General features: G+C 35.0%; 2 protein-coding genes and 1 long non-coding RNA gene across 3 annotated transcripts; all 3 read left to right on the forward strand.

Annotated features, from left to right (window-relative positions):
- The first annotated feature begins 27331 nt into the window (after positions 1–27331).
- LOC131645745 (uncharacterized) lies at positions 27332–29308 on the forward strand. The gene is made up of 3 exons (XR_009297177.1): positions 27332–27718; positions 28284–28334; positions 29232–29308. It is a non-coding gene; the product is annotated as an uncharacterized LOC131645745 (long non-coding RNA).
- A 915-nt stretch (positions 29309–30223) lies between these two features.
- On the forward strand, positions 30224–33067 carry LOC131646040 (uncharacterized). Its single transcript, XM_058916210.1, has 3 exons — positions 30224–31155; positions 31339–32226; positions 32317–33067. The coding sequence occupies exons 1-3, from the start codon at positions 30224–30226 to the stop codon at positions 33065–33067; spliced, it is 2571 nt and encodes an 856-aa protein (XP_058772193.1).
- A 306-nt stretch (positions 33068–33373) lies between these two features.
- LOC131646051 (uncharacterized) lies at positions 33374–36830 on the forward strand. Its single transcript, XM_058916220.1, has 7 exons — positions 33374–34328; positions 34419–34666; positions 34751–34954; positions 35051–35143; positions 35230–35337; positions 35433–35795; positions 36684–36830. The coding sequence occupies exons 1-7, from the start codon at positions 33374–33376 to the stop codon at positions 36828–36830; spliced, it is 2118 nt and encodes a 705-aa protein (XP_058772203.1).
- Positions 36831–72089: the final 35259 nt, after the last annotated feature.

A 72089-nucleotide genomic window follows, 5' to 3' on the forward strand; every position in this document is an offset into this window, starting at 1 on the left:
GATTCTCAAAATAAATGAGAATTATGCATGTATGCCTATCCCACACTGCGGGATGTAAATAGTACAGGCGTGGGAAGATCAATTACGCAACAATGCTCTTTGTGTGATACTAGTGTGACTTCCCGAATATAAGAAATTTGGAGACGTGCCCCTTTATCTGAAGGAGGAACCTTTAGAGAGAACTCGAGTTTCACCATGTCTTGCCTGATATGCCTTGCCCCAGTGTTTGAATTCTTGAAAGATATGCCCCAAGTTCATAGGATCCTTGATTGTAAGTATTGATTTGAATGTGAAGCGGATGCTTTTCAGAGTGAGTCATGCGTTTTGGTTGCGTCCTGACGGACAGTGATTTGCTGAGTACTCAGAATGAGATGATGTCTTCTATAAGACTACCTGAAGAGGTCCTTGGGAAGAATGGGAAATTGTCTTAAACAAGATTACGCTTTAAACAAAGCTCAAAGGGATGTGTTGTGCAGAGGGTCAAAAATATTCCTATAGAGGATAAAGACTGTTTTTTGTGATGTTTTAAACAAAACTTAGGAAAAGACATCTTGAAGAAGATTACCCTAGAAAGGATGGTGAACTGTCTTAGAAAAGACTCGGTACTTTAAACAAAGTTTGATAAGGTTCTTGGGAGCATAAGAGAAGTTTTGAACATGTCTAAAAAAGACTAACTGAAAAAGTTAAGAGATGTCTTACAGAAGACTACTTAGAAAAGGTTCTTAGAAAGGAATATGTCTTAGAGAAGACTGTCTGAAAGGGTTTGAAAATAGAAAGGATAAGAAGGTGGGTCTTTAAAAGACTGTCTGAAAAGGGCTCCTAGAAAGGGTAAAAAGTATTTGAACATGTCTTAAAGAAGACTATATGGACAGATTGAGAAGTGTCCTATAAAGGTTCCTGGAAAGGACGTGAGAGTGGCATTGACGCCATCTGATACTAAGCGATCTTTGCAACGTGCCCCCAGGTGATGGGATTGCCCCATGGGCTATTCAGCATCCTTGAGAGATTCCATGGATCTTGATTAGATTGCCCCATGTAAATGGGATAATGACGGGTTATGCCCCGTGTACACATTAGCCATCCCAGTCATGCGTAAGGGATGTTTCTTCTTTTGACGAGTTTTTAAAGCTACTTCGTCAGTCAGTAGGATTTTTAGCCGTTAGCCATGCCCCATGCAACTTCTCCCTGATGTTAACATTTAAATCTATATAGACAAGTGTACTTTGTAATGAAATTCATAAGATGCGAATGCATATGTCTGTCTTGAAAGTTTAAAAACATTTTTTGAGTAAAACGGAGTTTTTTTTTAAGAAAGTGATATCAACTCAAGAGTTATAGTAGACCTTAAGGAGTCGGGATACCTTTGGTAACGGTATGCTTTCGAACTAACCATGCTTCAGTTAGGACTTTTAAGGGTTGTAACGTGGCCTGGTTCACGGTTTAAAGAAACAAAAGATAGAGGCTCAAAGTTCATTTGTACCCATCCCAATCTTCGTGATGTTCTCCAGTCCTATGCTCAGTTAACTATGCATTTAGTCTCCAAAGGAATTTGGGGAATTATGACATTGACATTTATGATGGTTCAAAAACCAAAGGTTTATCTGCAAAGGCAGTCATTCTCCTTTTTTTGTAATATCTTTCCTTTTGTCGAAGGTACACAGTGACCTCTTTTCGACTTTGTTATCCTTAACTTTTGCCTGAACTGTTCATTTTAAAACTACAGTCAGCGGGATGCCCCAATTTTGCCTAAGTCTCCTTAATAGGTTTTGACTTAGCAGGCCTTGTGTTGTTTTTCTTTTTCTTTGCGGACATTGACTGCCGGACTTAATTGATGACGGAGAACCATCAGCGATTATGTTCAAAGGAACAATTTGGAATGATTAAGTTAACTGAGCAGCTACCCTACCCCAGGTTATATATGAAGGGTTTTATTTTATATGAAGGAATACTCCTACTTCTTTAGGCTCAAAGGGGTTGACGAGGGATTAACATCCTTATATCTCCATTATTTAGGAATTGAACAAATGCCTGTACATCGTCAACATGGTCTGTTCGAAAGCGTAGTGTATGAAATTGTGGTATCGTTTTCGTCATTCTCCCTCAAAAGGTGTACGACTTTAATCGAGAGTTGAATATCACAAAGAAGAAAACCGAGTAAAAACACAGTTTTAAATATAGTAAGAACACTAGGAATGAATCAAGACAAACGTAAGCAATGCATTAATGATTGTTGTAAAGTACATAGCATATGTCATAAGACTAATGTTTAAACAAACGGAAAGAAATTGCGAATGAAAACAAAACTAATGATCTAAGAAATCCTTCTTCTAGCCACCTTGATTTGTTCACTGTCCTTGGAGTCTTCCCCAGAGTTAGGGATAGACTGTTATGTCTGAGGTGTTTGGTCTGTGTTGTCCACCTCTTGCATACCGTATTGTAGATCCAGGTAATCATCATCCCTCGGGACATTGCTAGCAGGAATGCGAACTATGCGGGTTGTCCCTTTCGTTTGTGGAGTGGGGACAAATCCTTCTTGGGAGGTCTCTCCTTTCTCTTGGAACTGAATAGCTCTCCTGACAGATCGGGCCTGAGGTTTGTCCTTAGCTGGGCCAAAGCCTGAAACAAATCCTAGCAGCGGCTTTTCGTCGTTAGGGATCTCATCCTGAACCAGGGTATCCCCAGACTGAACCTCTTTTGCTTTTTCTTGTTTATCCAGGAGGGCCTTCATGAATCCTAGCATCTGAGTCATACCTCCTTTAACTTCTTCCATACTAACCTTTAGTTGATCCACCTCCTCACGAAGAGGGGCTTGATTCTGTTCCAGCTGATCCATTGATCTCTCTTGCTGAAACCTTATTTGATAACACGGTCGGGATGTTAGGTTATTCTTCCCAATGGTCCCTTGTTCGTGAGATAGAAGAGAAATCTTCTCTTAATGCCATGAAAATGATGTGTATGCCATGCATGATATGCATGATATCCTTTTTTCTTTCTTTTTTTTTTTGAATAAAATATGATGCAAGAATGCCCATGATGTATGATGCATGAAAACACAAAGATGTAGCAACAAACAAAAACCAAAAACAAATCATATAAGGCAAAGATGCAAATCATATCATGATATTTCAAGAAATCCAGGTTCATAGGTTCGACGTAGCGGCTCTTGGGAGCCAACCTTTTTTATGGGGGTTCTAGAAGGTCTCATGGGGTCGTTCGTAGCCTCCGAGACTTTTTGTCTCTTCGGATTTTGGAACAACTCATTTTATCCATGAGGTTCGAATTTTTGGGGTAGGTTCCCGGAGAGATCAGCTAAGTATCCAGTCCAGCCCTCCACAAAGTCAAGCTTCGTTTCGGACCTTTTCAAATACCTAACCCACTCCGAGTGGAGTTATCAGTGAGACTCGTAAGGCGATTCATGTCCCCTTTTGGTCTCAAAGTTAACTCCCACACTTAGGGTTTTAACACTACATAATATATCCAGCAGTATATAAAAATATAATAGTCAATAAAAAATATAAATATATTCACATAAGTGATCAGATATAAACATATCCTGAATAATTAAATATTTTTTAAATAAAAATAAATAAATAAACAAATTTTAAAAAAAAAAGAAATAAAAAATAATTACAAACCCTGAAAAAGGCGCGTTAGCCAAACCCTAAAAAGTTGCCAAACCTAAACCCTGCCAAAGCCTAAAGCCTATAGGAGCATAGTAATTCACCGTTATAGTTATCCCCAGCAGAGTCGCCAACTGTAGCAACCTGCCCTAAGAATTTAGCTTTTAGAGTCGCCACCTATTCTGAAGGGCGAATAGGAAACCCTACGCAGTATAGAGATCAGGGTAAGATACTATATTCAGGTCGAGGGAAGGTGTTAGGCACCCTCATCCCTTTCCTATTGGCTTTGAATCTAAGGTTACAGTTTATGGCTAAAAATTTGAGGTTTAATAGCTAAAGGATTGAATAGGGGAAAAATTGAGATTTTAGGGAGGGGGACTCGCCTTGTTGCCAAGTGCCTACGTATCTCCTTAGGGAGAATCAGAGTCAACGTAGTTCGGGCCACAGGATTGTACGCCTTAGAATTAGAATTGAATGTATTTGAATTTGTTTTGAAGTTGTTTTGAAATGCGAATGTTCGAAGGTATTTTGAGTTACCTTATCGTAGTTGTGAACATCCAGTGTTGAAACACCGTAGTATCGTGGTTTAGTGTGTTTTGAATGTTTGGGAAGTGTTTTAGGATATGGGCGTACAACCCTGATTTGATTTAGCACTATTAACCGCAACGATCAATAGATTCGATCGCCATAGTTAACAGATTTGAAATTGCATCACTACCAATTTTAATCGATTGATTCGATTATCACTAATAATGAATTAAGGTATTTTTTAATAATTTTATAGTTTAATTTGTATGTATCGTTACCCCTTGTAATCGATTGATTCGATTACAAATGATAACGAATTTGATAAAGGAAAATGCTAATCATCGTAACCAATAGCTTTGGTTAAAACCATTTAGCAAAATAAATATTATTTTAACTTATAGGATTTGATTAATTGAATTAATCGATTATTAACCATTGCGACTAATAGATTTAGTCGGAACGAATAATAAATTAAATCCTAATATCTTTGCCGAAAAATTAATGGGATTGGACAAACCCTAACGTATGTAACTTTAATAGGGTTTTTATTGTGATTTACAATTAAATATTAATTAAATTAATTAACTCGAATAGTCGAGTAATCAAAAAAATCGGGAAAATAGTATAAGCCTAAACCTAATCCTAATTTGATTATATTTCCCTAATCCTAATTTAAATAAATAGATTGAATTAAACCATATTTAATTATTATTTAAATTCTAAACAATTAAATAATAATAATACAAATTATATGAAGAAACCTGGCTGTGATCCTATGTGGTACGCTCTCGAGGATCCATGGTGGAGCCTCATGCTGTGAAGCGTCAGATCTGGTCTGCGTGGGATCCGGTGGTCTTGGCGTGAGGGTGTACGAAAGATGCATGTAGTCTCGTTACACCAGATCTGCAGGTGTGAATTCTCAAAGAAAAATAGAAGAAAAAACGCGTCCTTGGTGAGGATCGATCCCAGGTCACTGGGGATAGGTACACGCGCCTTTTGCCATTCGGACCAGATGCGTCTGTTGTCAATCTCATCATCGTAAACGTAAATAAACGAATTTAAACGGAATGAAAACAAATTGAAAAAAAACCAGCGCCCAATTGCTCTTCTTCTTCGTGGTGTTTTTTTTCCAGAAAACACAGCAGCGTCTTCTTGTGACCATATCACCTGTAACATAATCAAATGTTAAATACGGATTATAAATTAAATTGAAGGGCATGGATCAACTCGGTTTGATCCCCTGAGCAAGATAATAGCCTTGGTTTCATCCAATTTAACCTGTATTGAATAGCCCCAATTTTGAGCTACAAAACCCTATCTATGGCAATTTCTGGTTCCTGCGGTTAAACTCCGATTGAAGCATTACAATAGCTTCCAAACATCATTCTAAGCACAGCCACACAATCAAATCGTATCAGATACGCGTATATATATGAAATCGACACTAAAAAAAAAGCTTAAACCAAGAGTTATGGGATTCGGTTCTGGGCGTTTCAGTCAATGATGATGCTCCTGTTGGCTTCAGAATACATCCAGGCACCTGACTTAATCCTCAAAATCGCTTGAAACCCCAGCCAAACTTGTCTACCCCTTTTCTTATGCACCACGTTTTTTCAAGTTTGTATATAGTCCCCTGGCTGCCGAAAACTTCTTTCTTTTCTCTCCGTTTGCAATTGTTGTTCAGTTATATATGATTCAATTAGGTTAACAAATTAGTCATTGAATCTTTAAAAATCCATGATTGGAATATTGATTGCAATCACCATAGAAACCTTCCAAGATTAGCTTTAATTCCTTCTTCATTCTTTTGTATTTTAGTTTTTTTTTAATTTAATATTTAATTGAATAGAAATTCAAATAAATATAAATAAAAGCCACAAAAATATGAAAATAGGTTTAGAGATTTTTATTTATGTTATGGATGTATTGAATCATTTAAACTAATGAAAAAAATCAAATCTTGGATTTAAAACAAATTATTTCACTTTTATATGATTTATCCATATTTACATGAATTAAAATTCAAATAAATAAAAATAAATAAAAAATAAATAAATTATTTTAAGAGTCAACGTAAAGCCTATAAACAAATTTGTAATCCACATCATATGTCCATTGGTCAAGAAAACCAAAATCACTTAAATGGAGGACCTATAATCTCTTGTACCCTTTAGATGAAATGAGATGGGCAAATTTCGGGGTATGACACATAAAAGTCATGAAGTTTGTTAGACTTGCAAAATTTGATCTTTTGAAAGATTTTTGTGTGCTATACTACATAAATGTCACGAAGTTCGTTAAATTTGTAAAATTTGGTCTTTTGAAAGATTTTTGTGTGCTATACTACATTAAAATCATGAAGTTCGTTAAACTTGTATACATTTTTAATTTAAAAGATTTTCGTGTGCTATAATACATAAAAGTCAAAAAGTTTCTTAAACTTGAAAATTTTGGTATTATAGAAGATTTTTCGTGTGCTATATATCATAAAAGTCACGAAGTTCGTTAAACTTGCAAATTTTAATATTTTGGAAGATTTTCGTGTGTTATACTACATAAAAGTCAATAAGTTTCTTAAACTTCCAAAATTTGGTCTTTTGGAAGATTTTTGTGTGTTATACTGCAGAAAAGTCAGGAAGTTTGTTAATCTTGTAAATTTTAATATTTTGGAAGATTTTTGTGTGTTATACTACATAAAAGTCACGAAGTTCGTTAAACTTTCAAAATTTGGTACTTTCGAAGATTTTTGTGTGCTATACTACATAAAAGTCACGAAGTTCGTTAAACTTGAATACATTGGTATTTTGGAAGATTTTTGTGTGCTATATACTACATAAAAGTCACGGAAATTGTTAAACTTACATACATTGGTATTATGTAATATTTTAGTGTGCTATACTATATAAAAGTCTTGAAGTTTGTAAAACTTGCAATAATTTGGTCTTTTGGAAGATTTTTGTGTGCTATACTACATAAAAGTCACGAAGTTCATTAAACTTCTAAAATTTGGTTCTTTTGAAGATTTTTGGGTGTAAAACAATATAAAAGTCATGAAGTTCGTTAAACTTTCAAAATTTGGTAATTTGGCACATTTTCGTGTGCTATACTACATAAATGTCACGAAGTTCGTTGAATTTGTCAAATTTGGTCTTTTGAAAGATTTTTGTGTGCTATACTACATTAAAATCACGAAGTTCGTTAAACTTGTATACATTGGTAATTTGGAAGATTTTCGTGTGCTATACTGCATAACAGTCAAGAAGTTTCTTAAACTTGAAAATTTTGTTATTATAGAAGATATTTCGTGTGCTATATTACATAAAAGTCACGAAGTTCATTAAACTTGCAAATTTTAAAATTTTGGACGATTTTCGTGTGCTATACTACATAAAAGTCAATAAGTTTTTTAAACTTCCAAAATTTGGTCTTTTGGAAGATTTTTGTGTGTTATACTACATAAAAGTCACGAAGTTCGTTAAACTTGCAAATTTTAATATTTTGAAAGATTTTTGTGTGCTATACTACATAAAAGTCACGAAGTTCGTTAAACTTGAATACATTGGTATTTTGGAAGATTTTCGTGTGCTATATACTACATAAAAGTCACGGAATTTGTTAAACTTACATACATTGGTATTATGGAATATTTTAGTGTGCTATACTACATAAAAGTCTTGAAGTTTGTAAAACTTGCAAAATTTGGTCTTTTGGAAGATTTTCGTGTGCTATACTACATAAAAGTCACGACGTTCATTAAACTTTTAAAATTTGGTCCTTTTGAAGATTTTTGGGTGTTAAACTATATAAAAGTCATGAAGTTCGTTAAACTTGCAAAATTTGGTAATTTGGCAAGTTTTCGTGTGTTATACTACATAAAAGTCAAGAAATTTGTTAAACTTTCAAAACATGGTCTTTGGGAAGATTTTCGTGTGCTGTACTACATAAAAGTCACGAAGTTCGTTAAACTTGTATACATTGCTAATTTGGAAGATTTTCTGTGCTATACTACATAAAAGTCACGATTTTCGTTAAACTTGCTTACATTGGTATTTTGGAAACTTTTCTTGTGTTGTACTACATATAAGTCAAGAAGTTTGTTAGACTTGCAAAATTTGATCTTTTGAAAGATTTTTGTGTGCTATACTACATAAATGTCACGAAGTTCGTTATATTTGTAAAATTTGGTCTTTTGAAATATTTTTGTGTGCTATACTACATTAAAATCATGAAGTTCGTTAAACTTGTATACATTTTTAATTTGGAAGATTTTCGTGTGCTATAATACATAAAAGTCAAAAAGTTTCTTAAACTTGAAAATTTTAGTATTATAGAAGATTTTTCGTGTGCTATATTACATAAAAGTCACGAAGTTCGTTAAACTTGCAAATTTTAATATTTTGGAAGATTTTCGTGTGCTATACTACATAAAAGTCAATAAGTTTCTTAAACTTCCAAAATTTGGTCTTTTGGTAGATTTTTGTGTGTTATACTGCAGAAAAGTCAGGAAGTTTGTTAATCTTGTAAATTTTAATATTTTGGAAGATTTTTGTGTGCTATACTACATAAAAGTCAAGAAGTTCGTTAAACTTTCAAAATTTGGTACTTTCGAAGATTTTTGTGTGCCATACTACATAAAAGTCACGAAGTTCGTTAAATTTGTAAAATTTGGTCTTTTGGAAGATTTTCGTGTGCTATATTACATAAAAATCGCGAAGTTCGTTAAACTTGCAAATTTTAATATTTTGAAAGATTTTCGTGTGCTATACTACATAAAAGTCAAGAAGTTTCTTAAACTTCCAAAATTTGGTCTTTTGGAAGATTTTTGTGTGCTATACTACATAAAAGTCACGAAGTTCGTTACCTTTGCAAATTTTAATATTTTGAAAGATTTTTGTGTGCTATACTACATAAAAGTCACGAAGTTCGTTAAACTTGAATACATTGGTATTTTGGAAGATTTTCGTGTGCTATGTACTACATAAAAGTCACGGAATTTGTTAAACTTACATACATCGGTATTATGGAATATTTTAGTGTGCTATACTACATAAAAGTCTTGAAGTTTGTAAAACTTGCAAAATTTGGTCTTTTGGAAGATTTTCGTGTGCTATTGTAATACCCCGATTCTCCGACACAAGCTAATTATCATTTAATTGGTTAAGTGATGATTAGAAGGCACATTGGTATTGGCTTATGTTAATTTACTTAGGATTATTATAAGAACAAGTGGACTAGTTAGAATTTAAGGGATTTGGTTGGATATGAACAAAATGGCATTGTTGTGATTAAAGATTAGTTGAAGGGGCAAATTGGACAATAGGCATCACTTGCATGAGGACTTAAGGAATTGTTTGGTGGTAGACCATTTCAAAATCAGAATTTATTAGAGAAGTGCTTAAGAGCATGGAGGAGAAAGAAGAGCTTATGTTCATCAAAGTCATTTTCGCAACCCTTGGTACAGCTCCACTAAATCAGCTTCTGTTTTGAAGGAGAAAACTGACCTTGAAGTTGTGTCAGTTATGCTGAATGTGTGTCAAAGATTGGTTACGGGTTTGATCATGTTAGAGGTGAAGTTTTGGCATCAATGGAAGTTCAAAGGCTGCATTAACACCATCTAAACCTCTATTAATCCAAAGTGAGTCCTTAGATAGAAGCTTTGGGGTTTTGCATGTTGGGGTTTCTAATTGGGGTTTAGGGATTGTGAGCAATTATGAATCATTGATGCTAGCTATGTTTGATTGCTTTAATCCTTGCATGTTAATGTTCCTAAATGTGTTTAGTTAATGCAATTCGTTGGCACTGTGTTGAGATGCATCGGATTGATTGTTGGACATTTGAGACTAGTTTAGAACCCTTAAAATGCAGAATTTTTGGGTCTGTCAGCGATGTAACCGGTTACATGGTTGATGTAACCGGTTACATGTGTGAAAAAGGGTGAAAAACGCAGTTTTACAGTGATGTAACCGGTTACATGATTCATGTAACCCGTTACATTGCTGTTGGGCAGATTTTCCAAAACTTCGGAAATTCATAACTTTTGCGTCGTAAGTCCGTTTCGCGCAAACTTTATATCGTTGGAAAGCTAGTAATACGTACTATCTGATAAGATAGGTCCCTAAACCAGAATATCAATTTATCATGAGGATTTGTGTCCTTTAAATTGTTATTAATTATTATGTTATGCATTGAATATAATGCATATTGCTACTATGAATAGTATATCCATGTTTGAAAATGTTATGCCATTATGTATGATACATGGAACTTGTGGACACCGTCGTTTTGGTTAAACGATCGACTTTGATTGTATTGTGTGATTGACGCTTGTTATGCGTGTGGTATGCTAGAATCGAAGTGGGCCAATACCAGGTGGTAAGGCACCATTGTGTATGGACTAGTTTCCAAAGATACCATTGCGATGTACCTGCGGGGTCTTTCAGCGCGTTTCCCAAAGGCGTGATACATTGGCGTTCTTGGTATGATTTACACACCTGAGATACCATTGCGATGTACCTGCGGGGTCTTTCAGGGCGTTTCCCAAAGGCGTGATACATTGGCGTTCTTGGTATGATTTGCACACCTGAGCTATCATTGCGATGTACCTGCGGGGTCTTTCAGGGCGTTTCCCAAAGGCGTGATACATCGGCGTGCTTGGTATGGTGGAGTTGTGATGCCAATTAGGCGATATCACTTGGATAACTCACCTATAGTGGTGCCACGTAGGCTACACCACTAGGCTCCTAACCGGATGGGCTTGTACAGTCAATTAGACGTATTCGCACTTGTGGATACCATATTGCGTATGGATGATGATGAGGCCGTGACGCCGTGTAGGCAACGTCACCGCTATAACTCGTCACAGATGGAATGCCACATAGGATCTATCTGTTTCATCTAGCGATGGGTCTTGTGCGAGTCTTCTTGACGACAGGTACTTGGTTACTCACCGAGGGTGTGCGTGCAGCCTTGGTAGTTTGGTTGTTACCACTTCTGGATTCCCCGTACATGGGTATGGGTCTGCATACGTGTTTGTTGTACTATTTGTGTACTTGTGATTTGATGACTCCTATGGTGGACGATTCATGTGTTTGCTCCGTACTTGTACCGGATGTAAGGTTGAACCCCGGATCAATGGTGGATTCGGTTCTGTTGATGCATGTACCCTATAGAACCGAGAGGACCCATAGGATAGGAGGACTCACTGAGATTTAGTAATCTCACCCCAATCAACTTATATTTTTTTCAGGTGCAGTTTAGTAGCGTTTGACAGATAGCAGGTTCGGATTGACGGCTTAAAGTGGTGACGGCTCGGAGACCTCGTCAGATCTCATTTTCCGCTGTGCAGATCCATTGAAGACACATGTGTTGTAATTCTTAGTAGAATTTCATGTTGTATTTTATATGGATCTCTCTATATATATAGCTTTTGTATGTACTCAATATCAATTTTAACGTTTCATGCATAATATACGAGTCAGTTATGTATGGGTGTTACAGTTGGTATCAGAGCAGGTCGATTCTCGGCCGAGCCATGAGACATCACTAGCAATTCTTTTCCTCCTCTCAAGTGTGCGTTGCCAGCCTGATTTTACTGAAATCTCATTCAGTTGTTGAACTTGATCAACTCATCGACTGAGTGTGAGACAGTAGAATTACGGCAGAGCCGCCACGAGGACTCGTAAAACCTGCAAGGTTGTGAACCTAAGTAGTTGAAGTGGGATGAGTAATGGATTTTTTGGACGTTGTAAGTGGATAATATTGGAGTCGTCAAGCTTAAGGAGAGCGTTTGACGCGAAGTAGTGATACCCGAACTGTCAAGATGTGGATGGAGACAACTAGAACCCCCAGGATTTTGCTTGGACGAAGTAAACTTTCTCTAAGTCTTGGTAATAGCAAGGGAAATCCAAATAGGATTGAGTAGGAGCCTTGTAAGGGAGATTCTCCGAAGGTGTTGAGCTGTGAATTAGTTGGATTCAGTACTGATGATGCTGCCGGTGTTAAAGTGTGACGGGTGAGCTGATAGGACAAAATGGCCTCTGGAAATGCGGACAGAAGAGTTAGACCTTTCTGATTGCGCTGGTACGGACAGTAATTAGATGGATGAAGTATTAGATCCTGATTCAACTTGGTGTATCTTAGACGAAAGTGGTTACCTAGTAAAGGTTGGTGGAATGTACGAGTGTGGTAACTTACGATTGGGCGAGGCTTGAATACCCAGTCGATAGAAGAGGATGTTTATTTCTGTTCTTATCATTTTATATTTAAGTTCTAGAACTACGCTAGATGGGATATGAAATGATGTAGAAGCGTGAAATGCAGTAACCTAAGTTCTTGTTAGTTGTTGTTCGTCTGACCCCGAGTGAAGCCATAGAACTACGCTTGGCGTTGGGCGTTCAAACGAGTAAGAACTAAGATCTATCTGGAACGTCAGTAGGATGATCGCAGTTATGTTGGTTGTTAGGAACCATAGTATTCCTATCTGGACTGAATTATCCTTGGAATCTCATGCATGCGTGGGACGAGTGGGTACGCCCACTGCATGGTAATCCGAAGTTGAACTTCAAATCTTCGTGCTTGGAGTTTTGGCTTTCCAAGTAAGTGAACCTTGAAGTGTAGCACTCTCAGGTTTTAGCATCCTGAGTAGTGTGATTCGAAGGATTTGAGGAACGATGAACCTACTGGAGGTTGTTCAGACACTTGTCGGTTGTGACTTTAGGATACGCGTGGAGATCATTATACGCCACTGAGGTAGGTTACCTAGATACATGGCCTCGGAGTTGGACCACCATGTTGGTACTACCAGACGGGTATAATGCCACAGTATCGCTATCGTGCACAAGATGCATGAGTAATCCTTTTTCCGACATGTGTGGGACAAAGGTGGTCGGAAGCTCAAGGTAGAATTCTGATTTGGCACTCGTGAGACACAGATCCAGACTCTTATAAGGTATGTGGGATGAGGATCCAGACGTCGCGCTCGATAGTAGAGAAATAACTAGGCAGCCGATGGTGAAATGGATCAAGATCCAATACTATACTTATGGAGACTTTGAGTGATCGTGATCGCGTGAGTTAGTATCAGATTGTACCTTGGGGATGTTCTCGTTTCGTGAAGTGATAAGTTGGCAATTTTGCATGAGTGTCTAGGGTGGGACTCATGTGCCGTCATGATATCCTGGTCAGCATGGTGAGTGGCTATCATGTACCATTGGGGACCGGTGATGGAATATGCAAGTTGTATCTTGGATCGGCTTGATGTGTGATGTGTCCGGTAAGGTATTGCTAGATACTCTGAAGGAGAAGTGTTAATCTTGGTAAGGCATGGACATTTTGGTTTGAGAACTGCTAAGGAGTTTATAAGAGAGATGTTCGAAGTACAAGGTGCAATTTCTTTCATTGTGGCTACACTCAGACCGTTGGAAGCACTACAATGAAGGATGCAGGTGCCGAGGAAGTGAGTTCAGTTTAGGTCAGAGGTAGAACGGACATTAGATGACTGTGTGAATAAAGTGTGGCTATGGGAGGATTGTTATATCAGTAAGTCACACGAGTTATCAGAGGTGATACTACGCTAAGAGAATGAAGGTGTATGGTTGGGTAGAAGTTGTGTAAAACTGCTAGAGTTATCATGAGCTGCAGTACGTCGTGAAGGGTTCGACATACCGGTTGAGCAACTAAGATTTGTTGGAAGGAAAAACATAGCAGATGTACACTGTGGAAATCAGTGACAAGGACGAACCTCTAAGTCAGTGAGTGTTTGGGTTTCAATGTCCTGAGGATGAAACGTGTACCTAAGTTGTGGTAGATGAACTATATGGAATGGCAGAGTAAGTAGAAGCTTGATTCTGGAAAGTACGCAACTTCAAAGAGTAGTAGTCGATGATGGATGTATATAGAGTTCTGGCACGTGTTGTAATTGGACGACTGTAGATAAGGAATTATTGTGTATTAATGGGAACTAAGTGAATTATGGATATAACATGACTCAGAGGATTTCAAGGTGTGTGACTTGTTGGAATCAGAGTAGCGCAACGGATCAAGGAAGAATCAGATAAGTCCGAGGTAGGAACGAACGGACTATTTTTGGGATTTTACGTTGGGATGAAAGTATCTTCCTAAGGGAAATTGTCGAAGCAGCGTTTCGTTCATTCCAGTCACTCGAGGATCCACCATAAACTCGAGAGGTGTTGTCTATGGGCCAACTTGGGAATACTTTTTGTGGATGGCATGCAGTCCGATGTTCGTAGGTCATCAGTTTAGCTTGCAAGTCACAAGGGTTGGACTGAGTATCAGACTGTCGAAATGCTGAAGGCTAGAGAGGACATTCAGTTGGCGCAAGTTCTTTGTGGTTATGCCTTATGTACTATGATTGTACAGGAAGACGGGTACAATGGTTACAGGTCAGTTGTTGAATTTCGCGTCTTATCAGTAGAATCTTGTTCGAAGTTGTCGAATGTCAAGGCGATAGTTGCAAGACGATTACACCTTCGCGGTTTACGGTAACAGTTGTATAAGTAAAGATAAATTTGGGACAATCATCCTAAGACTTTGGGAACCAGAGGTTAAGACCAAGGAATTTGGAGATCACCTAATGACATTGTATGGACTCGAGTGGTGAATAACTTGAAGTGTTATCGCAGAAGCGACGTTGTGGTAATTCTCAAGTGGGAGGTAATTCAAGGAGCTGAGTGAATCAGTAATGTTTGTTGAACGAGGGTGAACACACCAGAGAGTGAAATGAAGGATATCGACATAAGTGGAAGAATCCTTTCAGGGGTATGTTAAGACGAAGTATCTACAGAGATGGTTTGCGTGAGGATTAGAGTTTCTGAGCATGTATAGTGGGATGCAAGTATTTTGGTAGATTATATCTCTTCGTATGGAATGACCCTCAGACAGAGTAGTGAGATTATCTGAAGAGAAATGTAAGGAACATTTCATCCCCTGGTTGGTATAGATTTGGACACGTTGTTTCTGTGGTGACCGGAAAGAATTCGAGGACGAATTCAATTTAAGGGGGGGAGAATGTAATACCCCGATTCTCCGACACAAGCTAATTATCATTTAATTGGTTAAGTGATGATTAGAAGGCACATTGGTATTGGCTTATGTTAATTTACTTAGGATTATTATAAGAACAAGTGGACTAGTTAGAATTTAAGGGATTTGGTTGGATATGAACAAAATGGCATTGTTGTGATTAAAGATTAGTTGAAGGGGCAAATTGGACAATAGGCATCACTTGCATGAGGACTTAAGGCATTGTTTGGTGGTAGACCATTTCAAAATCAGAATTTATTAGAGAAGTGCTTAAGAGCATGGAGGAGAAAGAAGAGCTTATGTTCATCAAAGTCATTTTCGCAACCCTTGGTACAGCTCCACTAAATCAGCTTCTGTTTTGAAGGAGAAAACTGACCTTGAAGTTGTGTCAGTTATGCTGAATGTGTGTCAAAGATTGGTTACGGGTTTGATCATGTTAGAGGTGAAGTTTTGGCATCAATGGAAGTTCAAAGGCTGCATTAACACCATCTAAACCTCTATTAATCCAAAGTGAGTCCTTAGATAGAAGCTTTGGGGTTTTGCATGTTGGGGTTTCTAATTGGGGTTTAGGGATTGTGAGCAATTATGAATCATTGATGCTAGCTATGTTTGATTGCTTTAATCCTTGCATGTTAATGTTCCTAAATGTGTTTAGTTGATGCAATTCGTTGGCACTGTGTTGAGATGCATCGGATTGATTGTTGGACATTTGAGACTAGTTTAGAACCCTTAAAATGCAGAATTTTTGGGTCTGTCAGCGATGTAACCGGTTACATGGTTGATGTAACCGGTTACATGTGTGAAAAAGGGTGAAAAACGCAGTTTTACAGTGATGTAACCGGTTACATGATTCATGTAACCCGTTACATTGCTGTTGGGCAGATTTTCCAAAACTTCGGAAATTCATAACTTTTGCGTCGTAAGTCCGTTTCGCGCAAACTTTATATCATTGGAAAGCTAGTAATACGTACTATCTGATAAGATAGGTCCCCAAACCAGAATATCAATTTATCATGAGGATTTGTGTCCTTTCGATTGTTATTAATTATTATGTTATGCATTAAATATAATGCATATTGCTACTATGAATAGTATATCCATGTTTGAAAATGTTATGCCATTATGTATGATACATGGAACTTGTGGACACCGTCGTTTTGGTTAAACGATCGACTTTGATTGTATTGTGTGATTGACGCTTGTTATGCGTGTGGTATGCTAGAATCGAAGTGGGCCAATACCAGGTGGTAAGGCACCATTGTGTATGGACTAGTTTCCAAAGATACCATTGCGATGTACCTGCGGGGTCTTTCAGCGCGTTTCCCAAAGGCGTGATACATTGGCGTTCTTGGTATGATTTACACACCTGAGATACCATTGCGATGTACCTGCGGGGTCTTTCAGGGCGTTTCCCAAAGGCGTGATACATTGGCGTTCTTGGTATGATTTGCACACCTGAGCTATCATTGCGATGTACCTGCGGGGTCTTTCAGGGCGTTTCCCAAAGGCGTGATACATCGGGGTGCTTGGTATGGTGGAGTTGTGATGCCAATTAGGCGATATCACTTGGATAACTCACCTATAGTGGTGCGACGTAGGCTACACCACTAGGCTCCTAACCGGATGGGCTTGTACAGTCAATTAGACGTATTCGCACTTGTGGATACCATATTGCGTATGGATGATGATGAGGCCGTGACGCCGTGTAGGCAACGTCACAGCTATAACTCGTCACAGATGGAATGCCACATAGGATCTATCTGTTTCATCTAGCGATGGGTCTTGTGCGAGTCTTCTTGACGACAGGTACTTGGTTACTCACCGAGGATGTGCGTGCAGCCTTGGTAGTTTGGTTGTTACCACTTCTGGATTCCCCGTACATGGGTATGGGTCTGCATACGTGTTTGTTGTACTATTTGTGTACTTGTGATTTGATGACTCCTATGGTGGACGATTCATGTGTTTGCTCCGTACTTGTACCGGATGTAAGGTTGAACCCCGGATCAATGGTGGATTCGGTTCTGTTGATGCATGTACCCTATAGAACCGAGAGGACCCATAGGATAGGAGGACTCACTGAGATTTAGTAATCTCACCCCAATCAACTTATATTTTTTTCAGGTGCAGTTTAGTAGCGTTTGACAGATAGCAGGTTCGGATTGACGGCTTAAAGTGGTGACGGCTCGGAGACCTCGTCAGATCTCATTTTCCGCTGTGCAGATCCATTGAAGACACATGTGTTGTAATTCTTAGTAGAATTTCATGTTGTATTTTATATGGATCTCTCTATATCTATAGCTTTTGTATGTACTCAATATCAATTTTAACGTTTCATGCATAATATACGAGTCAGTTATGTATGGGTGTTACAGCTATACTACATAAAAGTCACGAAGTTCATTAAACTTCTAAAATTTGGTCCTTTTGAAGATTTTTGGGTGTTAAACTATATAAAAGTCATGAAGTTCGTTAAACTTGCAAAATTTGGTAATTTGGCAGATTTTCGTGTGTTATATATACTACATAAAAGTCAAGAATTTTGTTAAACTTTCAAAACATGGTCTTTGGGAAGATTTTCGTGTGCTACTACATAAAAGTCACGAAGTTCGTTAAAGTTGTTTACATTGCTAATTTGGAAGATTTTTTGTGCTATACTACATAAAAGTCACGAATTTCGTGAAACTTGCATACATTGGTATTTTGGAAACTTTTCTTGTGTTGTACTACATAAAAGTCATGAAGTTTGTTAGACTTGCAAAATTTGATCTTTTGAAAGATTTTTGTGTGCTATACTACATAAATGTCACGAAGTTCGTTAAATTTGTAAAATTTGGTCTTTTGAAAGATTTTTGTGTGCTATACTACATTAAAATCATGAAGTTCGTTAAACTTGTATACATTTTTAATTTAAAAGATTTTCGTGTGCTATAATACATAAAAGTCAAAAAGTTTCTTAAACTTGAAAATTTTGGTATTATAGAAGATTTTTCGTGTGCTATATATCATAAAAGTCACGAAGTTCGTTAAACTTGCAAATTTTAATATTTTGGAAGATTTTCGTGTGTTATACTACATAAAAGTCAATAAGTTTCTTAAACTTCCAAAATTTGGTCTTTTGGAAGATTTTTGTGTGTTATACTGCAGAAAAGTCTGGAAATTTGTTAATCTTGTAAATTTTAATATTTTGGAAGATTTTTGTGTGCTATACTACATAAAAGTCACGAAGTTCGTTAAACTTTCAAAATTTGGTACTTTCGAAGATTTTTGTGTGCTATACTACATAAAAGTCACGAAGTTCGTTAAACTTGAATACATTGGTATTTTGGAAGATTTTTGTGTGCTATATACTACATAAAAGTCACGGAAATTGTTAAACTTACATACATTGGTATTATGTAATATTTTAGTGTGCTATACTATATAAAAGTCTTGAAGTTTGTAAAACTTGCAATAATTTGGTCTTTTGGAAGATTTTCGTGTGCTATACTACATAAAAGTCACGAAGTTCATTAAACTTCTAAAATTTGGTTCTTTTGAAGATTTTTGGGTGTAAAACAATATAAAAGTCATGAAGTTCGTTAAACTTTCAAAATTTGGTAATTTGGCAGATTTTCGTGTGCTATACTACATAAATGTCACGAAGTTCGTTGAATTTGTCAAATTTGGTCTTTTGAAAGATTTTTGTGTGCTATACTACATTAAAATCACGAAGTTCGTTAAACTTGTATACATTGGTAATTTGGAAGATTTTCGTGTGCTATACTGCATAACAGTCAAGAAGTTTCTTAAACTTGAAAATTTTGTTATTATAGAAGATATTTCGTGTGCTATATTACATAAAAGTCACGAAGTTCATTAAACTTGCAAATTTTAAAATTTTGGAAGATTTTCGTGTGCTATACTACATAAAAGTCAATAAGTTTTTTAAACTTCCAAAATTTGGTCTTTTGGAAGATTTTTGTGTGCTATACTACATAAAAGTCACGAAGTTCGTTAAACTTGCAAATTTTAATATTTTGAAAGATTTTTGTGTGCTATACTACATAAAAGTCACGAAGTTCGTTAAACTTGAATACATTGGTATTTTGGAAGATTTTCGTGTGCTATATACTACATAAAAGTCACGGAATTTGTTAAACTTACATACATTGGTATTATGGAATATTTTAGTGTGCTATACTACATAAAAGTCTTGAAGTTTGTAAAACTTGCAAAATTTGGTCTTTTGGAAGATTTTCGTGTGCTATACTACATAAAAGTCACGACGTTCATTAAACTTTTAAAATTTGGTCCTTTTGAAGATTTTTGGGTGTTAAACTATATAAAAGTCATGAAGTTCGTTAAACTTGCAAAATTTGGTAATTTGGCAGATTTTCGTGTGTTATACTACATAAAAGTCAAGAATTTTGTTAAACTTTCAAAACATGGTCTTTGGGAAGATTTTCGTGTGCTGTACTACATAAAAGTCACGAAGTTCGTTAAACTTGTATACATTGCTAATTTGGAAGATTTTCTGTGCTATACTACATAAAAGTCACGATTTTCGTTAAACTTGCATACATTGGTATTTTGGAAACTTTTCTTGTGTTGTACTACATATAAGTCAAGAAGTTTGTTAAACTTGCAAAATTTGATCTTTTGGAAGATTTTTGTGTGCTATACTACATAAATGTCACGAAGTTCGTTAAATTTTTAAAATTTGCTCTTTTGAAAGATTTTTGTGTGGTATACTACATTAAAATTATGAAGTTTGTTAAACTTGTATACATTGTTAATTTGGACGATTTTCTTGTGCTATACTACATAAAAGTCAAGAAGTTTCTTAAACTTGAAAATTTTGGTATTATAGAAGATTTTTCGTGTGCTATATTACATAAAAGTAACGAAGTTCGTTAAACTTGTATACATGTCTAATTTGGAAGATTTTCTGTGCAATACTACATAAAAGTCACGAACTTTGTTAAACTTGCATACATTTGTATTTTGGAAACTTTTCTTGTGCTACACTACATAAAATTCAAGAAGTTTGTTAGACTTGCAAAATTTGATCTTTTGGAAGATTTTTGTGTGCTATACTACATAAATGTCACGAAGTTCGTTAAATTTGTAAAATTTGGTCTTTTGAAAGATTTTCGTGTGCTATACTACATAAAAATCACGAAGTTCGTTAAACTTGTATACATTGGTAATTTGGAAGACTTTCGTGTGCTATACTACATAAAAGTCAAGAAGTTTCTTAAACTTGAAAATTTTGTTATTATAGAAGATTTTTCGTGTGCTATATTACATAAAAGTCACGAAATTCGTTAAACTTGCAAATTTTAATATTTTGGAAGATTTTCGTGTGCTATACTACATAAAAGTCAATAAGTTTCTTAAACTTCCAAAATTTGGTCTTTTGGAAGATTTTTGTGTGCTATACTACATAAAAGTCACGAAGTTCGTTAAACTTGCAAATTTTAATATTTTGAAAGATTTTTGTGTGCTATACTACATAAAAATCACGAAGTTCGTTAAACTTGAATACATTGGTATTTTGGAAGATTTTCGTGTGCTATATACTACATAAAAGTCACGGAATTTGTTAAACTTACATACATTGGTATTATGGAATATTTTAGTGTGCTATACTACATAAAAGTCTTGAAGTTTGTAAAACTTGCAAAATTTGGTCTTTTGGAAGATTTTCGTGTGCTATACTACATAAAAGTCACGACGTTCATTAAACTTTTAAAATTTGGTCCTTTTGAAGATATTTGGGTGTTAAACTATATAAAAGTCATGAAGTTCGTTAAATTTGCAAAATTTGGTAATTTGGCAGATTTACGTGTGTTATACTACATAAAAGTCAAGAATTTTGTTAAACTTTCAAAACATGGTCTTTGGGAAGATTTTCGTGTGCTGTACTACATAAAAGTCACGAAGTTCGTTAAACTTGTATACATTGCTAATTTGGAAGATTTTCTGTGCTATACTACATAAAAGTCACGATTTTCGTTAAACTTGCATACATTGGTATTTTGGAAACTTTTCTTGTGTTGTACTACATATAAGTCAAGAAGTTTGTTAAACTTGCAAAATTTGATCTTTTGGAAGATTTTTGTGTGCTATACTACATAAATGTCACGAAGTTCGTTAAATTTTTAAAATTTGCTCTTTTGAAAGATTTTTGTGTGCTATACTACATTAAAATTATGAAGTTTGTTAAACTTGTATACATTGTTAATTTGGACGATTTTCTTGTGCTATACTACATAAAAGTCAAGAAGTTTCTTAAACTTGAAAATTTTGGTATTATAGAAGATTTTTCGTGTGCTATATTACATAAAAGTAACGAAGTTCGTTAAACTTGTATACATGTCTAATTTGGAAGATTTTCTGTGCAATACTACATAAAAGTCACGAATTTTGTTAAACTTGCATACATTTGTATTTTGGAAACTTTTCTTGTGCTACACTACATAAAATTCAAGAAGTTTGTTAGACTTGCAAAATTTGATCTTTTGGAAGATTTTTGTGTGCTATACTACATAAATGTCACGAAGTTCGTTAAATTTGTAAAATTTGGTCTTTTGAAAGATTTTCGTGTGCTATACTACATAAAAATCACGAAGTTCGTTAAACTTGTATACATTGGTAATTTGGAAGACTTTCGTGTGCTATACTACATAAAAGTCAAGAAGTTTCTTAAACTTGAAAATTTTGTTATTATAGAAGATTTTTCGTGTGCTATATTACATAAAAGTCACGAAATTCGTTAAACTTGCAAATTTTAATATTTTGGAAGATTTTCGTGTGCTATACTACATAAAAGTCAATAAGTTTCTTAAACTTCCAAAATTTGGTCTTTTGGAAGATTTTTGTGTGCTATACTACATAAAAGTCACGAAGTTCGTTAAACTTGCAAATTTTAATATTTTGAAAGATTTTTGTGTGCTATATACTACATAAAAGTCACGAAGTTCGTTAAACTTGAATACATTGGTATTTTGAAAGATTTTCGTGTGCTATATACTACATAAAAGTCACAGAATTTGTTAAACTTTTATACATTGGTATTATGGAATATTTTAGTGTGCTATACTACATAAAAGTCTTGAAGTTTGTAAAACTTGCAAAATTTGGCCTTTTGGAAGATTTTCGTGAGCTATACTACATAAAAGTCACGAAGTTCATTAAACTTCTAAAATTTGGTCCTTTTGATGATTTTTGGGTGTTAAACTATATAAAAGTCATGAAGTTCGTTAAACTTGCAAAATTTGGTAATTTGGCAGATTTTCGTGTGCTATACTACATAAAAGTCAAGAATTTTGTTAAACTTACTAAACATGGTCTTTGGGAAGATTTTCATGTGATATACTACAAAAAAGTCACGAAGTTCGTTAAACTTGTATATACTGCTAATTTGGAAGATTTTATGTGCTATACTACATAAAAGTCACGAATTTCGTTAAACTTGCATACATTGGTATTTTGGAAACCTTTCTTGTGTTGTACTACATAAAAGTCAAGAAGTTTGTTAGACTTACAAAATTTGATCTTTTGGAAGATTTTTGTGTGCTATACTACATAAAAGTCACGAAGTTCGTTAAATTTGTAAAATTTGGTCTTTTGGAAGATTTTCGTATGCTATACTACATAAAAATCACGAAGTTCGTTAAACTTGTATACATTGGTAATTTGGATGATATTCGTGTGTTTTACTACATAAAAGTGAAGAAGTTTCTAAAACTTGAAAATTTTGGTATTATAGAAGATTTTTCGTGTGCTCTATTTCACAAAAGTCACGAAGTTCGTTAAACTTGCAATTTTTAATATTTTGGAATATTTTCGTGTGCTATAGTAAATAAAAGTCAATAAGTTTCTTAAACTTCCAAAATTTGGTCTTTTGGAAGATTTTCGTGTGCTATACTACATAAAAGTCATGAAGTTTGTTAAACTTCCAATTTTAATATTTTGGAAGATTTTCGTGTGCTATACTACATAAAAGTCACTAAGTTCGTTAAACTTTCAAAATTTGGTACTTTTGAAGATTTTTGTGTTCTATACTGCATAAAAGTCACGAAGTACGTTAAACTTGAATACATTGGTATTTTGGAAGATTTTCGTGTGCTAATACTACATAAAAGTCACGGAATTCGTTAAACTTACATAGATTGGTATTATGGAATATTTTTTTGTGCTATACTACATAAAAGCCTTGAACTTTGTAAAACTTGCAAAATTTGGTCTTTTGGAAGATATTTGTGTGCTATACTACATAAAAGTCACGAAGTTCGTTAAACTTCTAAAATTTGGTCCTTTTGAAGATTTTTGTGTGTTAAACTATATAAAAGTCATGAAGTTCGTTAAATTTACAAAATTTGGTAATTTGACAGATTTTCGTGTGCTATATTACATAAAAGTCAAGAATTTTGTTAAACTTTCAAAACATGGTCTTTGGGAAGATTTTCGTGTGCTATACTACATAAAAGTAACGAAGTTCGTTAAACTTGTATACATTGCTAATTTGGAAGATTTTCTGTGCTATACTACATAAAAGTCACAAATTTCATTAAACTTGCATACATTGGTATTTTGAAAACTTTTCTTGTGATGAACTACATAAAAGTCAAGAAGTTTGTTAGACTTGCAAAATTTGATCTTTTGGAAGATTTTTGTGTGCTATACTACATAATAGTCACGAAGTTCGTTAAATTTGTAAAATTTGGTCTTTTGGAAGATTTTCGTGTGCTATACTACTTAAAATTATGAAGTTTGTTAAACTTGTATACATTGTTAATTTGGACGATTTTCTTGTGCTATACTACATAAAAGTCAAGAAGTTTCTTAAACTTGAAAATTTTGGTATTATAGAAGATTTTTCGTGTGCTATATTACATAAAAGTAACGAAGTTCGTTAAACTTGTATACATGTCTAATTTGGAAGATTTTCTGTGCAATACTACATAAAAGTCACGAATTTTGTTAAACTTGCATACATTTGTATTTTGGAAACTTTTCTTGTGCTACACTACATAAAATTCAAGAAGTTTGTTAGACTTGCAAAATTTGATCTTTTGGAAGATTTTTGTGTGCTATACTACATAAATGTCACGAAGTTCGTTAAATTTGTAAAATTTGGTCTTTTGAAAGATTTTCGTGTGCTATACTACATAAAAATCACGAAGTTCGTTAAACTTGTATACATTGGTAATTTGGAAGACTTTCGTGTGCTATACTACATAAAAGTCAAGAAGTTTCTTAAACTTGAAAATTTTGTTATTATAGAAGATTTTTCGTGTGCTATATTACATAAAAGTCACGAAATTCGTTAAACTTGCAAATTTTAATATTTTGGAAGATTTTCGTGTGCTATACTACATAAAAGTCAATAAGTTTCTTAAACTTCCAAAATTTGGTCTTTTGGAAGATTTTTGTGTGCTATACTACATAAAAGTCACGAAGTTCGTTAAACTTGCAAATTTTAATATTTTGAAAGATTTTTGTGTGCTATATACTACATAAAAGTCACGAAGTTCGTTAAACTTGAATACATTGGTATTTTGAAAGATTTTCGTGTGCTATATACTACATAAAAGTCACAGAATTTGTTAAACTTTTATACATTGGTATTATGGAATATTTTAGTGTGCTATACTACATAAAAGTCTTGAAGTTTGTAAAACTTGCAAAATTTGGCCTTTTGGAAGATTTTCGTGAGCTATACTACATAAAAGTCACGAAGTTCATTAAACTTCTAAAATTTGGTCCTTTTGATGATTTTTGGGTGTTAAACTATATAAAAGTCATGAAGTTCGTTAAACTTGCAAAATTTGGTAATTTGGCAGATTTTCGTGTGCTATACTACATAAAAGTCAAGAATTTTGTTAAACTTACTAAACATGGTCTTTGGGAAGATTTTCATGTGATATACTACAAAAAAGTCACGAAGTTCGTTAAACTTGTATATACTGCTAATTTGGAAGATTTTATGTGCTATACTACATAAAAGTCACGAATTTCGTTAAACTTGCATACATTGGTATTTTGGAAACCTTTCTTGTGTTGTACTACATAAAAGTCAAGAAGTTTGTTAGACTTACAAAATTTGATCTTTTGGAAGATTTTTGTGTGCTATACTACATAAAAGTCACGAAGTTCGTTAAATTTGTAAAATTTGGTCTTTTGGAAGATTTTCGTATGCTATACTACATAAAAATCACGAAGTTCGTTAAACTTGTATACATTGGTAATTTGGATGATATTCGTGTGTTTTACTACATAAAAGTGAAGAAGTTTCTAAAACTTGAAAATTTTGGTATTATAGAAGATTTTTCGTGTGCTCTATTTCACAAAAGTCACGAAGTTCGTTAAACTTGCAATTTTTAATATTTTGGAATATTTTCGTGTGCTATAGTAAATAAAAGTCAATAAGTTTCTTAAACTTCCAAAATTTGGTCTTTTGGAAGATTTTCGTGTGCTATACTACATAAAAGTCATGAAGTTTGTTAAACTTCCAATTTTAATATTTTGGAAGATTTTCGTGTGCTATACTACATAAAAGTCACTAAGTTCGTTAAACTTTCAAAATTTGGTACTTTTGAAGATTTTTGTGTTCTATACTGCATAAAAGTCACGAAGTACGTTAAACTTGAATACATTGGTATTTTGGAAGATTTTCGTGTGCTAATACTACATAAAAGTCACGGAATTCGTTAAACTTACATAGATTGGTATTATGGAATATTTTTTTGTGCTATACTACATAAAAGCCTTGAACTTTGTAAAACTTGCAAAATTTGGTCTTTTGGAAGATATTTGTGTGCTATACTACATAAAAGTCACGAAGTTCGTTAAACTTCTAAAATTTGGTCCTTTTGAAGATTTTTGTGTGTTAAACTATATAAAAGTCATGAAGTTCGTTAAATTTACAAAATTTGGTAATTTGACAGATTTTCGTGTGCTATATTACATAAAAGTCAAGAATTTTGTTAAACTTTCAAAACATGGTCTTTGGGAAGATTTTCGTGTGCTATACTACATAAAAGTAACGAAGTTCGTTAAACTTGTATACATTGCTAATTTGGAAGATTTTCTGTGCTATACTACATAAAAGTCACAAATTTCATTAAACTTGCATACATTGGTATTTTGAAAACTTTTCTTGTGATGAACTACATAAAAGTCAAGAAGTTTGTTAGACTTGCAAAATTTGATCTTTTGGAAGATTTTTGTGTGCTATACTACATAATAGTCACGAAGTTCGTTAAATTTGTAAAATTTGGTCTTTTGGAAGATTTTCGTGTGCTATACTACTTAAAAATCACGAAGTTCGTTAAACTTGTATACATTGGTAATTCGGAAGATTTTCGTGTGCTATACTGCATAAAAGTCAAGAAGTTTCTTAAACTTGAAAATTTTGTTATTATAGAAGATTTTTCGTGTGCTATATTACATACAAGTCACGAAGTTCGTTAAACTTGCAAATTTTAATATTTTGGAAGATTTTCGTGTGCTATACTACATAAAAGTCAATAAGTTTCTTAAACTTCCAAAATTTGGGCTTTTGGAAGATTTTTGTGTGCTATACTACATAAAAGTCACGAAGTTCGTTAAACTTGCAAATTTTAATATTTTGAAAGATTTTTGTGTGCTATACTACATAAAAGTCACGAAGTTCGTTAACACTACTAGAAATTTGGCCTACGGCCACGCTAAAATTGTCCACAGCTCAGAAACTGTGGCCACATATATGATTTAGCCATGATTATCAAAGCGTAGACGTATGTTATAGAAATATTGAATCCGGAGTGTAAAATTGTGGCCTGTATAACGGTAGATATTTTAAGCCGCAACTAAGAAACCGAGGCCTATAATTTTCAGTTCAAACTGTGGCCAAAACCCCAAAAAAAACCCCTCCAAAAGTTCCCTCCTTTTTTTTTAGTTTCCCTCTATATCTTTTAATATTTTCTTTTCTATTTTTTTTAATTAAAAAAAAGAAAATAAATGAAAGAACACGAACAAAAACTCCATCTCCCAAAGCCATATGAACAAAAAACACGCACACTCTGAAAACTCCATCTCCCAAAACTATCTCGCTTTGCCGCTCCACCGCTCCGCCGCTGTTGCCACCTCCATCGCTTACAAGTTAGTTTCTTCATCTTCATCTCTGCTTTCATCTCTGCTTCACCTTCATCTCACGAACCCTAACCCTCTTCATCTCACGAACCCTAACCCTCTTCATCTCACGAATCCTAACTCTCTTCATCTCACGAACCCTAACTCTCTTCATGTCACGATTCTCTGTTCGTGTTCCTCATCTTCTCTATCGTCTCCTCTGATTTTGTTTGGACCTAATATATATTTTGTTTTGCAGTTGAGGTACCAAAGCTTCTGGAGGCTTCCTCTATTCATCTGCGTACGATTATCTGGGTACGATTCTCTTCTCTGTTCGTGTTCCTCATCTTCCCTCGTCTCCTTTGATTTTTTTGACCTAATATATATTTTGTTTTGCATGTGAGGTACCAAAGCTTCTGGAGGCTAATACGGTAGGGTTTCTTTTTGACCTAATCTATGTTTAAACAAATTCTACTACTGATGTTTGGATAGTGTGATTTGATGCATGTTTTGTTTTGACCTAATCTACTGAGGGCTTCATTTTGACCTAATCTATGCATTGTTATATCTGTTGTTGTTATTTATGTTAGATTTTGTTATGGTGATTTGAAACTGAGAGAGGCACTGAGTTTATGTTAGATTTTGTTATGGTGATTTAGGTTAGATTTTGTTAGGGTTGAAAACTGATGTGGATTTTAGGTTGAGAAAGTATGTTAGATTCAAGTTATAACTGCTATTTCCGTTATTTGACTGTTAGTATTGTTAAATCTAAAATTGATTTTCTGTTTGGGACGAAATCAGAATGCTAGTTATGCTTAATATCATGAATTGAATTGAATTTCTTGTGATTATTAGAAGAAATTCTTGTTATTATGATATGTGTATGTGTATGATAATTTATGAATTTTACTCTGAAACTCTATTATGCTGCAATATACTATAGATTATTCATTTGAAGGAAGTTTGTAATTATGTATTTTTTGTTTGTTTGTTTAGGGGAGGAATATTCTTGAAACAGATCATCCAGAAGGTCCTTTTGGCACTAAGGTCAGTGTTCTTACTTGTTTCTGAGCTCACTTAGATTTGTGTTTGTTGCTGCTTTCCTCTGTGTTGGATTAGATCTTGCTAGAGTTGATTTTGACATGTACTTTGTAGCGGAATGATTTGTGTTTGATGACCTTTAAGTAGAAAAGTGATTTTTGGGCAAAACTAATCTTGCTAGAATGATATAACTGATTCTTGGCTTGGGATTTGGGACTAACTAGTAACTACTTTCAATCCACAATACATATATAACTTTAGGATTCAATGTTAAAACTGATTGTATGTTTTAGTGACTTGATTTGATGAACTGATGTGCCACTACTATTGTGGCTGCTGTTCATGCTACTACTTAGTAGTTTGTTTCTTAAATTTTCTTGCATCAACTTATATTGGGTCCTATTAATGTTTGTGCATCTCGTAAGGAAGTGTTGCTTATGTTGTAATTAGTTGTTATTTTTATTTGGCGTAGAATAATTCAATTATTGAAATGTCTACTTTAAGTTTCGGTATCTGATATATATATAGTCTGTGCTATTGTATGTACACTTCTTGCTCTTAAGTAGCCATTCAGTTTACATACTTTAAGTTTCTATCAGTATGTAAACTAAAAATCATGAAGCTGTGGAAGTTTCTTATGCATATTTAGTAAATGTAGCAGAAAGAGAAAGAAAATATTATAAAAAACATGAAATCCTCCTTCTGGTATTTGTGTGTAACTGCTACTGAAGGTTACTTAAAAGGCAGCATTTGTTTGTTTCAAACACAGGGCTATTGATTTTATAAATCTGTTATGAATTTGCGTGACTCTGTTATGAATTTTATAAATCTAATTTTGTGTATTATTAAGTTGCATAGCATAGCTGCAGTGTGGTTATTGATTTCTTTTTGTTATTGATACAGCTCAATTCCCTCAAAGGAGACGAAGGAAAGCGACAACTGCATTTTATTTGTGTGTGACTCCATTTCTCTGTTTTAAGGTAACAATTTGTGTTCTTTTAGGCTTCACCATATAAATTTTAATACGTGGTAGTATATCTCATGGAATGTTTTGATTCATATGTATATGATTATATAATTCCGTTGCCGTCTAAAAATGAATTTTATAAATCAGTAATCATGTTAGTGCTTTTCTTACCTAATTAGTTGTATATTAGGTATATAATGTATATACAATAATTCTTGCAAAGATTCTGTCCCAGTAATTCCATTTATATACAATAATTCTGTCCCAGTAATTTTTTGGTTGCTCAGCACATGTTTTGGTACTGTTAGTGCATTTTTTTATATGAATTCAGTTTTGAATGTGTTATGTGTTTTGAATGTGTTATGTGTTGTGTTTCAAATATATAGATTATCAAGCGATGGACAAAGAGTGGACTAAATTACCGTGGTTTAGTCAAGAGTACATCAACGGTGTTACTCGATTTTTAGACTTTGCCTTCACTAAAGGAAGTCCTCAAGGAGGTGAACTTCTATGCCATTGTGCTAAGTGTAAAAATATATATTGGAAAACCAGGGATATTATTAGGGATCACCTAATAGCCAAAGGTTTTCTAGACGGTTATGACGTTTGGGTGCACCATGGGGAGAAACTACAAAGGTCTATGGAAATTGGTGATGGGATGGAAGATCAAGATGGATCACATGATGACATTCCTGGCTTATTGCATGACATATATGGAGATAGGGCAGAAGCACACGGAGTTGATGAAGGTCCCAATGACGAGGCTAGAACGTTTTACAGTTTGATTAAAGAGGCGGAACAAGAACTGTACCCTGGATGCAAAGACTTCTCTTCGTTATCATTCACGATTCGACTCTACTTGTTGAAATGTCTCCACGGCTAGAGCAATACGTCATTCACTGCCCTATTAGAATTATTGAAAGAAGCAATGCCTGATTTGAACATTCCGGAATCATTTTACAAGACAAAAGCCATGATAAGTGGTTTAGGCCTTGATTATAAGAAGATAGATGCATGCCCAAATGATTGCATGCAATTTTGGAAGGAGCATGAAAAGGACAATTCTTGCACTATTTGTGAAGCTTCACGGTGGAAACAAAATGCTGCAACTGAAGGATGCGAGTCTGAGCAACCCAAAAATGACTGTAGAGTTCCTGCAAAAGTTTTGAGGCACTTTCCGTTGATTCCTAGACTACAAAGGTTGTTCATGTGTTCAAAGACAGCTGAGTCAATGAGATGGCATGAAGAAGAGCGCTCAAAGGATGGAAAATTGAGGCATCCTGCTGACGGTAAAGCGTGGAAGGACTTTGATGAGCTCCATCCAGATTTTTCTAGTGAGTCCCGCAATGTAAGACTTGGCTTAACGAGTGATGGGTTTAATCCATTTAGGACCATGAGCTTATCTCATAGTACATGGCCTGTCTTGATGATGGTATACAACACACCACCTTGGCTGTCCATGAAACCTGAATATACAATGTTGTCATTGTTGATTCCTGGACCAAAATCTCCTGGCAACGATATCGATGTTTACCTCCAACCACTGATAGAGGAGCTAAAGGAGTTATGGGAATCCGGCATAGAGACATATGATTCTTCAATGAATCAAACTTTTCAAATGCGTGCAGCTCTTCTGTGGACAATTAGTGACTACCCTGCTTATGCTATGTTGTCGGGATGGAGCACCAAAGGAAAATTGGCGTGTGCTTGTTGTAAATCTAACACCAATTCGTTATACCTCAAACACAGTCATAAGATGTGTTATATGGACCACCGTACCTTTTTACCAAGAACTCATTCTTGGAGAGACGATGTCAAATCATTTAACGGAGAAGAAGAACATAGAACTGCACCATCCATGTTAAACGGGGCTGAAATTCTTGAACTCTTAAAAGATTTCAATAATGAATTTGGGAAGAAAAAGAAGAAAGTTGATGGCCCGTGGAAGAAGAGGTCAATTTTTTTTGAGTTGCCTTACTGGGCTAAAAATACATTGCGCCATAACTTAGATGTAATGCACATTGAAAAAAACATATTTGATAGTATTGTTGGAACTCTTTTGGACATCATGGGGAAGACAAAAGATCATATTAAAGCCCGTTATGATTTGCAAGAAATGGGAATTAGAGAAAAACTTCATCCAAGGGAGATTGGTGGAGGACGTTCAGAGTTTGCAAAAGCGTGTTTCTCAATGACTCCACACGAGAAGTCAATTTTTTGTGGAGTTATAAAGGCTGCCAAGTTACCAAATGGGACTGCATCAAATATTTCAAAATGTGTACAAGTTGGTGACAAAAAAATATCTGGTTACAAGAGCCATGATGCGCATTTCATGTTACACTATTTGTTGCAAATCGCAGTAAGAAGCACAATGCCCAAGGAGGTGGCAACCCCACTAATTCGTCTTGGTTCCTTTTTCCGCTCTCTATGTCAGAAAGTTATACAAGTGGAAGATTTAGATTACCTAGAAAATGAGATTGCAGAGATACTTTGTCAGTTGGAGATGATATTTCCTCCAAGTTTCTTTGACATAATGGTTCACTTGCCTATTCACCTTGTAAATGAAGTTAGATTGGGTGGTCCTGTTCAATTTCGATGGATGTATCCCACCGAAAGATACTTGTGTAAACTTAAGAACTATGTCCGCAATAGAGCTTATCCTGAAGGTTCTATTGCCAAGGGGTATCTGGCTGAAGAAGCTATAACATTTTGCTCAAGGTATTTGCATAGCAATGTAGATACAAGGTTTAATAGGAAGAGTCGGAATTATGATGTTACCGATTCACTTGAAACAGATCCAGATGATTACTTTACAACTGCCGGTCGTCCTTTAGGGGGGGCAGGCAAACCCTTTCATCTTGATGTGAAATCAAAGGATGATGCCCATCGATACATCTTATTCAATTGCAATGAAGTTCAAATTTACATCAGGTAGTACAATAACTATTTGTCCTCCTATGTATTTATCTACTAATCCTAAGATTAGAGATATGTTAACATATAATTTGCTGACTTTTGTAGTGAGCATGATCAAAGTGTTAATTCAAACACTAACAAAAGGAAGTGGACCAAGGCCAAAACTCAAAGTAAAGAATTTAGTGAATGGTTTAAAACTCGTGCCCAGAATGATGATGTGCCATTACAACTTGAAAAACTTTCTAGAGGTCCTAATTTTGTTGCAAAGAGGTATCCAGGTTATGTCATTAATGGATATAGGTTCCATACTAGGAAACGAGATACAAATCGCAAAACTCAAAATTCTGGCGTAACTTTAGTTTCACTAACTTCAAGTTTCGCTAGCTCCAAGGATGGAAATCCTAGGACAGAATCCATCACATATTATGGAACCATTGTTGATATAATTGAGTTATACTACTATGGAAATTTCAACTTTGTATTGTTTAAGTGCGATTGGTTTGAGGTTGAAAAAGACAAATACGGACTTACTTGTGTGCGTTTCAATAAGAAAATTTATCAGAATGATCCATTTGTGCTACCTTCTCAAGTTCATCAATGTTACTATGTCCAAGACCCTTTTGATCCAAACCGGCATTATGCTCTGCAAACAGTTCCACGAGATTTCTTTAACATTGCTGACCCGTCAAACTTACAAGCTGAAAGTGGAGAAAATAGTGATGGTGATGGTGAATTAAATTGGGTTAGGGAAGACATACCTGCAACAATAGCTGAAACACCTTATGAAATGAATGAAGCTGAAAGTGATGGAGAGGATTTTGATTATGATGATACCCTATTTGATTTCATGGACTAATGTCAATCTATTTCATTTCTGGTGTAATACATTTCTTTTTTATTTTCCATTTGAACTTTTCATGTATTGGTTTTATGAGCTGTTTTCATTAGGAGAATGACAATATCATTAGAATTTCTGATGTAACTGATTGGATGTGTTGAATCTATTTCATTTCTGTTTTTGTAAATCCACTATGTTTTGAATCATATGTAATTTATCTTCATGTCCAGTAATTTGTGAGTTATTGTTAACCGTTTGAATATTGCAAATTAGTGCTGATTGGTTAAACTTTGTTTCTTTTAATATTTTCCATGTTAACAGAAAATGAAGAAGGTTTCAAACTTGCAAAAGAAGACGGCTGCCGCACAAAAGGGTGAACAAGTTACCGCCAATTTTTGGTTGCCTCTATTTAGATCCAGTGCTGAATTGGCTAAGAAGTATGATATCAAATGCGAGATGGTAAATAATAATAACCGTGAAGGAACTAGTAAAGTGGGCATCCGACCTCCTTTTGTGCCTGCATCTAGGGAACTATTCAACTTATCTAAGTTTGAAACTGCTGCTTCAAAGATTGATAGTTCGGCCGATGTGTTTTATCCAACCAAAATGAGGACAAGGCAGACAACTCCCAAAAAAGTAGGGGCTGAATGTACTGATTCAAGGACCATGCAGCAAGTGAATCCCAAAACAGGGCCTGAAATTGCTTCAAGGACCAGGCAGCAACTTGCTAAAAAAACAGGGCCTGAAATTGTTGATTCAAGGACCAGGCAGCAACAAGGAAATGATAAGCAGAATCCTTCAAGTGCAAGTGCAAAGCAGCAACAAGGAAGTGCAAAGCAGCAACAAGTTTCAAGTGCTAAACAACAAGTTTCAAGCGCTAAGCAACAAGTTTCAAGTGCTAAGCAACAAGCTTCGAGTGCGAATCAGAAACGTCCTTCAATTGCGTCTCAGCAACTTCCTTCAAGTGCAAAGCAGAATACTTCAAGTGCAAAGCAGCAACCTAAGGAGAAACGGGTGGCTGACACTGCTGATTCAAGGTCAAACCAGAATCGTATGAAAAGGGCAATGATAGAAGTCGATGGAAATTCTGGGACAGGGCAAGGAAGTGGCTTGAAGAAGACAAAACGAAGCCCAATGTGTAAATCGACATCAATTGAAGAATTCCTCAAAGAAAATGGGGAAAATAGTGAAGAAGATGAATGTGAGAATCTTGAGGAAGAAGAAAATATGATGGGTGAAGAGGAAAACACTCAGCAAAATGGAAGTAAACAAACTGAAGGTACGTACTAAGCTTCGTGTCATGCATTATTCTTTATTATTGTTTCATTCAAATTTATATCCCATGCTAATTATATTTTATCTAACACAGGGGCAAGTAAGAAAAGGACACGTGGACCAACTAAATGTTTGAAAATCCATGCTAGAAAGAGTGCGGATCGTGAAGAGGTGGTCTTAGACGATGATGGAGAACCTATTGGACCCAATGATCGAACCGTGACAGATTTGAGTTGTTTCCTTGGCACTGTCGCAAGGAATTCAGACTTGTGTCCCTTAGTTTTTACTAACTTCAAAGCTTTGAAGAAAGCAAACAAGGACCGTATATGGGAATTTGTCACTGTAAGTGGGAATTTGTCACTGTGTGAATCTAAACATAAGTTGTGTTCCTTATTTACTTGTCACTAATTTCCTTTTTTGTTGTAGGATAAATTCATTATCCCTGAAAATGGACGTAGAGCGGTTTTCTCTCGCATTAATGATGCTTGGAGGCGTTTCAAGAAAGATCTCAAAAAGAGTTGTTTTTTAAAGTACACTACTATGAGTGAAAGATTGAAGCATCGTCCCCAGACCGTACCTGAAGTTCATTTCAAGCAATTGATATCCTATTGGAAGAACAATAACATCCAAGTAAGATAACAATTAGCAATTGATCAATGCTGTCCCTAATATTTAATTCTGTAATTTAACATTTGCTGTCCCTAATTTTGCTGTTTCTGAATGTAGAAAATTAGCAAAATCAATGCTGTGAACAGAGCTAAGCAAAAGTATATGCATCGGATGGGCCCAACAAACTTTGCGAGGATTCGTGCAAAACTGGTAGGGTGTTCATACATCCTTCAATTTACAATTATGTATTGGTTGAGTGATTCATATTTTGATGTGTTTATTATCAACCAATGTAGCGTGCTAAGAAAGAGGACGGAAAGGAAGTTAGCCAGGCAGAGATGTTCATTGAGACTCGACAAAGTCGAAAAGGAAAACAGCCGGATGAGGAAACTTCAAGTGTAATTGTAAGCCAGGCAGATTATGCCTTTAATCAACATTTGCCTTTAATCATTTATTTTTATAATGTGAATATTTTCTAATGTGAATATTTTTTAATTAGTCTAAGCTTCAAGAATCAGTTCAGAATTCAACTGAATCTGAGACATTTAACTCCTTGTTTGGGAAAGAAAAATCTGGACGAGTTCGTTGCTATGGAAGAACAATAACACCTACCATGCTTAAAAGAAAAGAAGAAATTCTGGTTATTAAAAGGCAACATAATGATGAAGTGGCTGGCATGAAGAGGGAGATGGATGGTATGAAGGCGCTATTTAAGACAATGATGAAGCAACAAAACCCACATATGAGCGACGACGAGATCTCTAATTTGATGGCAAGTGCTATGGGCTGTTCCATTAGTTCTACTGTTGCTCCTGCTGATCCACATTCGTCTGCATCAACTCATATTCCGCATTGCGAACAGGTATACTCTAAACTACAAAAATTGCAGCATATGGCACTGTTTAGGGAACTGAATTATCAAGTGTTTTCTGAAATTGCATGGTTATCATGGATGAACAAGTGCATAGGGCACTGAATTAGAAACTGTATAGGGCACTAATTTGATGGCAAGTGTTTTCTGAAAGTGTATAGGGCACTGAATTAGAAACTGATCAATTATCAAGAATTAGAAACTGTATAGGGATCACATTAAGAAACTGAATTATCACTGAATTTCTGAAATTGTATGGTTATCATGGATGAACAAGTGCAGGGATCACATTAAGTGTTTACTCGAAATGTTGTTTCTGTGCTTTATTTTATAGGTCTAACAAAGTAGGGTGACAATGACAAAGTAGGTCTTTGGAGTGCATTTTTGGAGAATCTATTAAGATCTGTACTTGCTTGTTTAGCAAATCATATCTCTTAACTATATAGAAGTAAAGATAAGAATAGAACTCATATTTAAACTATTACATTTGGCTTAACTAGAATAAAAATGACCAAATGAAATAGAGTAAAAGTGGGTTCTAACTTAGGATATACTTACTGAATTCAAGCCCTTGCGCCTTGATGGACCAACTTGTTTAATTGATTATTTTATTTCAGTTTGTAAGAATTCTATATTTCCATTGATTGATAGAGATAATTCTTAAGTGAGTTCTTCTGTTTTATTTCAGTTTGTAAGAATTCTATATTTCCATTGATTTGATTCTGAAATATGTGTATGAAATAGGGAAACGATTCTGAAATAGGTGTATGCATGATTCTGGTGGTGATGGCCTAAAACTGTCTTTTGATTCATGATTCTATTTTACACAACCATGACTAGTACACTTATGAATGTTGAATGATGTTATGTTTATTGTAGGGTGGAGAGGAAGCAGATTGTGATGAAGATATGGAAGAAGCTTGTGATGATCATGAAGATGTGGAAGGAGGTTATGCTGAAGATGTTGAAGAAGGTGGTTGTTCAGAAGATGTGGAAGAAGAGCAAGGAGAAGATCAAGAAGAATAGTTGTTTTATGTTATCTAGCCCAGTTTTTAGAACTTTTTTTGGTTATTTTGGGATGACTCCATTTTGAGAGAAACTTGTGGTGGTACAACTTAAATAGTGTAGGGATCATGGATCAACTTAATATGGTTGTTTTGATTTTGAATTTGGGATGAAAAACTTAGTATCCAACTATTATTAGTGGATGAACTACTATTAATGTTAATTTTATTGTTAATTTAATATTGATATATATATATTTATACATATATATTTATATATATATATATATATAAATATATATAAATATATATATAAATATAAATATATATATATATATATATATATTTATGTAATGATACAGAAATAAACCGTGGCAGATAAATGGTTTAGAATGCATAACATGAAATAAACCGTGGCAAATAAATGGTTTAAAATGCATAACATATAACAACGGTTTTAAAAGTCACGAAGTTCGTTAAACTTGCAAATTTTATTATTTTGGAAGATTTCCGTGTGCTATACTACATAAAAGTATAAGTTTCTTAAACTTCCAAAATTTGGTCTTTTGGAAGATTTTTGTGTGTTATACTGCAGAAAAGTCAGGAAGTTTGTTAATCTTGTAAATTTTAATATTTTGGAAGATTTTTGTGTGCTATACTACGTAAAAGTCACGAAGTTCGTTAAACTTTCAAAATTTGGTACTTTCAAAGATTTTTGTGTGCTATACTACATAAAAGTCACGAAGTTCGTTAAACTTGAATACATTGGTATTTTGGAAGATTTTTGTGTGCTATATACTACATAAAAGTCACGGAATTTGTTAAACTTACATACATTGGTATTATGTAATATTTTAGTGTGCTATACTATATAAAAGTCTTGAAGTTTGTAAAACTTCCAATAATTTGGTCTTTTGGAAGATTTTCGTGTGCTATACTACATAAAAGTCACGAAGTTCATTAAACTTCTAAAATTTGGTTCTTTTGAAGATTTTTGGGTGTTAAACTATATAAAAGTCATGAAGTTCGTTACACTTGCAAAATTTGGTAATTTTGCAGATTTTCGTGTGCTATACTACATAAAAGTCAAGAATTTTCTTAAACTTTCAAAACATGGTCTTTGGGAAGGTTTTCGTGTGCTATACTACATAAAAGTTACGAAGTTCTTTAAACTTGGATACATTGCTAATTTGGAAGATTTTATGTGCTATACTACAAAGAAGTCACGAATTTCGTTAAACTTGCATACATTGGTATTTTGGAAACTTTTCTTGTGTTGTACTACATAAAAGTCAAGAAGTTTGTTAGACTTGTAAAATTTGATCTTTTGGAAGATTTTTGTGTGCTATACTACATAAATGTCACGAAATTCGTTAAATTTGTAAAATTTGGTCTTTTGAAAGGTTTTTATGTGCTATACTACACTAAAATCACGAAGTTCGTTAAACTTGTATACATTGGTAATTTGGAAGATTTTCGTGTGCTATACTGCATAACAGTCAAGAAGTTTCTTAAACTTGAAAATTTTGTTATTATAGAAGATATTTCGTGTGCTATATTACATAAAAGTCACGAAGTTCATTAAACTTGCAGATTTTAAAATTTTGGAAGATTTTCGTGTGCTATACTACATAAAAGTCAATAAGTTTTTTAAACTTCCAAAATTTGGTCTTTTGGAAGATTTTTGTGTGATATACTACATAAAAGTCACGAAGTTCGTTAAACTTGCCAATTTTAATATTTTGAAAGATTTTTGTGTGCTATACTACATAAAAGTCACGAAGTTCGTTAAACTTGAATACATTGGTATTTTGGAAGATTTCCGTGTGCTATATACTACATAAAAGTCACGGAATTTGTTAAACTTACATACATTGGTATTATGGAATATTTTAGTGTGCTATACTACATAAAAGTCTTGAAGTTTGTAAAACTTGCAAAATTTGGTCTTTTGGAAGATTTTTGTGTGCTATACTACATAAAAGTCACGAAGTTCGTTAAACTTCTTAATTTGGTCCTTTTGAAGATTTTTGTGTGTTAAACTATATAAAAATCATGAAGTTCGTTAAATTTGCAAAATTTGGTAATTTGACAGATTTTCGTGTGCTATACTACATAAAAGTCAAGAATTTTGTTAAACTTTCAAAACATGGTCTTTGGGAAGATTTTCGTGTGCTATACTACATAAAAGTAACGAAGTTCGTTAAACTTGTATACATTGCTAATTTGGAAGATTTTCTGTGCTATACTACATAAAAGTCACGAATTTCATTAAACTTGCATACATTGGTATTTTGAAAACTTTTCTTGTGATGTACTACATAAAAGTCAAGAAGTTTGTTAGACTTGCAAAATTTGATCTTTTGGAAGATTTTTGTGTGCTATACTACATAAAAGTCACGAAGTTCGTTAAATTTGTAAAATTTTGTCTTTTGGAATATTTTCGTGTGCTATACTACATAAAAATCACGAAGTTCGTTAAACTTGTATACATTGGTAATTTGGATGATATTCGTGTGCTATACTACATAAAAGTCAAGAAGTTTCTAAAACTTGAAAATTTTGGTATTATAGAATATTTTTCGTGTGCTCTATTTCACAAAAGTCACGAAGTTCGTTAAACTTGCAAATTTTAATATTTTGGAATATTTTCGTGTGCTATACTAAATAAAAGTCAATAAGTTTCTTAAACTTCCAAAATTTGGTCTTTTGCGAGATTTTCGTGTGCTATACTACATAAAAGTCATGAAGTTTGTTAAACTTCCAATTTTAATATTTTGGAAGATTTTCGTGTGCTATACTACATAAAAATCACTAAGTTCGTTAAACTTTCAAAATTTGGTACTTTCGAAGATTTTTGTGTTCTATACTGCCTAAAAGTCACGAAGTACGTTAAACTTGAATACGTTGGTATTTTGGAAGATTTTCGTGTGCTAATACTACATAAAAGTCACGGAATTTGTTAAACTTACATACATTGGTATTATGGAATATTTTTTTGTGTTACACTACATAAAAGCCTTGAACTTTGTAAAACTTGCAAAATTTGGTCTTTTGGAAGATTTTTGTGTGCTATACTACATAAAAGTCACGAAGTTCGTTAAACTTCTAAAATTTGGTCCTTTTGAAGATTTTTGTGTGTTAAACTATATAAAAGTCATGAAGTTCGTTAAATTTGCAAAATTTGGTAATTTGACAGATTTTCGTGTGCTATACTACATAAAAGTCAAGAATTTTGTTAAACTTTCAAACCATGGTCTTTGGGAAGATTTTCATGTGCTATACTACATAAAAGTCACGAAGTTCGTTAAACTTGTATATATTGCTAATTTGGAAGATTTTATGTGCTATACTACATAAAAGTCACGAATTTCGTTAAACTTGCATACATTGGTATTTTGGAAACTTTTCTTGTGTTGTACTACATAAAAGTCAAGAAGTTTGTTAGACTTGCAAAATTTGATCTTTTGGGAGATTTTTGTGTGCTATACTACATAAAAGTCACGAAGTTCGTTAAATTTGTAAAATTTGGTCTTTTGGAATATTTTCATGTGCTATACTACATAAAAATCACGAAGTTCGTTAAACTTGTATACATTGGTAATTTGGAAGATTTTCGTGTGCTATACTACATAAAAGTCAAGAAGTTTCTAAAACTTGAAAATTTTGTTATTATAGAAGATTTTTCGTGTGCTCTATTACATAAAAGTCACGAAGTTCGTTAAACATGCAAATTTTAATATTTTGGAAGATTTTCGTGTGCTATACTACATAAAAGTCAATAAGTTTCTTAAACTTCCAAAATTTGGTCTTTTGGAAGATTTTTGTGTTCTATACTACATAAAAGTCACGAAGTTCGTTAAACTTGCAAATTTTAATATTTTGAAAGACTTTTGTGTGCTATACTACATAAAAGTCACGAAGTTTGTAACGCCCCAGACTGCTTTCAGGATGATCAACTGACCCCACAAACCAACACGGGTCTTTTCAGCATGCTTTGACCTCACTCGCACGCTTTCTGGGAAACTTCCCAGAAGGTCACCCATCCCAATACTACTCCAAGTCAAGCACGCTTAATTGTGGAGTTCTTATGAAATGGGCTACCGAAAAGAAGATGCATCTTGTTGGTATAGGTAGTACCTATCAATCCTTATAAGCTTTCCTTCAACCATGTAGTCTCATACCTGCACAGCTTTAGGATCCCTCTCATTCCGATGTGGTGACCACCCTTGCCCTCTTCGGCCTCAGGTGTTCCATGCGGTGCAACCAACCCTCGCCTTCTTCGGCCTCGGGTGTTACATGCCCACCAGCTTCCGCATGGTTCGTCCTCGAACCACATCGTACTGGGAGAGGTCTGGCTCTGATACCATTTGTAACGCCCCAGACTGCTTTCAGGATGATCGACTGACCCCACAAACCAACACGGGTCTTTTCAGCATGCTTTGACCTCACTAGCACGCTTTCCGGGAAACTTCCCAGAAGGTCACCCATCCCAATACTACTCCAAGTCAAGCACGCTTAACTGTGGAGTTCTTATGAAATGGGCTACCGAAAAGAAGATGCATCTTGATGGTATAGGTAGTACCTATCAATCCTTATAAGCTTTCCTTCAACCATGTAGTCTCATACCTGCACAGCTTTAGGATCCCTCTCATTCCGATGTGGCGACCACCCTTGCCCTCTTCGGCCTCAGGTGTTCCATGCGGTGCAACCAACCCTCGCCTTCTTCGGTCTCGGGTGTTACAAAGTTCGTTAAACTTGAATACATTGGTATTTTGGAAGATTTTCGTGTGCTATATACTACATAAAAGTCACGGAATTTGTTAAACTTACATCCATTGGTATTATGGAATATTTTAGTGTGCTATACTACATAAAAGTCTTGAAGTTTGTAAAATTTGCAAAATTTGGTCTTTTGGAATATTTTCGTGTGCTATACACTACATAAACGTCACGAAGTTCATTAAACTTCTAAAATTTGGTCCTTTTGAAGATTTTTGGGTGTTAAACTATATAAAAGTCATGAAGTTCGTTTAACTTGCAAAATTTGGTCATTTGGCATATTTTCGTGTGTTATACTACATAAAAGTCAAGAATTTTGTTAAACTTTCAAAATATGGTCTTTGGGAAGATTTTCGTGTGCTATACTACATAAAAGTCACGAAGTTCGTTAAACTTGTTTACATTGCTAATTTGGAAGATTTTCTGTGCTATACTACATAAAAGTCACGAATTTCGTTAAACTTGCATACATTGGTATTTTGGAAACTTTTCTTGTGTTGTACTACATAAAAGTCAAGAAGTTTGTTAGACTTGCAAAATTTGATCTTTTGGAAGATTTTTGTGTGCTATACTACATAAATGTCACGAAGTTCGTTAAATTTGTAAAATTTGGTCTTTTGAAAGATTTTTGTGTGCTATACTACATTAAAATCATGAAGTTCGTTAAACTTGTATACATTTTTAATTTGGAAGATTTTCGTGTGCTATACTATATAAAAGTCAAGAAGTTTCTTAAACTTGAAAATTTTGGTATTATAGAAGATTTTTCGTGTGCTATATTACATAAAAGTCACGAAGTTCGTTAAACTTGCAAATTTTAATATTTTGGAAGATTTTCGTGTGCTATACTACATAAAAGTCAATAAGATTCTTAAACTTCCAAAATTTGGTCTTTTGGAAGATTTTTGTGTGTTATACTGCAGAAAAGTCAGGAAGTTTGTTAATCTTGTAAATTTTAATATTTTGGAAGATTTTTGTGTGCTATACTACATAAAAGTCTTGAAGTTCGTTAAACTTTCAAAATTTGGTACTTTCGAAGATTTTTGTGTGTTATACTACATAAAAGTCACGACGTTCGTTAAACTTGAATACATTGGTATTTTGGAAGATTTTTGTGTGCTATATACTTCATAAAAGTCACGGAATTTGTTAAACTTACATACATTTGTATTATGTAATATTTTAGTGTGCTATACTATATAAAAGTCTTGAAGTTTGTAAAACTTGCAATAATTTGGTCTTTTGGAAGATTTTCGTATGCTATACAACATAAAAGTCACGAAGTTCATTAAACTTCTAAAATTTGGTTCTTATGAAGATTTTTGGGTGTTAAACTATATAAAAGTCATGAAGTTCGTTAAATTTGCAAAATTTGGTAATTTGGCAGAGTTTCGTGTGCTATACTACATAAAAGTCAAGAATTTTGTTAAACTTACTAAACATGGTCTTTGGGAAGATTTTCATGTGATATACTACAAAAAAGTCACGAAGTTCGTTAAACTTGTATATACTGCTAATTTGGAAGATTTTATGTGCTATACTACATAAAAGTCACGAATTTCGTTAAACTTGCATACATTGGTATTTTGGAAACCTTTCTTGTGTTGTACTACATAAAAGTCAAGAAGTTTGTTAGACTTACAAAATTTGATCTTTTGGAAGATTTTTGTGTGCTATACTACATAAAAGTCACGAAGTTCGTTAAATTTGTAAAATTTGGTCTTTTGGAAGATTTTCATGTGCTATACTACATAAAAATCACGAAGTTCGTTAAACTTGTATACATTGGTAATTTGGATGATATTCGTGTGCTATACTACATAAAAGTCAAGAAGTTTCTAAAACTTGAAAATTTTGGTATTATAGAATATTTTTCGTGTGCTCTATTTCACAAAAGTCACGAAGTTCGTTAAACTTGCAAATTTTAATATTTTGGAATATTTTCGTGTGATATACTAAATAAAAGTCAATAAGTTTCTTAAACTTCCAAAATTTGGTCTTTTGGAAGATTTTCGTGTGCTATACTACATAAAAGTCATGAAGTTTGTTAAACTTCCAATTTTAATATTTTGGAAGATTTTCGTGTGGTATACTACATAAAAATCACTAAGTTCGTTAAACTTTCAAAATTTGGTACTTTCGAAGATTTTTGTGTTCTATACTGCATAAAAGTCACGAAGTACGTTAAACTTGAATACGTTGGTATTTTGGAAGATTTTCGTGTGCTAATACTACATAAAAGTCACGGAATTTGTTAAACTTACATACATTGGTATTATGGAATATTTTTTTGTGTTACACTACATAAAAGCCTTGAACTTTGTAAAACTTGCAAAATTTGGTCTTTTGGAAGATTTTTGTGTGCTATACTACATAAAAGTCACGAAGTTCGTTAAACTTCTAAAATTTGGTCCTTTTGAAGATTTTTGTGTGTTAAACTATATAAAAGTCATGAAGTTCGTTAAATTTGCAAAATTTGGTAATTTGACAGATTTTCGTGTGCTATACTACATAAAAGTCAAGAATTTTGTTAAACTTTCAAAACATGGTCTTTGGGAAGATTTTCATGTGCTATACTACATAAAAGTCACGAAGTTCGTTAAACTTGTATATATTGCTAATTTGGAAGATTTTATGTGCTATACTACATAAAAGTCACGAATTTCGTTAAACTTGCATACATTGGTATTTTGGAAACTTTTCTTGTGTTGTACTACATAAAAGTCAAGAAGTTTGTTAGACTTGCAAAATTTGATCTTTTGGGAGATTTTTGTGTGCTATACTACATAAAAGTCACGAAGTTCGTTAAATTTGTAAAATTTGGTCTTTTGGAATATTTTCATGTGCTATACTACATAAAAATCACGAAGTTCGTTAAACTTGTATACATTGGTAATTTGGAAGATTTTCGTGTGCTATACTACATAAAAGTCAAGAAGTTTCTAAAACTTGAAAATTTTGTTATCATAGAAGATTTTTCGTGTGCTCTATTACATAAAAGTCACGAAGTTCGTTAAACATGCAAATTTTAATATTTTGGAAGATTTTCGTGTGCTATACTACATAAAAGTCAATAAGTTTCTTAAACTTCCAAAATTTGGTCTTTTGGAAGATTTTTGTGTTCTATACTACATAAAAGTCACGAAGTTCGTTAAACTTGCAAATTTTAATATTTTGAAAGACTTTTGTGTGCTATACTACATAAAAGTCACGAAGTTTGTAACGCCCCAGACTGCTTTCAGGATGATCAACTGACCCCACAAACCAACACGGGTCTTTTCAGCATGCTTTGACCTCACTCGCACGCTTTCCGGGAAACTTCCCAGAAGGTCACCCATCCCAATACTACTCCAAGTCAAGCACGCTTAATTGTGGAGTTCTTATGAAATGGGCTACCGAAAAGAAGATGCATCTTGTTGGTATAGGTAGTACCTATCAATCCTTATAAGCTTTCCTTCAACCATGTAGTCTCATACCTGCACAGCTTTAGGATCCCTCTCATTCCGATGTGGTGACCACCCTTGCCCTCTTCGGCCTCAGGTGTTCCATGCGGTGCAACCAACCCTCGCCTTCTTCGGCCTCGGGTGTTACATGCCCACCAGCTTCCGCATGGTTCGTCCTTGAACCACATCGTACTGGGAGAGGTCTGGCTCTGATACCATTTGTAACGCCCCAGACTGCTTTCAGGATGATCGACTGACCCCACAAACCAACACGGGTCTTTTCAGCATGCTTTGACCTCACTAGCACGCTTTCCGGGAAACTTCCCAGAAGGTCACCCATCCCAATACTACTCCAAGTCAAGCACGCTTAACTGTGGAGTTCTTATGAAATGGGCTACCGAAAAGAAGATGCATCTTGATGGTATAGGTAGTACCTATCAATCCTTATAAGCTTTCCTTCAACCATGTAGTCTCATACCTGCACAGCTTTAGGATCCCTCTCATTCCGATGTGGCGACCACCCTTGCCCTCTTCGGCCTCAGGTGTTCCATGCGGTGCAACCAACCCTCGCCTTCTTCGGCCTCGGGTGTTACAAAGTTCGTTAAACTTGAATACATTGGTATTTTGGAAGATTTTCGTGTGCTATATACTACATAAAAGTCACGGAATTTGTTAAACTTACATCCATTGGTATTATGGAATATTTTAGTGTGCTATACTACATAAAAGTCTTGAAGTTTGTAAAATTTGCAAAATTTGGTCTTTTGGAATATTTTCGTGTGCTATACACTACATAAACGTCACGAAGTTCATTAAACTTCTAAAATTTGGTCCTTTTGAAGATTTTTGGGTGTTAAACTATATAAAAGTCATGAAGTTCGTTTAACTTGCAAAATTTGGTCATTTGGCATATTTTCGTGTGTTATACTACATAAAAGTCAAGAATTTTGTTAAACTTTCAAAATATGGTCTTTGGGAAGATTTTCGTGTGCTATACTACATAAAAGTCACGAAGTTCGTTAAACTTGTTTACATTGCTAATTTGGAAGATTTTCTGTGCTATACTACATAAAAGTCACGAATTTCGTTAAACTTGCATACATTGGTATTTTGGAAACTTTTCTTGTGTTGTACTACATAAAAGTCAAGAAGTTTGTTAGACTTGCAAAATTTGATCTTTTGGAAGATTTTTGTGTGCTATACTACATAAATGTCACGAAGTTCGTTAAATTTGTAAAATTTGGTCTTTTGAAAGATTTTTGTGTGCTATACTACATTAAAATCATGAAGTTCGTTAAACTTGTATACATTTTTAATTTGGAAGATTTTCGTGTGCTATACTATATAAAAGTCAAGAAGTTTCTTAAACTTGAAAATTTTGGTATTATAGAAGATTTTTCGTGTGCTATATTACATAAAAGTCACGAAGTTCGTTAAACTTGCAAATTTTAATATTTTGGAAGATTTTCGTGTGCTATACTACATAAAAGTCAATAAGATTCTTAAACTTCCAAAATTTGGTCTTTTGGAAGATTTTTGTGTGTTATACTGCAGAAAAGTCAGGAAGTTTGTTAATCTTGTAAATTTTAATATTTTGGAAGATTTTTGTGTGCTATACTACATAAAAGTCTTGAAGTTCGTTAAACTTTCAAAATTTGGTACTTTCGAAGATTTTTGTGTGTTATACTACATAAAAGTCACGACGTTCGTTAAACTTGAATACATTGGTATTTTGGAAGATTTTTGTGTGCTATATACTTCATAAAAGTCACGGAATTTGTTAAACTTACATACATTGGTATTATGTAATATTTTAGTGTGCTATACTATATAAAAGTCTTGAAGTTTGTAAAACTTGCAATAATTTGGTCTTTTGGAAGATTTTCGTATGCTATACAACATAAAAGTCACGAAGTTCATTAAACTTCTAAAATTTGGTTCTTATGAAGATTTTTGGGTGTTAAACTATATAAAAGTCATGAAGTTCGTTAAACTTGCAAAATTTGGTAATTTGGCAGAGTTTCGTGTGCTATACTACATAAAAGTCAAGAATTTTGTTAAACTTTCAAAACATGGTCTTTGGGAAGATTTTCGTGTGCTATACTACATAAAAGTAACGAAGTTCTTTAAACTTGGATACATTGCTAATTTGGAAGATTTTCTGTGCTATACTACAAAGAAGTCACGAATTTCGTTAAACTTGCATACATTGGTATTTTGGAAACTTTTCTTGTGTTGTACTACATAAAAGTCAAGAAGTTTGTTAGACTTGCAAAATATGATCTTTTGGAAGATTTTTGTGTGCTATACTACATAAATGTCACGAAGTTCGTTAAATTTGTAAAATTTGGTCTTTTGAAAGACTTTTGTGTGCTATACTACATTAAAATCACGAAGTTCGTTAAACTTGTATACATTGGTAATTTGGAAGATTTTCGTGTGCTATACTGCATAACAGTCAAGAAGTTTCTTAAACTTGAAAATTTTGTTATTATAGAAGATTTTTCGTGTGCTATATTACATAAAAGTCACGAAGTTCATTAAACTTGCAAATTTTAATATTTTGGAAGATTTTCGTGTGCTATACTACATAAAAGTCAATAAGTTTCTTAAACTTCCAAAATTTGGTCTTTTGGAAGATTTTTGTGTGCTATACTACATAAAAGTCACGAAGTTCGTTAAACTTGCAAATTTTAATATTTTGAAAGATTTTTGTGTGCTATACTACATAAAAGTCACGAAGTTCGTTAAACTTGAATACATTGGTATTTTGGAAGATTTTCGTGTGCTATATACTACATAAAAGTCACGGAATTTGTTAAACTTACATACATTGGTATTTTGGAATATTTTAGTGTGCTATACTACATAAAAGTCTTGAAGTTTGTAATACTTGCAAAATTTGGTCTTTTGGAAGATTTTCGTGTGCTATACTACATAAAAGTCACGAAGTTCATTAAACTTCTAAAATTTGGTCCTTTTGAAGATTTTTGGGTGTTAAACTATATAAAAGTCATGAAGTTCGTTAAACTTGCAAAATTTGGTAATTTGGCAGATTTTCGTGTGTTATACTACATAAAAGTCAAGAATTTTGTTAAACTTTCAAAACATGGTCTTTGGGAAGATTTTCGTGTGCTATACTACATAAAAGTCACGAAGTTCGTTAAACTTGAATACATTGGTATTTTGGAAGATTTTTTTGTGTTATATGCTACATAAAAGTCACGAATTTCGTTAAACTTGCATACATTGGTATTTTGGAAACTTTTCTTGTGTTGTACTACATAAATGTCAAGAAGTTTGTTAGACTTGCAAAATTTGATCTTTTGGAAGATTTTTGTGTGCTATACTACATAAATGTCACGAAGTTCGTTAAATTTGTAAAATTTGGTCTTTTGAAAGATTTTTGTGTGCTATACTACATTAAAATCATGAAGTTCGTTAAACTTGTATACATTGTTAATTTGGAAGATTTTCGTGTGCTATACTACATAAAAGTCAAGAAGTTTCTTAAACTTGAAAATTTTGGTATTATAGAAGATTTTCGTGTGCTATATTACAAAAATGTCACGAAGTTCGTTAAACTTGCAAATTTTAATATTTTGGAAGATTTTCGTGTGCTATACTACATAAAAGTCAATAAGTTTCTTAAACTTCCAAAATTTGGTCTTTTGGAAGATTTTTGTGTGTTATATTGCATAAAAGCCAGGAAGTTTGTTAATCTTGTAAATTTTAATATTTTGGAAGATTTTTGTGTGCTATACTACATAAAAGTCACGAAGTTCGTTAAACTTTCAAAATTTGGTACTTTGGAAGATTTTTGTGTGCTAGACTACATAAAAGTCACGAAGTTCGTTAAACTTGAATACATTGGTATTTTGGAAGATTTTTTTGTGTTATATACTGTGGTGTCGTTTTTTTTACCTCCCCGTTTCACTTGGGAGGACGGCACGCTAGACCCTTCACGCGAAATTTGGAAGGAGAATGCGCCCGTGGTGGGATGAATTTTATTTCAGTTCTTCCTACGATATCACATGAACTTTCTTATTTGTCCTACGAGTAGGAAAGGGGAAAAAAGATCTCAACTAAACCCTAGGAGTTTGCTAAGTGTGGGGATTCACCTAGACTAGAAATTCTGGAGTCCGGGAGGTCGGTTATACATAGGGAAGTGTTTAAACACCCTACATATCTGTAGTACTCTACAGGAACCTTCTCTGTGTCATTGTGATTGTGTTTACTGCTAATGATTGGGAAAGTTTCTCCTTTGTGTTAGGAGAAGGAATTGAATTGAATAAAAGAAAGACAGACAGACTGACTGACTATTTTTTGGTATTTTATTAGCTCGCTGAGGTTCCTTGTGAACCTTATGCCTACATATCCCTAATGGAAGTCAGAGCTTAATGTAGTTCGGGGAACTAATTAGGGATTAATTATTTTTGGGTGCCTTGCTTGAAGCTCAAGGTTGAAGCTTTGAATTAAATCTCTGTTTACAGTAAAGAGACATGAAGTCATCTTTATAGAGAGGTATTTCTACTATTCCACCACAAACATTAAAAGAGTGACAGAATGATTGAATTCATTTCATTAAGAGAGTGACCTTACTTGTGTGTTTGCAAGTATGCTAGTATCTCTTAAATGAAAGAAAGATGCTCATCCAAATTAGGGAAAGTTACCACATGTCTGGGTTTTACTGCCAGCTCATGCCTTTCAAAATCCTAAATGGGAGACTTGATTGAAATTGAAATGAAATGTAATGTTTGTTTGTTTGAATGTGGTAGAGTAGTAAAAATATCTCTCTATAGAGATAAGCTATGTCTATCTATTGTATAAAAGATTTGACTTTTTAGCTGGCTTGTATGAGGCCCAAGCTTGAGGCTTTTTGATTGATTGATTATGATTATGACTCTGGGAGAAAACTCCACTGGGGATTAATTTACAAGGGATTTTTATGTTCTGTACAAAGCCCAGAATTCAGGCTGACTCTACTTGGGGAGGGTTTATTTTGATGGATTTTATTTGGTGTTCTGTACAAAGCCCAGAATTGAGGCTGACTCTAGCTAGGGAAAACATTATTTTCTGCCTTGTACAAAGCCCAAGGTTGTGGCTACTGAAAAATGAAGGACTCACTAGGGGAGACTCTATTATCTGCCTTGTACAATGCCCAAGGTTGAGGCTGACTATTAACAGGGAGTTTTATTGTTTTGGTGCCTTGTATGAAGCCCAAGGTTGAGGCTAACTGTTTTTGTTGGGTTTTTTGACTCTATTGAAGGATTTATTATTTAAAAGACTGATTTTTTTTGGAAGCTAACCCTTGTTGCACCTCAAAATTTGCCCTTCTAATTATTCTTAATTGGCTTATGTTTCTCGTTTCATCTACATCTTAGGTCATAAATAAACCCACGCATTCATTTAATCAATAATTGAGCATTGGAATCAAGGGTCTTAGTAATAAGGGTTTTTCTATGGTTTAGAGACTCTCCTCTTTATTTAAGATTATCAAGCTACAATAAGCATCTCCATCAAGATCTCTAAGAGAAAAAAAAAGAGGTATCAAGTGGGTATCTCAAGGAAAGATGAAGTTTCTGGATCATTACTTAAGTGTGTTTGGAGTTCATTAATTGGAGGATAGACTTAAGGTTCTCTTTATTTCTATAAGTTCGATTCATCTCCAAAGATTCTTCAAAGCACTGCATTATTCTTTCAATCATCTGTGGCTTGTCAAGCAAGTTAGCCTAATTTGAAGAACTGAGGTTCCATCGATTTAAAATTGGATTTGGAGTACTTATTCAAATGTCTAAATGATTCAAGGTTGTTCAATCAATTTCGTGAATCTAATTATTGCTTGATCATGGTACAAAGACTCGACTCATAGTAAATTCAAAAAGGGGATTCGAGACAACATCATTCAAGACTCCTTCAAATTTTACAAAATCCATTACCAAGGTCCCCAATTATTACAAGCCCATGGAAAATAGAAAATCATTACAAAAAGCCTACTTTATTTACAAATTCAAGCTGAGATCATTATGTTCAAATTACAAAAAGAACTACACATAAAAAAGGTTTCAAAGTCCTCCTCAAATGCACCATTTCGTCTTCGAACCGCAAGCAAATCCGTCAAGTCCATTCTGTTTCATCTTCATTATGGTGCTAGCCACATTTCACCAAGTTTCTACATGAACCTGCCACAAAAAATCATACAATCAGGAGACTTACAACAATCACAGTAAAACAAGATCAGTCCCTATATTTAAAACCAACCTACACCATCAATTCATATGCAAAACCAAATCCATATTCATACATACCCGCACATTAACATCAACATAAGAAAAAAACAGTCCAGCATATTCAAAACCCTTATCAATCTTTAAACCAAGACTTGACGTAACTGTTGACTCGCATTTCTCCTAACTTCTAACCGTTACAGTTAACTACAGTTAACATATTGACAGTTCTAATCAATGCAATCAACTTATCAAAACCTACAAATTAAAAGAGGCAGCTTACAATTTATACCAACATTCATCCAACATCATCCCAATACAAAATTCATGGAAATTTGCAGCCACATTAAACTTATGTATTTACACCTGGAAAAGATCTACAAATCAAAACAGGTCCCTAACCACTTTATAACCTCTAACCGAATTAGTTACCCAGCAGTTATAACTAACTTTCCCCACTCATATAACTAACCTCTCATTAACCCTCTTAACCATAACAGCAAACAGAATTTCAAACCAGTAACAAACCTTCAACCGATTCATAACAGATTTCTAACTACCCTAACAACCTTCAAAAATCAGTTACACATCCTAACTAACCTAACAGTTACAAACAGAAATCAATAGAAGAAGTTCAGAAAAAACTAACCTTCAATTGCAACTGAACCTCAGAACTCGACCTATATATTCTTTTCTCCACCCTCATCTTCAACTCTCCACCACTTTATCCCTCCTTATTCCATCACCATCTTCATCATTCATCATCACTTCCCTCACCAAATTCAGAACCTTCAATCTCCAAGACAACTCCACCATTTCTCACTTTCATTCATCATCATCTTCATCTCTACACATTCTTCATCCATCTTCAAACCTCTTCCTCAATCACTTTCTCACCTTCTTCACAATCATCATCTTCGCTTCTCAGCCTGCACGCTGCTTCACAACCTTCAAACTCATCATCTTCCTCTCAATCACTCTCAATCTCCAATCTTCAACCTAAAGAACAAAGAGAAGAATAATGATCCGAAGAAGATCATTTCTCTCGATTCATCAATCTGAAATGGAAAAGAAACGAATATAAAGAGAAACAGATCGAAGGATCCAGCTCGAAGAACCTCTCACCTTCAATATCTTCGAGTCTTCTTCATCAACAACAAATCTTCATCGACACTCTTGCCTCCAAATACTCCTTCATCATCATCATTGTTCAGCACCGGCATCGCCTTCATCATCGCTCTCTTCACATCACTCTGCAACCACGTCCATCACATCACAACAGAAGAAAAAGAGATCAGTGCGCCGTTAAGCTTTGTCGGAGTTACGTTTGATCGAGAGAGACAGAGATTCGAGGCGAAGAGAACAGCGAGAGATTTGAGAGACGAAATTGAGACAAGCAAGAAGAGGGAATGAGAGACGGAGTTGCGCCGTTCTCACGGTGGTGATATCTTGATCGGAGAAGAAGAGGACTTCACCGGAGTAGCTTTCCGCCGCCGCTGCGTTTGAGTGAGAGAAGGGAGCGAATAAGTTCAATCGACACAAACAAGTAACCCTAATCCCAATTTCGTTTATCTATTTTTATTCAATTATTGGTTTTTTTATTTTTTTTTTTAATAAAATTTGGAAAAAAAGAATAATCTGGTGGATCAATTATCCTGGGCCTCTCACCGAATTGCTTTGCTAACCTCACCCCCTGTTTGGCCCATCGCCATTTTTGGCATCTCACAAAAATCTGTAACAAAAACCTTTGTTGGGCTTCTCCCTGATGGGCCCTGGGCCCTCCAACGACTGCACCTTAGGATTCAACTTACACCCCCTGTGTCTCTTTTATTTTTAATTCCAATTTTAGTTTTAATTAGTAGTTTTCGCTATTTCTTTTAGGTGATAAATTGCTACTTTTGCTTGCTAATCTTTTTAGACTAATCCAATTTTGTCATAAAAATGTGCACAAAAAATATTAGTTTTTAGGCTATTTGATTTTTAGTCTTTTTACTTGACTTGTAATTCCCTTTCTCTCATAAAAATCAACATAAAAAAATAGTAGTATCTTACTTCATTTTTGCACTATATTTTGACTTGTTACTTCATACTTGTGTATAATTTTGTACCATTGTATCCTTATTCGATTTTGCTCATGATGTGACTTTATTTTCATGTTTCCTCAATTCCTAACCTTTAGGTAGAAACCATGATAACATTAGGTAGAAGTTCCCTTCATACTTAGGCTAGTTTCTTTTCCTTTTCAACTTTAAAACACCTAACAATATCCAAATAAATTTCCCATAAAAAATACCAAGAAAACTCATAAAAAATGACTAATAAATACTTTGACTAATAAAAAGGGAATGGAAGCTTGTAACTTCTCTTGCTTAAGGGATGTTCGAGTGCTTGGAGCTCCCTTGCTTAAGGGTTCCATTCAGGCGTAAGTTCCCAACCTCTAAAAAACACAAACCAAAGAGTAACTCGAGTTTCCCTTGCTTAAGGGATTTCCTCGAAACGCTCAAACTCTCTTCTCTATCTCGCCTCCGAGGCATTCTTTAATCGGACATGTTATTTCCGCTCCATTCCCAGCTTAAGACTCCAGAGGTCGAGCAGCGGAGTGCGAATGTAACTTCGTCCACTAAAAAACACAAAAACAAACAAAAACTAAAGAGCCGAACTACGGCGCTCTGATTCCTGAAAAGGATACGTAGGCATTGGGTCGCGGGGCCTAAGCGAGCACAATTATTTATAACCTTATTTTCCCCGTGTTTCTTTCCTTTCATTTGCATGCATTCCCTTAGCATTAAGCTCTAGATTTATAGTACACACCCTTTAGATAGCAACAAACATAGGTGGGATAAATATCCTTTCCTAGGTTTTCTGATATTCCTTTCCCTTATGGGATAAATATATTGGTGGCGACTCTGTCTGATTTTCGCGAGCGTGCGTCAGCTGGCGACTCTGCTGGGGACGTTGCTAGACCTATTGCGGGTCCATTCTTAGAGAGTCGATCCTAGCCTGCGTTTGTTTGTTTATTTACTGGGTGTTTACTTGTTTGCATGCTTATTCTTTGCCTGCATATCATGTTTATTTCTGTTTGCACATCATGCATATGGATTATATTTTGTGTTCCCTGGGGTCTTCTATTCTGTTTTGCAGGTGGGGGGTTTGTATGAGGTAAAAGGCCCACTACCCAGGCCAGTGACACATAGGATTAGCGTGGATGCTCATGTTGACTCCCGTAGCGCTTGCTATGATCGAGCTTGATATGGGGTACCACAACTGGGCGAGGTTCTTTCATGGAACACTGTGTCTGGCACGCTTGTTGCCTCAAACACTTTGTACCCCATGGGAACTGTAGACCCTGGTAACCATTAGGGACCACTTGTCCGTGTCTAGACTACATACCTGTGAGATTGGGATGGGACAGGAAACTTGACCTCCATCATACCCGGATTTCTGCTATTCAATAAAAAGACGTCGAACCTTTGATCCTGGGACATTTGACTTATACAGAAGTTCTACATCAGTTATCTATCAGAATCAACGTCGAACCTCTGAATCTGGAGGGTTTGACCATCTTTGACTTATGCCCAAGCTATTTATCCAGAAAGCAACGTCGAACCTCTGAATCTGGAGGATTCGACCATATCTTATTAGCCATGAGAAGTTGTTGTCCAAGAAGCCTTGATCCTTGATCCTAATACATTTGCATCTTCATTAACATCTTTTCATTCATGCATATGCATTCATGGTTACCAAGACTCTTACCTCTTTCTCTCCATCAGATCAGTCAAGACGATTCCTCCACACCGTTATCTAACAAGAGCTCACAGAAGAAGAATCATGGAGAATTATGAACAAGATCAAGCTGCTATTCGAGAGGAGATGGACCAAATGAAAGGCAAGGTTGATGCTATTTTAGAAGCCCTCCAAGCTTTGAGAAATGAAAGGATTCCAGTTGCACAAGAGATTCCTGCTGGTGCTAATCAAGCTGTTGCTAGTCAACCTGATGTCATTCCACCTTCTACTAATCCACCTGAGTTCCAACCAAGGACTAATGCTACTCTTGGAATGCCATTTAGCTTCATGACTTCTGATACTCTTGGAGCTTTAAACCAAGGAGGATCCATGCCCAAAACTTCTGGAGTGCCAACTATGACTGGGCCTGTTTTCCCATTTCCTACTCCACCTCCTCATTCAGAAGTTCCTCATCCTGCTTTTTGTGGTCCTCAGTTTGCTAATCCAGAAATGCATCCAATACCAACTGCTGAAAGAGCTCAACCTGTTGAGAGATCTGCTGAGAAGTATAAGATTCTTGAGGAAAGGATCCGAGCTATCGAAGGTTTTAGTGCCTATGGGATGAACGCTGAAGAAATGTGCTTGGTTCCTAATCTGGTTATTCCTCCCAAGTTCAAGACTCCCGACTTTCAGAAGTACAAGGGTTTAAGCTGTCCGAAGAGCCACATTATCATGTACTGTCGTAAGATGGCTTCTCACATTCACAATGAACCATTGCTCATCCATTGCTTTCAAGATAGCTTGTCTGGGGCATCTCTGAACTGGTATATGAATCTGGAGCGTAATAGGATCCGATCTTGGAAGGATTTGTATGATGCCTTTCTCAAGCAATACCAATACAACATCGACATGGCACCGACTAGGTTGCAACTTCAGAATCAAGCACAAAAGACCAAAGAGACATTCAAAGAATATGCCCAAAGGTGGAGAGAAATGGCTGCTCAAGTTAATCCACCACTTTCTGAATCCGAGCTGGTTGATATGTTCATGAACACTCTTCAAGGACATTACTATGAAAGGATGGTGGGTAGTGTTTCTTCTGGCTTCTCCGATCTAGTTAGGATTGGTGAAAGAATTGAGAACGGCTTGAAAATTGGTAAGATCCAGAATCCCGCCAATGCTACTGCTGCTAATCCATATGGGTACAAAAAACCTCAAGGTAATTTCATCAAAAAGAAAGAAGGTGAGACTAGTGCTGCTTCTGCTTAAGATCACGCTCCCTACTATCAAGTGAACGCCACCGCTCCTCAAGCTTATGTGGCACCTGTTGGTCAACAACCTTGGGTTCCGTATCAGCAATATGTTCAACAACAACAACAAGGTTATCAACAGAGACAAGGTCAACAGAGACAGAATAGGCCAAAAAGGGTGTATGATCGTGTGCCAATGTCTTATAGCCAACTTCTTGCTACCTTGCTCGACCTCAAACTGATTCAGTTAGCAGAAGCGAGGCCTCCTCCTGATCCTCTCCCTCCAAATTACAAGATCAATGCCAAATGTGAATTCCACTCTGGGGGATCTGGTCACACTACTGAAGAATGCAGAGTTCTCAAGGACAGGGTTCAGGATCTGATTGATGCAAAAGAGATTACATTCGCACCTGTGGCACCTAATGTGGTCAACAATCCCATGCCACCTCACAATGGAGCTTCCACCAGTGGACCATGAAGACTTTATGTTTGTCAGAGAACATTTCATTTGCATTAGAATAAGGCCAAGCTCGCCATTGTATAGATTTCTTTAGCACTTTCAATTGTATTACTTTTGCTGTTATCAAGTACTTCCCATTGTAAGAAATCCACTCTATTTGAATGAATAAAAATGTAATATACATGTTTTTCTCAAATCATATTCATCTTTGTCATTATGTTCATTGATACTTCATTCATTTGTCTTAAGCAACTAAAAAAGGAGAATGATGAAAAATGAATCAAAAACACATGAATCACTAATTGTATGCTTTTGGAACAAGATCCTGCTGACGATGTACAGGCATTGTTTCAATTCCTAAACACGGGAGTTATAAGGGAGTGAAACCTTCGTCAACCCCTTTGAGCCTAAGGAGTAGAAGTTTCTTTTCAAAAGATACAAAACCCTCAATCTTAACCTGGGGCAGGGTAGTCTTCAGTTAGTGCGACGGAGCACTCAACTTTCAGGTATTCCATCAGAGGGTCAATCATATCTCAGATCTCACAACAAAGAAGAAGAGCACAATCCACAATGGATGTCTCTCATTCACCAAGAAGAAGGCAGTCACAACCTTTTCATCAAGTCAATCACAAATGTCATACAACTTGTTCCCGAACGAGACGAAAAGAATGAAAAGAAAGTTATGAATCATGATAAAAAAAAAAAAAAGAAACAATAGCCCGCTAAGTCAAAAGAAAAAAGAAAAGCTTTGAAGCAATTGACTTAGGCAAAAATTAGGGCATATCCCGCTGGACAACGAAAACCAAAAGAAACTTTCTGTCCAGGCAAAAGTTAGGGAATGCAAAAAAAAGAAAATCCTCCAAGGGATAAGTTGTTGTGACCATCAACAAAAGAACCAAAGGGTGACTGCCACCTCCATCAAAACCATAAAGGATCCTCATCCATCACAATCCTTCCTGAAAGGCGAATACTCGTGTCAAACTAACTGAACGTAGGACTGGAGAACATCACGAAGAAGGGGTGGGTTAAGTAGAACTTGAGCCTTTATCCTTGTTTCTCAAACCGTGAACCTGGCCACGTTACAACCCTCAAAAGTCCTAATTGAAGTAGGGTTCGTTCCGAAAGCACACAAACTGTAAAATCATGTCAAACTGACTCCTAATGTTGCTGTGTCAATTGTGTTAGTATCAATACAACATTTTGACAAATAAAACTTTTCTTTTGAGATTAACATGTGCATTGCATTCTCATTATCTCTTTCAAAACAGAATTATCTCTAATATGAAATTAAGTACTTGATACCAAGGAAAGTTCAACATTGAAATTCCATCGAGTAATCTTACAAAGGCAAAGGTTGGTCATCCGCTGAGCAAATCTCTGAAGCATCCATCTGGTGGAACAATTCCTTTCAATCTTGGGCATTCATTCCATGATCTACACTGGGGCAGACCATCGCAAATCTCCATGATTCAAGCACATCAGAATTCCATCTCAAGAATATCATACAAACTGGGGCAAGCTAGCCATAATTCATCTCTTCATCTTTGAGCAAGTGTCAGATGTCAAGACAAGTGTCGAGGAGCCAAGCCAAACACCTCACCTTCACAAGGGCTATCCTTCAAGCAACAACCTTCCTGCAAGGATTCCTCCATCCACTCCTTGCATCTTGGAGACAACCATTCCATCCATAGTCATACATGCATCATGCATATCATTGCATTCTCATTATCATTTTTCCACATGATCTAATCATCAATAAAACAGGGGCATCCACCTTATCTTGAATCAAGCAGAGTTTCAGAACTCCACCTAATATATTCCATACAAAGCAGAAACCCTGATCAATCAATACACTGCATATAGAATTCATTGCATCGCATCTCCAGAAGTGCATAAAATAAATCAAACATTGCATATGAAGCATAAGCCAAGTTACTCATCAGATGGGCTATTTACAAGCATTTAAATTGATATTCCATTGGATCACTCAGAGTTACTATTGTGGTGTCATCTTCCAAAGTCAACCATGTTCATCTTTCTTCAACCCAGAGTTGACGTTTTTGTGTTCAACCTAGAGTTGACGTTTTTGTGTTCAACCCAGAGTTGATTTTCCTTTCATCTTTTAACCCCGAGTTAATTATCCTCTCCCACTCAACCCAGAGTTGACGGTTATATTTTGTCCTCTCCCACTCAACCCAGAGTTGACGGTTATCTTTTGTCCTTTCCCATTCAACCCAGAGTTGACGGTTATCTTTTGTCTTTTCCCACTCAACCCAGAGTTGATGGTTATCCTTTGTTCAATCCAGAATTGATTATCCTTTTCCCACTCAACCTAGAGTTGACGGTTATCTTTTGTCTTTTCCCACTCAACCCAGAGTTGACGGTTATCTTTTGTCTTTTCCCACTCAACCCAGAGTTGATGATTACCTTTCCTCATTTTCCCACTCAACCCAGAGTTGACGGTTATCTTTTCTCTTCCCCTCTCACCCAGAGTTGACGGATATTTCTTATTGTTTGTTCTTTCCACTCAACCCAGAGTTGATGGTTATTCAACCCAGAGTTGATCCTTTCCTTTTCCCACTCAACCCAGAGTTGACGGTTATCATTTGTTCAATCCAGAATTGATTTCTTCTTTTCCCTCTCACCCAGAGTTGAAGGATACTTCTTATTGATTTCTCTTTCCCGCTTAACCCAAAGTTGACGGTTATTTCTTTTCTTCCTCACTCAACCCAGAGTTGGCGGTTATCTTATCTTTTTTTTCCCACTCAACCCAGAGTTGACGGTTATCTTTTCTCCTTTCCCACTCAACCCAGAGTTGACAGTTATCCTTTATTCAATCCATAATTGATTTCTTCTTTTCCCACTCAACCCAGAGTTGAGGGTTATCTTTTACTCAATCCAGAATTGATTCCTTTTCCCACTCAACCTAGAGTTGACGGTCATCTTGTTTCTTTTCCCACTCAACCCAGAGTCGACGGTTATCTTTTATTCAATCCAGAATTGATTCCTTTCCCTCTCGACCCAGAGTTGACGATCCTCCTTTATTCAATCCAGAATTGACTTCTCTTTTCCCACTCAACCCAGAGTTGACGGTTATCTTTATTCAACCCAGAGTTGATCCTTGTCTCTTTTTCCCACTCAACCCAGAGTTGACGGTTATCTTTTCTCCTGTTCAACCCAGAGTTGATTTCCTTGCTTTCTTTCTCAACCCAGAGTTGATGCCTATTATCCTGTCCCATTAATACTGATTTCCCTTTCCGTTCTCAACCCAGAGTTGATGTTTACCTCTTATTCAACCCCGAGTTGACTTCCCTCTATTCTTCGACCCAGAGTTGACCCACTTTTCTTTTTCAACCCAGAGCTGATGTTTATTTCATTTCTAACCCAGAGTTAACTTGCTCAATCCAGAGTTGATACACTTTTCCTCAGTGGAGTTGACACCATTTCTTCCCCAGTGGATCTTATCTCTCATAAGGCAAATTTTCGGGTTCACTTGGTATTTAATCTTCTTCCACCTTGAATGCTCGAAAGGCTAACGCCAATCTCTCCTTCAGGTTTAAGACGATTAAATAGGGGCAGCTGTTGCACCCCAAAATTTGCCCTTCTAATTATTCTTAATTGGCTTATGTTTCTCGTTTCATCTACATCTTAGGTCATAAATAAACCCACGCATTCATTTAATCAATAATTGAGCATTGGAATCGAGGGTCTTAGTAATAAGGGTTTTTCTATGGTTTAGAGACTCTCCTCTTTATTTAAGATTATCAAGCTACAATAAGCATCTCCATCAAGATCTCTAAGAGAAAAAAAAAGAGGTATCAAGTGGGTATCTCAAGGAAAGATGAAGTTTCTGGATCATTACTTAAGTGTGTTTGGAGTTCATTAATTGGAGGATAGACTTAAGGTTCTCTTTATTTCTATAAGTTCGATTCATCTCCAAAGATTCTTCAAAGCACTGCATTATTCTTTCAATCATCTGTGGCTTGTCAAGCAAGTTAGCCTAATTTGAAGAACTGAGGTTCCATCGATTTAAAATTGGATTTGGAGTACTTATTCAAATGTCTAAATGATTCAAGGTTGTTCAATCAATTTCGTGAATCTAATTATTGCTTGATCATGGTACAAAGACTCGACTCATAGTAAATTCAAAAAGGGGATTCGAGACAACATCATTCAAGACTCCTTTAAATTTTACAAAATCCATTACCAAGGTCCCCAATTATTACAAGCCCATGGAAAATAGAAAATCATTACAAAAAGCCTACTTTATTTACAAATTCAAGCTGAGATCATTATGTTCAAATTACAAAAAGAACTACACATAAAAAAGGTTTCAAAGTCCTCCTCAAATGCACCATTTCGTCTTCGAACCGCAAGCAAATCCGTCAAGTCCATTCTGTTTCATCTTCATTATGGTGCTAGCCACATTTCACCAAGTTTCTACATGAACCTGCCACAAAAAATCATACAATCAGGAGACTTACAACAATCACAGTAAAACAAGATCAGTCCCTATATTTAAAACCAACCTACACCATCAATTCATATGCAAAACCAAATCCATATTCATACATACCCGCACATTAACATCAACATAAGAAAAAAACAGTCCAGCATATTCAAAACCCTTATCAATCTTTAAACCAAGACTTGACGTAACTGTTGACTCGCATTTCTCCTAACTTCTAACCGTTACAGTTAACTACAGTTAACATATTGACAGTTCTAATCAATGCAATCAACTTATCAAAACCTACAAATTAAAAGAGGCAGCTTACAATTTATACCAACATTCATCCAACATCATCCCAATACAAAATTCATGGAAATTTGCAGCCACATTAAACTTATGTATTTACACCTGGAAAAGATCTACAAATCAAAACAGGTCCCTAACCACTTTATAACCTCTAACCGAATTAGTTACCCAGCAGTTATAACTAACTTTCCCCACTCATATAACTAACCTCTCATTAACCCTCTTAACCATAACAGCAAACAGAATTTCAAACCAGTAACAAACCTTCAACCGATTCATAACAGATTTCTAACTACCCTAACAACCTTCAAAAATCAGTTACACATCCTAACTAACCTAACAGTTACAAACAGAAATCAATAGAAGAAGTTCAGAAAAAACTAACCTTCAATTGCAACTGAACCTCAGAACTCGACCTATATATTCTTTTCTCCACCCTCATCTTCAACTCTCCACCACTTTATCCCTCCTTATTCCATCACCATCTTCATCATTCATCATCACTTCCCTCACCAAATTCAGAACCTTCAATCTCCAAGACAACTCCACCATTTCTCACTTTCATTCATCATCATCTTCATCTCTACACATTCTTCATCCATCTTCAAACCTCTTCCTCAATCACTTTCTCACCTTCTTCACAATCATCATCTTCGCTTCTCAGCCTGCACGCTGCTTCACAACCTTCAAACTCATCATCTTCCTCTCAATCACTCTCAATCTCCAATCTTCAACCTAAAGAACAAAGAGAAGAATAATGATCCGAAGAAGATCATTTCTCTCGATTCATCAATCTAAAATGGAAAAGAAACGAATATAAAGAGAAACAGATCGAAGGATCCAGCTCGAAGAACCTCTCACCTTCAATATCTTCGAGTCTTCTTCATCAACAACAAATCTTCATCGACACTCTTGCCTCCAAATACTCCTTCATCATCATCATTGTTCAGCACCGGCATCGCCTTCATCATCGCTCTCTTCACATCACTCTGCAACCACGTCCATCACATCACAACAGAAGAAAAAGAGATCGGTGCGCCGTTAAGCTTCGTCGGAGTTACGTTTGATCGAGAGAGACAGAGATTCGAGGCGAAGAGAACAGCGAGAGATTTGAGAGACGAAATTGAGACAAGCAAGAAGAGGGAATGAGAGACGGAGTTGCGCCGTTCTCACGGTGGTGATATCTTGATCGGAGAAGAAGAGGACTTCACCGGAGTAGCTTTCCGCCGCCGCTGCGTTTGAGTGAGAGAAGGGAGCAAATAAGTTCAATCGACACAAACAAGTAACCCTAATCCCAATTTCGTTTATCTATTTTTATTCAATTATTGGTTTTTTATTTTTTTTTTTAATAAAATTTGGAAAAAAAGAATAATCTGGTGGATCAATTATCCTGGGCCTCTCACCGAATTGCTTTGCTAACCTCACCCCCTGTTTGGCCCATCGCCATTTTTGGCATCTCACAAAAATCTGTAACAAAAACCTTTGTTGGGCTTCTCCCTGATGGGCCCTGGGCCCTCCAATGACTGCACCTTAGGATTCAACTTACACCCCCTGTGTCTCTTTTATTTTTAATTCCAATTTTAGTTTTAATTAGTAGTTTTCGCTATTTCTTTTAGGTGATAAAATTGCTAATTTTGCTTGCTAATCTTTTTAGACTAATCCAATTTTGTCATAAAAATGTGCACAAAAAATATTAGTTTTTAGGCTATTTGATTTTTAGTCTTTTTACTTGACTTGTAATTCCCTTTCTCTCATAAAAATCAACATAAAAAAATAGTAGTATCTTACTTCATTTTTGCACTATATTTTGACTTGTTACTTCATACTTGTGTATAATTTTGTACCATTGTATCCTTATTCGATTTTGCTCATGATGTGACTTTATTTTCATGTTTCCTCAATTCCTAACCTTTAGGTAGAAACCATGATAACATTAGGTAGAAGTTCCCTTCATACTTAGGCTAGTTTCTTTTCCTTTTCAACTTTAAAACACCTAACAATATCCAAATAAATTTCCCATAAAAAATACCAAGAAAACTCATAAAAAATGACTAATAAATACTTTGACTAATAAAAAGGGAATGGAAGCTTGTAACTTCTCTTGCTTAAGGGATGTTCGAGTGCTTGGAGCTCCCTTGCTTAAGGGTTCCATTCAGGCGTAAGTTCCCAACCTCTAAAAAACACAAACCAAAGAGTAACTCGAGTTTCCCTTGCTTAAGGGATTTCCTCGAAACGCTCAAACTCTCTTCTCTATCTCGCCTCCGAGGCATTCTTTAATCGGACATGTTATTTCCGCTCCATTCCCAGCTTAAGACTCCAGAGGTCGAGCAGCGGAGTGCGAATGTAACTTCGTCCACTAAAAAACACAAAAACAAACAAAAACTAAAGAGCCGAACTACGGCGCTCTGATTCCTGAAAAGGATACGTAGGCATTGGGTCGCGGGGCCTAAGCGAGCACAACTATTTATAACCTTATTTTCCCCGTGTTTCTTTCCTTTCATTTGCATGCATTCCCTTAGCATTAAGCTCTAGATTTATAGTACACACCCTTTAGATAGCAACAAACATAGGTGGATACCATCGAGTACGATGGGCGTGAGGGGTGCTAGCACCTTCCCCTTGCGTAACCGACTCCCGTACCTTATCTCTGGTCGCAAGACCCTGTTCTTATCCTTTCCTAGGTTTTCTGATATTCCTTTCCCTTATGGGATAAATATATTGGTGGCGACTCTGTCTGGTTTTCGCGAGCGTGCGTCAACCCTTTCCAGGGATTTTGACTCAGCTGGTAAAATTGCCTGTTAAAAGACTGATTTTTGTCATGTTTTTGGAGGCTGACCCTTTCCAGGGGTTTTGACTCTTTTTGGGGAAATTATCTCCTAAGAGAATGAATCTTTGGTTTTTGAAGATGTGATTTTGGAGGCTAACCCTTTCCAGGGGTTTTTGTTAAAATGAAAGAATGTTTGGAGGCTAACCCTTTCCAGGGGTTTTTGTTAAAATGAATGGCAGAAAGATTATCTAGTGGAGACTTCTTGTTTAAAGCCCAAGATGAAGGCTGACACTGACTGAGGATAAGCAAACATGGATCCTAGACTCTGCTAAGGAAGATTGATAAGGATAAGGGTGACAGAGACTGTCCATGTCTCTCATTCCAAAAGGTGTACTCAATGTGAAATTGAGACAAACTTAGCTTGTTTAAAGTCTGGTTTAAATTGGAAGAAACTCACCAGGGTATGTTAAAAGGTGACTAAAGACCTGTTCCTATGTTTATAAGAAACCTGATGGGTCCTTGTATACAAGCTCAAGAGGAAGCTGGAAATGCTTTTAAGAAACCTGTGGGTCCTTGTACAAAGCCCAAGAGGAGGCTAATCGAGGGTCATCGAGGGTCCTTGTTATAGCACAAGAGAAAGCTATGTGGTTTTGAACTTATTTTGGCTCTAAGCAAATGGGTAAGAGGTTTCACTGGGAATAATTCCTCTTTGGGTGGATGTGTCCTATTTTTTGATTCTAAGGTTTTTGCCAAGATGTTTCACCGGGAATAATTCATCTTGGGGGTTTGAACTACATATCTCTAATTAGGAAAGAGCCTTCACCGGGAAGACATTATCAATCCTAGGTCATATTCCTATAATATATATATATATATATATATATATATATATATATATATATATATATAGTTTAACTGTCCTAGGGTTTACACTCAAACGTAGTTCTAAACTAATATATATACACAGTTTATATTTGACAGTAATTTAAATAAAGACTGTAAATGGAAAGCTTGTAAAGCCTAACCTGGATGGAGTGGAGGCCTTTGAAGAAGTATGTACAAAGCCTTACCAGTAATTGATGGATAACAGTTGAATATATATATATGATAAACAGTTAATGGTTTTGAAAACAGAAGAAGTGAAGATGGACATAGGTCACATAGGTATCTGAAGAATTTCAACGGGAATAATGCCCTTCAAATACTAGAAGAATGTTTTGAAAACAGAAAGGAGATTTTGAAAATACAATTTTGAAAACAAGCTAAGAAGAGAAGAAGGTGTTGGGACTTACACTCTATTAGAGGCCCACTTGAAAATGATTCACTGTTATGAGAAACAGTTGAAAATGATTGAAATGATATAAGGTTTTGTTGTTTGAAAACCTTAATCGTCTGTTTGATCGGAGATTGAAAACAGTTTTGCAAATTGACAAAAGTCAACTTAATTAAGGCAAAGATGAAATCTATACCTAATTAAGACCTAAATAAATAGGGTTTTATCATAAAATTATTCACAAAGTAATTAGGTTAAAACAAAATTAATATATATATTTTAAAGTATTTAAGAAAACATTTAAAACATACTATTTTAAACCTAATTAAAATACATGAAATAAATAATATTTTTATGATTTTTTTGGTTATTCATAAAATAGGTATATTAAATAACAAGTGTATGAAAAATGAAGTGAAAATGAATTAAATTGATAGGTGAATTAATTGTGTGAAGTTTGTGAGAAAAATGAAAGAAAATGGGTGTTAAAAAAATAGTTTGGCCCTTGGAGGATTTGAACCCACGCCCTCTAGGTCACATACTCAAAACAAACACCACTGAGCCAACGCGCGTGTGGTGATAGCAAACTGGCTTCAATGCAATTCATATATTGCTCAAGTGTATAGGAGCAAAAAGAAAATAAAATCAAAAGGTCTGGGGCGAGGGGGATTCGAACCCCAGACCTTGGGCATGAGGAGACTAAGAGTGCATGTGAGGCCACTAGGGCAAACGATGAATTCGTTTGTAAAACACAAACCATTCAAAATAAAATAAACTGGGCCCTCAGATTTGAAATTTGCGCGCCACCACCATTGTCATCTTCTTCCTCAAGCTCCAACAATTTGAATTTCTGAACTCTCTCAATTCTCAACCATTTGCAACGATATAAAGACCAAACTTGCTCTAAATTCACTCACGATTCTAGATATGTAACTATTATGAATTTATATTAACTATATCTACTGAATTATCTAAAATACGTGAAGAACCCTAAAATTTGGAATTCAAATTAAATGACTATACTGAAGCATAAATGACTGATGATAGAGGGTTTTTAATCCTCTTATGATGCTGAACAGAATGGTGTTGAGTTTTAGCCAGAAAGATACACGAATCAAAGAGGTGGAGTTGAGAAACTTACCTCTGAAAATGAAGGTCGTGAGGATGTTAGAGAGCACCTGGGCTTGTATGAATGATCCCAAAAGCTTCCTTGGGACTCAGTGATGCTAACTGAATGCTTATTGTAACTTCAATTCTCCTGAATTGCTCTATGGACCTCCCTCGATTTGAGCTTCAAGTGAACATGGAGGATGATGAATCTGCAGTTACAGATGAGCTGCAACCATCTGGATAGCTCCACTACCTCCTATGGAACGTGCCTGGATGCTTGGCTTTGTTGGAAACCTTCTGAATTGCTCTATGGACCTTCAACTGCAACAGCTCCAAAGTGAGAGCAACAATGGCGTTCCCTCACTTACAGAAGTGATCCAGGTGCTTGGATCACCTCAAATGAACCCCCTTGAGATTTTAGAATGCTTACTTTCCAAAGATAATCTCTGGTTTGAAGAAAACGATTCTTCTTGCCAAAGAACTTTGAAAAACAATAAGCATGAGAAGAGAAAGAGAAAGCAAGGAATATGGTTGCTTTGGTGTGTTTTTCTACTGAGGTATGCTATCCTATTTATAGGCAAATGATTCAGTACTGATTGAGAGAGTGAGCTTGCTTAGTGAAATGAATTTGGTTTCTTAGCCATGAAGAAATTTCAAAGAATATCCAAGTGTGATCATTGCATTTTCGAGCCAGCTCCCTATCCATTGATTCTATCTGATCTTAGGGAACATTTCAGATACAAAGTGAGCTCTAATTGGTTGGTGAGAAGATTCCTTGGGTGATTCATCAATTTGCCATAAATTCTCAAATGTAATCATTACATAATCACATGTTCTTGTTTTAGGAATCTTCCTCAATTATCATGGCATGGTGAAAATGAATGCATGGCATGTTTTCAGATGTGTTATGGGTCGTGTAGCATCCATAATTGAGGTCATGTGCACAAAATTGCAAAGTTCAAAAATGATGCATGACCTATAATTTCACTTCATGAGGCCAACTTTGAACAAGCATAACTCCTAGCTCAAAATGAATTTGGAGAAGGTTGAACACAATTTGGAAGGCCCTAAACATCTACTTCAAATCATTAGTTTGGAGTTTCTTCAGAATCCTTTGGCAAATTTGTGAAAAATGAGGCCAAAGTTGGAAGAAAACTAGGTTAAAACACTTAGAAAATTTTCTAAGTGTTTATGACCTAAAACTTCAAAATTTCCAAAACTCTTGAATGATTGATCTTTTGAAAAAAATTCCATTGTAAGATGTTGTTTTATTTTGCAAGATCTACAACTTTCATGTTGGAAGTTTTTTGAGTTGTGTAGGTGAAATTTTGAGTTCCCACAATGCCCTCAAAAACCCTAATTCCCGACTTTTTGCTCCTTGAAGATTCTTCTTGAATTTCTTTGGTCAAATGACTTTAATATCCATATATTGATGATATTGATCCTTGAAAGTCATGGTTTAACCAAAAATCTTAAAAGTCAAAGGTAATCCCATACAGTTGACTTTTTCAAAATAAAGTGAGATTTGGACTTTTGTGTAGAATCAAGATCTTCTCCTCAAATGAGTGATGTAAATGGGTTATATTGAGGTGGTAAAAGTTCTTGAATCATGTCTTGAGTTTTGGATCCATGCCTCTGATTAAAAGTCAACTATCCTGGTGAATTAGGTAAAAAAAACCCTAATTTTCGACCAGATGAAAATGATGACTGCTTTGGGCACTAGTTTTGACCTGATGAAAATCCTGAAGATATGTCATCTCAGGGGGGTCAAAATTAGGGTATGACATATACTATATAAAAGTCACGGAATTTGTTAAACTTACATACATTGGTATTATGTAATATTTTAGTATGCTATACTATATAAAAGTCTTGAAGTTTGTAAAACTTGCAATAATTTGGTCTTTTGGAAGATTTCCGTGTGCTATACTACATAAAAGTCACGAAGTTCATTAAACTTCTAAAATTTGGTTCTTTTAAAGATTTTTGGGTGTTAAACTATATAAAAGTCATGAAGTTCGTTAAACTTGCAAAATTTAGTAATTTGGCAGATTTTTGTGTGCTATACTACATAAAAGTCAAGAATTTTGTTAAACTTTCAAAACATGGTCTTTGGGAAGATTTTCGTGTGCTATACTACATAAAAGTAACGAAGTTCTTTAAACTTGAATGCATTGCTAATTTGGAAAATTTTCTGTGCGATACTACATAAAAGTCACGAATTTTGTTAAACTTGCATACATTGGTATTTTGAAAACTTTTCTTGTGATGTACTACATAAAAGTCAAGAAGTTTGTTAGACTTGCAAAATTTGATCTTTTGGAAAATTTTGTGTGCTATACTACATAAAAGTCACGAAGTTCGTTAAATTTGTAAAATTTGGTCTTTTGGAATATTTTCGTGTGCTATACTACATAAAAATCACGAAGTTCGTTAAACTTGTATACATTGGTAATTCGGAAGATTTTCGTGTGCTATACTACATAAAAGTCAAGAAGTTTCTTAAACTTGAAAATTTTGTTATTATAGAAGATTTTTCATGTGCTATATTACATAAAAGTCACGAAGTTCGTTAAACTTGCAAATTTTAATATTTTGGAAGATTTTCGTGTGCTATACTACATAAAAGTCAATAAGTTTCTTAAACTTCAAAAATTTGGTCTTTTGAAAGATTTTAGTGTGCTATACAACATAAAAGTCACGAAGTTCGTTAAACTTGAATACATTGGTATTTTGGAAAATTTTCGTGTGCTATATACTACATAAAAGTCACGAAATTTGTTAAACTTACATACATTGGTATTATGGAATATTTTAGTGTGCTTTACTACATAAAAGTCTTGAAGTTTGTAAAACTTGCAAAATTTGGTCTTTTGGAAGATTTTTGTGTGCTAAACTACATAAAAGTCATGAAGTTCATTAAACTTCTAAAATTTGGTCCTTTTGAAGATTTTTGGGTGTTAAACTATATAAAAGTCATGAAGTTCGTTAAACTTCAAAAATTTGGTAATTTGGCAGATTTTCGTGTGCTATACTACATAAAAGTCAAGAATTTTGTTAAACTTTCAAAACATGGTCTTTGGGAAGATTTTCGTGTGCTATACTACATAAAAGTCACGAAGTTCGTTAAAAATGTATACATTGCTAATTTGGAAGATTTTTTGCGCTATACTACATAAAAGTCACGAATTTCGTTAAACTTGCATACATTGGTATTTTGGAAACTTTTCTTGTGTTGTGCTACATAAAAGTTAAGAAGTTTGTTAGACTTGCAAAATTTGATCTTTTGGAAGATTTTTGTGTGCTATACTACATAAAAGTCACGAAGTTCGTTAAATTTGGTCTTTTGGAAGATTTTCGTGTGCTATACTACATAAAAAACACGAAATTCGTTAAACTTGTATACATTGGTAATTTGGAAGATATTCGTGTGCTATACTACATAAAAGTCAAGAAGTTTCTAAAACTTGAAAATTTTGGTATTATAGAAGATTTTTCGTGTGCTCTATTTCACAAAAGTCACGAAGTTCGTTAAACTTGCAAATTTTAATATTTTGGAATATTTTCGTGTGCTATACTTAATAAAAGTCAATAAGTTTCTTAAACTTCCAAAATTTGTCTTTTGGAAGATTTTCGTGTGCTATACTACATAAAAGTCATGAAGTTTGTTAAACTTTCAAAATTTGGTACTTTCGAAGATTTTTGTGTTCTATACTGCATAAAAGTCACGAAGTACGTTAAACTTGAATACATTGGTATTTTGGAAGATTTTCTTGTGCTAATACTACATAAAAGTCACGGAATTCGTTAAACTTACATACATTGGTATTATGGAATATTTTTTTGTGTTATACTACATAAAAGCCTTGAACTTTGTAAAACTTGCAAAATTTGGTCTTTTGGAAGATTTTTGTGTGCTATACTACATAAAAGTCACGAAGTTCGTTAAACTTCTAAAATTTGGTCCTTTTGAAGATTTTTGTGTGTTAAACTACATAAAAGTCATGAAGTTCGTTAAATTTGCAAAATTTGGTAATTTCACAGATTTTCGTGTGCTATACTACATAAAAGTCAAGAATTTTGTTAAACTTTCAAAACATGGTCTTTGGGAAGATTTTCGTGTGCTATACTACATAAAAGTAATGAAGTTCGTTAAACTTGTATACATTGCTAATTTGGAAGATTTTCTGTGCTATACTACATAAATGTCACGAATTTCATTAAACTTGCATACATTGATATTTTGAAAACTTTTCTTGTGATGTACTACATAAAAGTCAAGAAGTTTGTTAGACTTGCAAAATTTGATCTTTTGGAAGATTTTTGTGTGCTATACTACATAAAAGTCACGAAGTTCGTTAAATTTGTAAAATTTGGTCTTTTGGAATATTTTCTTGTGCTATACTACATAAAAATCACGAAGTTCGTTAAACTTGTATACATTGGTAATTCGGAAGATTTTTGTGTGCTATATTGCATAAAAGTCAAGAAGTTTCTTAAACTTGAAAATTTTGTTATTATAGAAGATTTTTCGTGTGCTATATTACATAAAAGTCACGAAGTTCGTTAAACATGCAAATTTTAATATTTTGGAAGATTTTCGTGTGCTATACTACATAAAAGTCAATAAGTTTCTTAAACTTCCAAAATTTGGTCTTTTGGAAGATTTTTGTGTGCTATACTACATAAAAGTCACGAAGTTCGTTAAACTTCCAAATTTTAATATTTTGAAAGATTTTTGTGTGCTATACTACATAAAAGTCACGAAGTTTGTAACGCCCCAGACTGCTTTCAGGATGATCGACTGACCCCACAAACCAACACGGGTCTTTTCAGCATGCTTTGACCTCACTCGCACGCTTTCCAGGAAACTTCCCAGAAGGTCACCCATCCCAATACTACTCCAAGTCAAGCACGCTTAACTGTAGAGTTCTTATGAAATGGGTGTCATACCCCAAAATTTGCCTTCCATATTCCATTTACAATGATTCAAAGTTCAAGATTCAAACCCCAAAGCTTTGCTCAAACAATCCCAAGATCCACAGTCAACTGATTCAAACCTGAAGGTCAACTACAATCAAAGCATGATTCAAAGCCTCCCAATTTCGGTCAACATCAAGTATGTGAAGTATAACCATCATTTGATCAAAGATTGATCATGATTCCATTAATAGAAACTCAGAGATGAACAAATACAAAAAGGTTCAAATTAGGGTTTCTTAGGAGAAAGTCAACCCAACTTTGACTGGGCATAACTTTCACATGGAACATCAAAAATTTCCCACTCAAAGCCTATTTTGAAGGAAATTGGATTCCCTACAACTTTGTCTCTCACAAGCCAGGGCTAGAAATGATTCATTTGAGAGATACAGTGCAAAAGATTACAGGTCATTTTCAAGCATCCTCCAAAAGCAGTTTTTTCCCAAAGAGGATATGATCAAGATAAAAGCTCCAAATGAAAAATATATTCCAAAGTGGCTTATAGAG

Source organism: Vicia villosa, linkage group LG2 (genome assembly GCF_029867415.1).
Source record: "Vicia villosa cultivar HV-30 ecotype Madison, WI linkage group LG2, Vvil1.0, whole genome shotgun sequence".
NCBI lineage: Eukaryota > Viridiplantae > Streptophyta > Magnoliopsida > Fabales > Fabaceae > Vicia > Vicia villosa.

Coding starts and splice junctions, on each gene's coding strand:
- LOC131646040 (XM_058916210.1), top strand. CDS start 30,224: ATGCCTGATTTGAACATTCCGGAATCATTTTACAAGACAAAAGCCATG. Junction 31,156..31,338: donor CATAGAACTGCACCATCCAT/GTTAAACGGGGC, acceptor CATATTTGATAG/TATTGTTGGAACTCTTTTGG. Junction 32,227..32,316: donor GAAGTTCAAATTTACATCAG/GTAGTACAATAA, acceptor TGACTTTTGTAG/TGAGCATGATCAAAGTGTTA.
- LOC131646051 (XM_058916220.1), top strand. CDS start 33,374: ATGAAGAAGGTTTCAAACTTGCAAAAGAAGACGGCTGCCGCACAAAAG. Junction 34,329..34,418: donor TGGAAGTAAACAAACTGAAG/GTACGTACTAAG, acceptor TATCTAACACAG/GGGCAAGTAAGAAAAGGACA. Junction 34,955..35,050: donor GGAAGAACAATAACATCCAA/GTAAGATAACAA, acceptor TTCTGAATGTAG/AAAATTAGCAAAATCAATGC.